This window comes from Sorghum bicolor, chromosome 1 (assembly GCF_000003195.3).
Source record: "Sorghum bicolor cultivar BTx623 chromosome 1, Sorghum_bicolor_NCBIv3, whole genome shotgun sequence".
NCBI classification, from domain to species: Eukaryota; Viridiplantae; Streptophyta; class Magnoliopsida; order Poales; family Poaceae; genus Sorghum; species Sorghum bicolor.
Window position 1 is genome coordinate 1,261,254 of NC_012870.2, and position 68,587 is coordinate 1,329,840.

General features: G+C 42.2%; 8 protein-coding genes across 28 annotated transcripts; 4 read left to right on the plus strand and 4 right to left on the minus strand.

The window, feature by feature from the left end:
* On the plus strand, positions 229-4,167 carry LOC8060879 (arginine decarboxylase). 3 transcript variants are annotated; one of them, XM_021451556.1, is made up of 4 exons: positions 229-401; positions 1,346-3,207; positions 3,301-3,430; positions 3,568-4,167. In XM_021451556.1, exons 1-2 carry the CDS (start codon positions 337-339, stop codon positions 2,904-2,906), a joined length of 1,626 nt encoding a protein of 541 aa, XP_021307231.1. In that variant the 5' UTR covers positions 229-336; the 3' UTR covers positions 2,907-3,207; positions 3,301-3,430; positions 3,568-4,167. The 3 variants fall into 3 exon arrangements, with proteins under 3 accessions (XP_021307231.1, XP_021307230.1, XP_021307229.1); XM_021451555.1 differs by having other exon boundaries at positions 1,346-3,213; positions 3,301-4,167; XM_021451554.1 differs by having other exon boundaries at positions 3,301-4,167.
* On the minus strand, positions 5,852-7,231 carry LOC8060880 (CRIB domain-containing protein RIC4). 3 transcript variants are annotated; one of them, XM_021451558.1, is made up of 2 exons: positions 6,777-7,231; positions 5,852-6,685 (listed from the first exon to the last, which is right to left on the minus strand). In XM_021451558.1, exons 1-2 carry the CDS (start codon positions 6,964-6,966, stop codon positions 6,345-6,347), a joined length of 531 nt encoding a protein of 176 aa, XP_021307233.1. In that variant the 5' UTR covers positions 6,967-7,231; the 3' UTR covers positions 5,852-6,344. The 3 variants fall into 3 exon arrangements, with proteins under 3 accessions (XP_021307233.1, XP_021307232.1, XP_002466107.1); XM_021451557.1 differs by having other exon boundaries at positions 5,852-6,694; positions 6,777-7,230; XM_002466062.2 differs by having other exon boundaries at positions 5,852-6,682; positions 6,777-7,227.
* On the minus strand, positions 11,794-18,433 carry LOC8080156 (myb-like protein X). 3 transcript variants are annotated; one of them, XM_002466063.2, is made up of 3 exons: positions 17,814-18,014; positions 13,040-14,474; positions 11,794-12,928 (listed from the first exon to the last, which is right to left on the minus strand). In XM_002466063.2, exons 1-3 carry the CDS (start codon positions 17,916-17,918, stop codon positions 12,459-12,461), a joined length of 2,010 nt encoding a protein of 669 aa, XP_002466108.2. In that variant the 5' UTR covers positions 17,919-18,014; the 3' UTR covers positions 11,794-12,458. The 3 variants fall into 3 exon arrangements, with proteins under 3 accessions (XP_002466108.2, XP_021321337.1, XP_021321340.1); XM_021465662.1 differs by having other exon boundaries at positions 11,972-12,928; positions 13,040-16,037; positions 17,814-18,433; XM_021465665.1 differs by having other exon boundaries at positions 12,659-12,902; positions 17,814-18,433.
* On the minus strand, positions 28,513-35,393 carry LOC110431890 (cyclin-dependent kinase F-3). Of its 3 annotated transcripts, XM_021451652.1 has the most exons (19): positions 35,238-35,393; positions 34,022-34,084; positions 33,814-33,939; positions 33,659-33,737; positions 33,342-33,410; positions 33,155-33,244; positions 32,066-32,204; positions 31,880-31,982; positions 31,739-31,791; positions 31,327-31,393; positions 30,670-30,778; positions 30,518-30,583; positions 30,016-30,084; positions 29,877-29,937; positions 29,680-29,784; positions 29,495-29,529; positions 29,357-29,402; positions 29,036-29,120; positions 28,513-28,934 (listed from the first exon to the last, which is right to left on the minus strand). In XM_021451652.1, the coding sequence occupies exons 3-19, from the start codon at positions 33,819-33,821 to the stop codon at positions 28,826-28,828; spliced, it is 1,293 nt and encodes a 430-aa protein (XP_021307327.1). In that variant the 5' UTR covers positions 33,822-33,939; positions 34,022-34,084; positions 35,238-35,393; the 3' UTR covers positions 28,513-28,825. The 3 variants fall into 3 exon arrangements, with proteins under 3 accessions (XP_021307327.1, XP_021307326.1, XP_021307325.1); XM_021451651.1 differs by having other exon boundaries at positions 33,814-34,084; XM_021451650.1 differs by having other exon boundaries at positions 33,814-34,163; positions 35,238-35,390.
* LOC110431888 (probable F-box protein At4g22165) lies at positions 40,329-44,293 on the minus strand. 10 transcript variants are annotated; one of them, XM_021451646.1, is made up of 6 exons: positions 43,665-44,152; positions 43,500-43,581; positions 42,992-43,404; positions 42,690-42,779; positions 42,289-42,343; positions 40,522-41,878 (listed from the first exon to the last, which is right to left on the minus strand). In XM_021451646.1, the coding sequence occupies exons 4-6, from the start codon at positions 42,726-42,728 to the stop codon at positions 40,647-40,649; spliced, it is 1,326 nt and encodes a 441-aa protein (XP_021307321.1). In that variant the 5' UTR covers positions 42,729-42,779; positions 42,992-43,404; positions 43,500-43,581; positions 43,665-44,152; the 3' UTR covers positions 40,522-40,646. The 10 variants fall into 10 exon arrangements, 9 of the variants coding, with proteins under 9 accessions (XP_021307317.1, XP_021307321.1, XP_021307320.1 ...); XM_021451642.1 differs by lacking the exons at positions 42,992-43,404; positions 43,500-43,581 and adding an exon at positions 40,329-40,508 and having other exon boundaries at positions 40,603-41,878; positions 44,015-44,293; XM_021451645.1 differs by having other exon boundaries at positions 42,992-43,581.
* On the plus strand, positions 55,436-58,415 carry LOC8060881 (DNA-directed RNA polymerases II, IV and V subunit 8B). 4 transcript variants are annotated; one of them, XM_002463480.2, is made up of 5 exons: positions 55,436-55,585; positions 55,857-55,934; positions 56,783-56,940; positions 57,155-57,249; positions 57,948-58,415. In XM_002463480.2, the coding sequence occupies exons 2-5, from the start codon at positions 55,862-55,864 to the stop codon at positions 58,057-58,059; spliced, it is 438 nt and encodes a 145-aa protein (XP_002463525.1). In that variant the 5' UTR covers positions 55,436-55,585; positions 55,857-55,861; the 3' UTR covers positions 58,060-58,415. The 4 variants fall into 4 exon arrangements, with proteins under 4 accessions (XP_002463525.1, XP_021312806.1, XP_021312809.1 ...); XM_021457131.1 differs by lacking the exon at positions 55,436-55,585 and adding an exon at positions 55,636-55,728; XM_021457134.1 differs by lacking the exon at positions 55,436-55,585 and adding an exon at positions 55,654-55,672.
* On the plus strand, positions 59,819-61,887 carry LOC8060882 (probable glucan endo-1,3-beta-glucosidase A6). The gene is made up of 2 exons (XM_002463481.2): positions 59,819-61,429; positions 61,583-61,887. The coding sequence occupies exons 1-2, from the start codon at positions 60,019-60,021 to the stop codon at positions 61,621-61,623; spliced, it is 1,452 nt and encodes a 483-aa protein (XP_002463526.1). The 5' UTR covers positions 59,819-60,018; the 3' UTR covers positions 61,624-61,887.
* LOC8060883 (ER membrane protein complex subunit 2-A) lies at positions 64,265-67,997 on the plus strand. The gene is made up of 9 exons (XM_002463482.2): positions 64,265-64,579; positions 64,896-64,960; positions 65,073-65,121; positions 65,974-66,068; positions 66,252-66,337; positions 66,437-66,496; positions 66,580-66,661; positions 67,307-67,420; positions 67,515-67,997. The coding sequence occupies exons 1-9, from the start codon at positions 64,363-64,365 to the stop codon at positions 67,677-67,679; spliced, it is 933 nt and encodes a 310-aa protein (XP_002463527.1). The 5' UTR covers positions 64,265-64,362; the 3' UTR covers positions 67,680-67,997.

Consider the following 68,587-nt stretch of genomic DNA (forward strand, 5'->3'; position numbering starts at 1 on the left):
GGTTGGTACAAAAAATGTTATTATTTTGCTATATAAATTAAGTCAAACTTGAAAAAATTTGACTCTTTAAGATTTTTGGAATGACTTATAATTTAGGATGAAGGGAGTACGATTTAAAAAAAGTTGAGGGAGGTGGTTTGACCGCTTTTAGAGTTGGAAAAGAGAAAACCGACTTTCATAAGATTTTAGGGAGGATATGGGCCGGATCAAATTAGACCGGGCCAAGTTTGCAGCAGTCAGGGAAGGAACGTTATCACCAGCACCACGACCGCTCGCTCCGACCACCTCGCCGTCTCGTCTCTCGCGGAAGCAAGCAGAGCGCGGTAGTGAGCAGGCATGGCTAACTGGCTTGCCGGCAGCAGACCTCCCGTCACCTTCTCGCGCTGCCCCCGCTTGACTGGGTAAATCTCCTCCTGCTGAGAACCGGCTCTGCGCCTGACTGCCTTTGCTCTCGCTCTCTGAACCCGTCTGTTCCTGTTCGTTCCCATAGTTCCAGATTTTCAATGGGGGGTTTCCGTGGTGGTGCGAGGTGGTCTTTTCGCTCCGTGCGTCGATTTACATGGGTTTATTGTGAAAATCAGTGGTTTCAGGGGAACGTCCTTGAAGGATGTTCTGCTAAGTGGTTTCAGTGGAGCGCCCACAACCTGTTTGTCGAATTGCTCTGGAGTTGTTCTTAACGTAGCGTCCGCTAATACCCTATCCAATCGTTCCCCGTGCTCTCCTCGAAAAGACAGGAGCGGCGGCGGCGAGCGGCAGGGGCAGCTGGAATGGGACTGGCTGGTGCGACTGTGCGAGTAGCAGGCGCCACCAATGCGAGTGCTTCCCATTCCCTTCTCCTTTGCCCAAGCAACAGTGGCGTCGACGGAACGAGCGGCAGCAGCGACTGCAGCACCGGCGCGACTTGTAGTTGTAGCAGCTACTACAGGTCCCAACAGCAGCAGCAAGCCAGCATACGTGACCACCAGTAGCAAGCCAGCAGCCGGCAAGCGTTCTCCTTGTTCCTTCTCTTCCCCAGACAGCCCGCAAGTGCTCTCACTGTTCCTCTATTCCTGACTTTGGCCATCTTTTGTTTGCAAAACCGCTAAATGGTTAGCGGCAGCTATAGCTGTTCTTAGCTGCTGGGGAACCACTCGGCTATCTAGCTTAGCCGGCGATTTAAACATTACTTTTTATTGAATATATGCTCTGCAGTTCGTCTGCAAGAATAGCCCATGACTAGAATATGAATATCTGCTTTGTACTCTTTAACTCTGTAAAATGAATAGAGTTTTCTTTATGTTCATTTGAATTATTGTGTTCTACTATGTGACAACATTAAGTTTCCTGCCTCCTAGGAATCTTCCAGTCGACATGCTGTTGTACAATGTAGCACTTCATTGAGCACACCAACAATGTCTGAAGCCGAACCTTCACCAGCAGAATCTTCAGTGCTTGTTCAAGGTGATACCGCCCCTCTGGTTTGTGCACTGCAATCAACTGCCAGACAAGATGTTTCCTGCTTTCACTTCCCAGGACACAACAGAGGAAAAGCCGCTCCATCTTCCTTGTCGAAACTTATTGGCCCAGGGGCATTTTTGCATGACTTACCTGAGCTACCTGAGCTCGATGATCTCTTCTCCCCAAAAGGTGTGATTCTAGATGCTCAGATTCGAGCAGCTCAACTGTTTGGGTCATCTAAAACTTGGTTCCTTGTCAATGGAACTACCTGTGGAATCCAGGCCTCAGTGATGGCTACCTGTTCTCCCGGTGACTACCTCATTGTGCCGCGAAACTGCCACATTTCAGTGATCTCTGCGTTGGTCTTATCTGGTGTGGTGCCTAAATACATAATACCGGAATATAATTCTCGGTGGGACATTGCTGGTGGTATCGCCCCATTGCAGTTGGATGAAGCAGTAAAAGAGCTGGAAGAGGATGGAAAGAGGGTAGGCGCTGTTCTGGTTACTTCACCAACCTACCATGGTGTATGCAGCAATGTGCAAGGTATTGTCAGTGTTTGTCATCCACGAGGCATTCCAGTTATAGTTGACGAGGCACATGGAGCGCATTTCAGGTTCCACGACAGATTTCCAAGCACGGCAATTGAGCAAGGTGCTGACCTAGCTGTGCAATCCACGCACAAGGTCCTGTGCTCACTTACACAGTCCTCAATGCTTCACATGGCTGGAGATCTTGTGGATGTAGATAAAGTAAGCCAGTGCCTTCAGCTCCTCCAGAGCTCGAGCCCGAGTTACCTCCTAATGTCATCTTTAGATGCTGCAAGAGATCAGCTGAGCAAGAACACAAATATATTTGATGAGCCATTAGCTATAGCATCGGAAACAAAATACCAACTGATGAGAATCCCAGGGATATCTGTTCTGGACTTGCCATGCTTTGCTTCTGATTTCCCTGCTATTGATCCATTGCGTATCACACTAAGTGCTTCAGATCTGCAATTATCGGGATATGAAGCTGATGACATTTTATATGAAGATCATCAAATTGTCTCTGAGCTAGTTGGCACACGGGCAGTGACATTTGCAGTCAACTTAGGAACCAGAGTGCAAGACGTTGATAAACTTGTGCAATCTGCAAAGCATCTATCAGAAAAATATTTCTTTGCAAATAGCTCTAAACATATGGAGGAAAATCGTGTGTGTGGCCCATTAGAGAATATCTCTGTGCATCTGACTCCAAGAGAGGCCTTCTTTACAAAGAAGAGGAGAGTGAGAATTGAGGACAGCCTTGGTGAAATTTGTGGTGAGCTAATATGCCCTTATCCACCTGGTATCCCAGTTCTGATTCCAGGCGAGGTAGTAACCCATGATTCACTGTCTTACTTGATGAGTGTCAGACGCCAAGGCATCACAATCAGTGGAGCAGTTGATGCTGAGCTAAATTCCATTCTGGTGTGCAACTTGTGATGATTACCCTGTTGTTTTCAGAAGACTATTGCAGAGATACCGTGGGAGAGATCAATTATAGTTTAGGCCAAGTCAAGAGCACAATCTACTGTCTGCTTGATGGATGTGAACTACAGTTGCGTTAAACCAATGGCTGGCCACTTGGCCATAATTTAGGTTGTGTTCTGTCTGAGCTGAAAGGTTTGCCAAGCCACAACATATGATGCCAAAGTATGAATAGGGTCTATAGCATGTGATCTCTTGTGAGTTTGAAGTATGAATTGCTGGGGAGGCTACCTTTTCATCTGAAGTGCCTTGCAATGTAATGGTATCCTGCTTTTCTGTATTTCTCTTCAAGAAAAGGGATTAAATTAGCCAGTAAGTAATGGTGCTGCTTGTTCCATTTCCTTTTCAGGTTTCCTCTTTGGTTCTCTTCAGAATAGGAGGTTCAGTCTGAACTGGCAGTAAAGCTCAAGCATCATATGCAAGTTTGTACACCTTCATAGTTCTGCCTCCGGCCGCGTGTTGCAGGGCTTCTGAAGCAAGTACTCTCTAGCTTCTCTTCTAAGTTTATCCATCAACTCATGAATTCACAAATATTCCACAACTTGTACATACAAAAGGGAAATATAAGAATGGACCGCATCATTGTGATCACAACCTTTTCTTTTTCATTTTGTAGAATGGTACTCGTACTCTATATAAGAAATGAAGGGTGCTTACAAATCAAGACCTTGACCCAAACCTGGAACTGAAAACAGGATACAATAATAGTTGCAGATGATTTGGTCACGGTAATTGTTTATTTAAAGTTTCATAGGCCCCTATACATTGCCATCAACAACCATGAAGTAATGTGATGATGATGATGACTATGATGATGCAGTTGGGTTTGTCACGGGCTGGCGTTCTTTCCCTAACAAAAGCTCACCATAAACAATAAGGACTTGTGAGCTAACGCTCTGCCCCCAGGCCCCCACTGTGTTGTCGGTTTCTTTCCCATTTATTTAAGCACATACAAACAGCATTTGGACTCATCGGCCTCACTTAATCCAACCCTCTCATGATAAACATTTAAGCAAGCAGACAGGCATTTATATTAGTTAGAGCCTTAAGATTCCCACTAACAGAACAGTCCACCGTCTGACAGGCGGGACCATGTCCCTCCGTACCAGGCATAAAAGACAGATAGTTGAATTGGTTCTGGCAGGATGCTAACTACAGCAAGATCATGTGAACGCTCTATTTCTATAGAAAAGGATGTATGAATATAGTTTTGTTTTTTTGGCCTTTCAATTTTTTCCCTAATAAACCATGTCTATTGCTATCATCGAAGAATCTTCTTTTTTTAGTAAATATGAAAGACGTGCTTTGCACATCCTAAAATCTAGCATATCATATCACTCTTCCTTAATAAACCTGTCATTTGCATCTAAATAATTGCTGGTTGTACCACCTATCTGTAGTACTCCGTCACAGTTAACAACAAATCGTCACGCCAAATTCAGTTTTGTTTGCTCTCATGGACCTGTAAAATAGACATATCCTCTGTGCCGTGTTCTAAATTTGTCCGAAACCTAGAATGGAATTAAATCGACTATATAAAAGCAGGGGCTAGTAACAGTTGTTTGGCGCGTACTGACAGAGTGACAGTTGCATCTTGCTAATAATCTGTGGTTGGTGAGATTTGTTGGCTATTTTTAGTTAGGGCAACCCTGATTATAACAAGGGTTAGAGAAGACAAGGCTACTAACTGGCCGTGGATCCGAATTCACGATCCAAATGATTCGCCGGGGTGCTGAGCTATCGCATCTTTTAATTGTGATCATGGTCATTGGTCACCACTCACCAGTAGTATATATACTATCCAAATCCTCCACTGGAAGAAGATTGTGACACTATGCCACAGGAGGATTATTTACATGTTTGTTAATTATATACGTAATTGTGAATCTCCCCTATCACGGATTCGCCATCACTGTATGTATGACATGTGGGTCCTGCCACCATGATCCTCAAATCACAAAGGTCTCAATTTGTATTTCCTGATACTACAATTACCGTGGACGATGACAGCTAAGAGAGTTGATTCATGTGGGATTTTTTTTTTGGTTTGGCCATTAGTGAATGGATAGCGATCTCATCAAAGCAAGATTAGAAGCGCTAATGGAACAGTGGTCTATCGCCATTGTCACATTCTTGACGTGATAAGCAACCGGAAAAAAAAGGACAAGAAGGTGGGTGTACGCGTGCATGTACACACTCGTCGGTGGTGGTTGTCACCTTTTTCTAGAAAAAAAAATTGCTACGTGCGCCGGCGTGAATGTGATGAACAAATATAGTATTAGTTAATCCGTCTTAATCGTTTGTAATGACTAGCAACAGCAGAGCAGCCGATCGCGGTGTATGCGTGTACGCGTGGTGCACTGATGAATCGCTGTAGCTGTTTAGCCAGCAATGCATGCGATTGCAGATTAAACACATTTGAATGCACGCACGACTAATGTACTGTCACAGAGATACATATGTGGCATGCATGTTTGCAATTTATTACTAGTGATGGCTGCACTGATTCCATGTACTGCCTGTTTCGTGTTTAGTTCACCTGCTCGATCGTACCAACAGTATATGGCCAGCCAACAATGCCTCCTCTACTCTGCTCACATTCATTCATAGGCCTTGTTTAGTTGCGAATTTTTTTGACTTTGGTTACTGTAGTATTTTCATTTGTATTTAATAATTATTGTCCAATCATAGACTAACTAAGCTTAAAAGATTCGTTTCGCAAATTACAGACAAACTGTGCAATTAGTTTTTGTTTTCGTTATATTTAATATTCTATAGATGCATCCAAAGATTCGATGTGACGGTAAATCTTGATTTTTTTAAAAAACTAAACCAGGCTATAGTATCATATAACAAGATATCAATGATGAGGGAAAAAACTTTTTTTTTGGAAAATGGAATTGAAAATTTAAAACTTGGGACTAAAGAACACACAGAGTTATAGGTGACTGGCAGGCACATATACTGACATGAGCTCCAGCAAGCACCATTGGTGTGTGATGGGGATGTATGTGATGGGATGCCAAAGTTTCACAATCTATACAAGTTGGCATGCATATGTACACAAATACGCTTCTCGTCTGATGCTATATATCCTAGTCCTAGCTCACATCACACCAGATGACAGAGAAAGGGAGATGTTTTCACTTCACGGCCGGCGCCGGCAAGAACAAGAACACAGTAGTAGCACCGGCCGGCAGTAACAATGCAAGCAGCAAATTGGAGACATGGGAATCCATCAATTTCCAACGCGATTCATCAACTTGTCCTTCCTTCTCCGCGTACGTGTCAACCAAAACCAACGCAATCAATGGCAAATTCTACTAGCTACGGCGGCGGCGGCGGCGGCGGCGGCACCAGGTAGCCTTCGACGGAGCTGCGCGGAAGTCAGGTTCAGGCGGAGGCGTGCGCGGCGGCGCGGTCCATGGCCATGTCGAGGTGGTGGAGGGAGAGGGAGGAGGGCAGCGAGAAGGCGTTCACCATGCTCGCCATGGCGGCGCCGGCGCCGCCAACCGTGTTGTTGTGGCCGTCCCAGCCGATGTGGCCCACGTGCTGCACGTCCGTGGGGTACCCGATCACCATCTCCCGCTCCTCTTCCTCCTCCTCGTCGCCGTCGTACGCCGCGAACATGTGCGACAGGCTCCGGATCCCCTTCATCAGCCTCGACACCCCGGTCGCCACGAGCCCCGGCGTCGCCGCCGCCGCCTTCACGGCGCCTTCTTCTGATGAACCTGCTGATGGAACTGCTCTGTCAGTGTCAGCACGACATATAGTACACATGTTGTACAGAATTGTGATCGATCAGACAGCCAAGAACTCACTCACCCTGAGCCGCCGTGTTGGCGGTCGTGACGGCGGCGGCAGCAGAGGACGACGAGGAGGAGGGGTCCCCCTGCGCCTTCTTCTCGCTGGGGTCGGCGACGGACACGGCGGACTGCGACATGCAGCCCATGGAGAAGGGGAAGACGGCGAAGCGGTCGCCGCCGCCGCCGGAGCTGCCACGGCGGTCCTTCATGGACGGCCCTCTGCTGGCAGGCGTCACACGCACAGAGAAACACAGGCGCTGCACACGAGTGGGCAATCCGGCGGCGTCTCTCGTCTCCTCGCCTATAGGCTATAGCTAGCTTATATGGCAGATGGATGGATGGATGGATTGGGGCTCCCCTGGCGTCCCGTCCGGCGTCCGGGGCTTTGTGTTTTTGGCTTTGCTGCCAAGAATGCATGATTGACTGTTTATATAGCAAGAGGGGCCAAAATGTATTATTATACCATACTTTACTAAAACAAACAGATAGGGAAAAGGCAACGTTTGGTGGGAGAGAGAGAGACAACGACACGGAGTGGTGCTCCCTCATTCAAAAAAAAAAAAGCACATCTTGTTTTTGAGAAGTTTATTTTTTTGTTATTTAATTTTGACTAGATTAACATAAAGTAGTATCAACATTTGTATATTTAAATATATTTATTATGATAATACCTTACCCTATTAATCTAGTGATCTTAATACTTATTACTTTTATACATTTGGTCAAATTTGAAGAAAAAAAAATTGATTTCCCGACAAGTGAGATGTGTCTCTTTTTTTTTGGAACGAAGAGAGTTTACTGCCATTGAAAGAGAAAATCTGTAAGAGATACGGGGGGTTGATATTGGCATGCTATCATCGTCAAATTTGATCCAGATGATCTCTGTACTAATTTGGCATTAGGGAAATTGATTCTATTGCTGGTGCTGCCTGGACGCCATGATATGAACAACATGACACCATATCACTCCTTGACACTACTGACTGAACATAATCTCTGTCCAAACCAGTATATGCCGGATGGAGTATGTCAGATATGGATTTGCTGAATCGGCTGGGCCGACGAACTGTTTAATCTGAGACCGGTTTGACCGACCGACAGAGGAAAGGAGGAGGAACCAGGAAAGGAGAAAGAGTAGTTGGGTTAGGTCAGGCGCCATCATTTGCCACTCCTGCTATCTGTGTCCTGTGGGGTTTCTCTTCTGCTGAACCTTGCTGCTATGTTGCTTCCTCCATTCATCTCATGATCTCATATCCTGCTGCTGTTTTAATTCCCTTTTGCATATTTCTGGAAACCTTGTACTTTTCGATGGAGGATGGACAGGTGGGTGTGGTTATCAATTGTGTTACACTGTTACTACTACAATGCACTATGATTGGATTGTTGTTGGGTCCATGTGGAAGTTCAGTCTTCTGGATTCATGCATGCATATCATATACGCATCCTGTGATGTACTATGTAGGTTGTATGTATCATGTATGTACAATAAACTCGTGATGACAGCATGCAGTTGCTAGCAAGATCTAGCAGGTGCAGAGTCAAGTACTAGCAGCAGCAGCATAATAATAATAATAAAGGCATTATTAGTTATCTGCTTAATGTCCATTCTACAATCTTCTGACGCTTATACTAAAATATCACACAGGAAGGATCTGCTCATGAGTCTCCTCCCCAACCACCTTGTGCCTGCTTTATTTGCCATTCCATTTGCATTTGGTACTGCAAAAAAGGAACGAAAACGATCGAGGGAAACAAAACAAAGTAATAAAGAGAGTGAGAAAGGGATCGCTCGCAGCTACTTAAACCGAAATCTAATCCTGCAGACCTATCAAGGGAGTTACAAAGGAAAAAGAAGTACGAAAATGTGCACGCGCATCAAACCCTTTTTCTGCTTTCAATCTCTGGGTTCATATTCTTTTAGATTCGGCTGATGAGGTACATATGTCTTGGCTGCTGTGCTCTGTTCCTTCAACAACCATCTGCTTCCAATTGCTGCCTAGCTTTCGATATATATATATATATATATATAACAATTATCTGCCCATTATATAAAATATATAGATAGATAGAAAAACAACAAATTGGACCTTTAGTTTGCTTGTGCGAAAGAGATCGCTCGCATGTATTTAAACCACTGCAGCTAGGGAACCAAATCAGATCAGGCTGCAGGAACCTATCACCTACGAGTGAACTGTGAAGTGAACAAATCCAAAAAGAAACGGCAAATTGTGGAGTGTTGGACATATGGAACTGCAGCATTTTTTTTCCTTCTTCTTTTTGCTCTTATATATCTATTATATTATTATTCTCATCACTTGCCTTAAAGACCAAGCCATTGGCAATTGGAGAGGAGTACGTCCTCAGTCCTCCTGTCCGGGCGGGCAGTTGTGTGTCACGGCAGTTGGCAGGGCAAAAGCTATCACGATTCAGGCTCTCAATCTCTACCGGAGGAGGGAGGAAGCCGTGCACGCTAGCTGCAGCCTGCAGCTTCACTCCACTCCACTCCACTCCACTGCAGAGGTGATCGAGCTGCTTGGGTTCGTCGTCACTCTCACTCAGCTGCTTGCTTGCATAGCCATATATAGCAGCAAATGGATGGATAGGATAGTGGCGGCAGCCGGCAGGCACACAAGTGCAGGAGCAGCAGGAGGAGGCTGGAGCAGGAGCAGGTGCAGGCTAGGCCAACCGCTTCCAAATTCCGGGGTCCGGGAAGGATGGGCGCGGATTTCTGGAGTGGGGTGCAAGCGATTCTCATTCCGTTCCATTCTCTTTTCTTGTCGCCAATTGTCGATACTGGCCTGGCCCTGCAGGCAGCTACAGGAAGCCAGCAAGGAAAAGGATGGTGCGCCTGTGCGTGCTGCAGGGTGGTGGTGGAGGTGGGGGTTGGTGCCCTGACCACGTCCGCACTGATCCGCCACAGCTACACACATGAGGAGGTGTGGTGATCAACGCCATTATTTACGTTCTTATTAAAGAAAGGCCTAAGTCCCTGCTTAGTGCGTTCGGACACCGATAGATGCATACATACACACAAAACATTATTTTGGGAGTGTTAGAATCTTCTCTCATCTCATACTACTATTTTCCAGAAGCCTTAAATGAGTTTCCACGTTCATGAGAGAGAGAGAGAGAGAAAGAGGCGTACTCCATAAAGTCCATATTTATTCTTCTTGCGCAAAAAAAAGTCCAATTTTTCATCTTATACTTCCCAAGATTTTTTTTAGCAACTCTTATACTTCACAAATTCTCATGTGGGTTATGGGCACAACACAATGTTCACAAGTTCAGCCGGCTTATGGGCCTCAACTCCTCCTTCGGCTTCACGGGCTCCTGGGCTTCATCATCTGGTACAGCCTGGGCCATTAAAACATCTTGCATATTGGTCCGTATTCTTTCTATTCGCATGAGCTTATCAGCCAAATTAGTCAGCCATTCAACACTATTTTTTTCTCATAACAAATCAGTCAACAATATCTTCTGTCATAGCTGAGCCGCGCAATAGAGCAAGAAGCTAGGCCTTATTACTCCTTAATAAGTTCCTAGATAAATTTCTCTGTAAAAAAAGGTTCCTAGATAAAATTTACAACCATGCAAATACTCCCTGGTTTAGTTTTACACGGTCAACTTTCTACTCCAACACCAATCTGCTACCCCATGCAAAAAATCCTATTGGCTCCTTGTGGTGGAAAGACATCTTTAAACTTCAACAGATTTTCAGATCCTTGGCCATTTGCATCCCCAACTCTGGCAAATCAGTTCTCTTTTGGCATGATAATTGGGTCCAACCCTGTTTGAAAGATAGTTTTCCCCAGTTACACTCCTTTGCCAGGAAAAGTAAGGGCTCTCTGAGACAATTCTTGGATGGAGAAATCAACAGAATTCTCTCCCTACCCCTGTCAGTACAAGCATCCAACCAACTGACAACTCTCTTGGAATTCATCGAGGACAGATGATAAATGGTCATATAGCTGGATTTCAGATTCCTTCAGTGTCAAGAAAACTTAGAGTTTGCTGCAAGGGAGACAGGAAGCCTCTCCTCTTTTCTCCTTAGCTATGGTCTTCAGGCAGCCTTGGTAAACACCAGTTTTTCTTTTGGTTTTTAATCAAGGACAGGCTTAATACAAGAAACCTACTAAAGAGGAAGAACATGTTCCTGGAGGATTATCACTGCGCTATTTGCAACCTTCAAAACTGGAAAATACTTTTCAGGGAGAAAATTGGATTGGTTTGCACTAAATCCAAACCAAGCATTGCAGGTCCTTTAAGAAGTTGGAAGGAGAGTCTATTTTAATGTTTTTTAGTTTTTTTTTAGCTTTGCAAGCTCCTTTTTGTTCAGCACTGCTCGTGCTCTTGTAATTTTTTTACAACGCTCATTTTAATAAGAAAAAAAAAGGCGGGGAATTTCCCCACTGTTTCGTCTGGCTGCTAGCTGCTGCACCGAACTAGGGACATTCATTGTTTAGTTCGCAAAAATTTTCAAGATTCCCCGTCACATCGAATCTTTGGTCGCATGCATGGAGCATTAAATATAGACGAAAATAAAAACTAACTGCACAGTTTACCTGTAATTTGTGAGATGAATCTTTTGAGCCTATTTACTCTATGATTGGACAATGTTTGTCAAATAAAAACGAAATTTTTGCCAACTAAACAAGGCCTCAGCCGCGATCTGCCTGACTTGGGCTTCCTTCCTGTGTGGTGTCCAACATTAGTTATCTGTGAGTGCATGCTGGATCACTGGACAGGGCTGGACAGTCCTCATCCTGCTGCGACGTGCATCTTCATGGCCAATCATCAATTCACTCCTCCTGTAAATAAACCATATCATCATGCAAACTGAAACGGCCGACAACATCCATCCAGAGCGATTTGTGTGACAGCTCCAAAGAAAACATGCAGATGACCAAATGACTGACAGCGACTCGACTCGCTAAACCACTACTGACATTCACAGTTCACACATGACACATCCATCCATGTAAACAGTTTACAACAAGCAACACGAACATGTCATAACAAACAATCACAACACTAGATGCCAAGGGTCAAACGATGTTATTATTATTGCTAGTTCAAAACTCCACAATTCTGATCACAACTCAGCAATGTGGCACACACGAGGTGACACGACAGTATGACAGAACCTCAACATCAATGCCGTCGGACAGAGTAAAATTACAAACCTCAGGTAAGTACCGCTACCACATCAGCATCTATGTAAGCTATAGTTATATATACACAGGAAAGGTGAGGGTCAAGTGCCAACTTTTGGAACAAATCAAGCACAAGCAGATTTATCTCAGCCAGCAGCAGCTCAAATCCATCCAACTACTATAAATGATGAAGAATCTCAAGTCTTCCCTCTCATCGCCCCCTCTCTCTAATGTACATTTTGGTATTATAAAAATGCTATTACACCTTACAGATCAAAATTGTGCAGCGATAACACCTAACCACTCCGTTACAGGTTCCAACCTCTTGGCAACCAACACTGTTTGTGTCTCCACGCAGCACTCAGCTGGGCCACGCCCCAGACTAGGAGGGTGCATGTAGCTATGGCAACAGCTTACTTGTAAAAGTTGGTAACATTCCCACATGCTGAGCTACACAAACTGTAGCAAAGAGCTAGCGGACATAAGCAGAGTGGTGTTGTTCATTGATATCTCAGTTCTCAGCTACTTCACAGGGGACTGTCACTCAGCTAAAAGGGTATCACGTATGGTAAAGCAATGACATCAGCAGGGTCAATTTTCAGAGCCTGAGCCCACACTTGGGGGACTCCATCAGCCTCAGGCGCTGAACTGGGCTTCCTTGATTGGGTGCCACCTTGGTCGAACAGCCAGTCCTCACCTTCCTGCCCAGGCAATTCCATCATTTGTGGTGCTTCAGGAATGCTGTATATCTGGCTAAGATACTTGCAGTCGGGGTGAGGTGACTTCCTAGAAGTTGTGCCATTCTCATAAGCAGCCACCGGATCGACTGGAGCTCGCTGAGCCTGTTGGTTGCCATTCATCTTCTCTTCCTTGTGGAGCCTTTCAGCCTTTTCAATATTTATGGCTTCTGGCTTCACAGAAGAAAGTGGCGCGGCTACATGAGATGCTGTACCATTCTCCACACGATTGCTGGGGAGGGCTGGTCTCGGCAACTTTGTAGGCCGCATTTCAAGATTGTCTGTATAGCATCAGAAGTCTTATAATATAAAGCACCATAAAAAAGGATAATGGTGTCATACAAGACTACATATGCTGTTAAGTGCAAAAAAAAGAAAAGCTAGAAACTCACTTTGTAAGTAACCATTCATTTCATGATTCTTTCGCTTCTTCAGGTTCTCATCAGGCACAACAGATTTTCCATCATCAACTGCTGGGGCTAAAGGAGGGACCGAGGGCTTCAAGTTAAAACTATCTATTGGATAACTTATATTGTTCTCTCTTGTCTTATCATGCTCTTTGTGATTATGTTCCCCTTTCTCCTTCTTTGCCTCTTTCTCCTTTTTCTTCTCTTTGTGTTTATCTTTCTCTTTCCTTTTCTTTTTCTCATGCCGATCACTCTTTTTGTCCTCTTTCTTGGCAATATCAGGTGCCCCATCTCTGACCTTCTCCATCCTTTCAGCTCTTCCATCTGCAGCTTTCTCCACAGCTGGAGGTTTTGACATAGCCAGTTTCTGATCATTCGAAATATTAGCTTGCAGCAACCTTCCAACTTGTTCCTTTTCCTTACCCGTAGCAGGTGAAAGTCCACCTGCATCAGGTTTCTTAGCAGAGACAGAAAGGTTTTCAGCCATCCGTACCATCCCATTGGGCCTCCGTATTGTAATGCTTGGGCTTGGGATGGATGACCTAGGTGTTCCTCTATCCACCCCCCCTGCTGCACTTGACGTCGATGGGCTGCCAAATCTCTGCATGGATGCTTGTGTGTTCTCCACTGGCCTACTGACCTTGCCATTTCCCTTATGCATAGCATTAGCAGGATTTGGAGGCAATGGAGAGGAGGTGCCAACTTCTTTCTTTGCGACATCTCTGTTCGTGTTCTCAGTTCTCTTTTGAACCAATATGCTAATGTTACTGATTCGCTGTCCAATCCCCTCTTTTCTGGGTGCAGCTTCAGTACTGGATGAAGGCCTTGCAGCTTTGAATTTTTCCTCTGTTGTAGGTGCTGGTGGAAAGCCACCAGCAGTTCTTTGAGCAGAAGTGGTGAAGTTTTCAGAATGTCGTATTGATGTCCCATTCTTTTGTTGATTAGCATTGATGCTCTGTTGTACCAATCCCTCATTTTTCCTTGAAGCATTACTAGACTGAATATGCACTTTATTAAGTGCAGACCTTTCAGTCTCCATTGCGGGTGAAGCACTGAAGCCTTTGCGATTTCGATCATTTGAAACAGCATAATTTTCAATAGGTCGACTCGCCGCCCCTTTCTCATCCTGTACTTTTCTGACCAAGTCCTCCCTGAATTTAAGATCCTTAATTTCTTCAGATCCCCTGCTGCTCTCTCCAACCTTCTGACCTCGGAGAGCCTCGTCATTTCTTTCAATTCCTTCTCCTGGTTCCCTGCTTTTATCTTTGCTCTTGTCTTTTTTCTTGTCTTTGTGTTTTTCTTTTCGATCTTTCTTGTCTTTGTGCTTATCCTTACTCCTGTCTTTATCCTTCTTTTCTTTACCTTCTTTTCTATCTTTATCCTTCTTGTCCTTCTTATGCTTCTTCTCTTTTTGTTTCTCCTGAGATGAGAGTGTTGTTTCCAAGTCAAGTAAATGCCAATTACACAAAAACCAGCAAATGTGTAAAAACAAAATAAAGGCCAGGAGCATGCACTAGTGAAATACAGTAGATAAAATAACCATTAACTAAAATGTACGAACTGATAAACAGTGATGTTTTAGGGTGAACAGTGAAATCAAACACTCCCTCTGCGCAACTATTCAAGGCCACACTGCCTAAAAGCATACTGAATAACAAGTTATTAACTAGTAACTACTAGTAACTTCTTCACTGTTTTATACTAGTTCACTTCCAGATTTTTCAGCTCATCACATTTGTGGCAGATGTAAATAAAGTTGTATCCACGGTACAATAAATCTGCTAAGTGTAGGCAATGTGCAATACAGATCACTGAACTACATTGATATTGATACACTATTAATACTTCTACCTTATAATATGCGCAAGAGACATGTTACATTTGAACCCAATTCTCAAAAATTAGAAATAGATTAACAGACAGCTGGTTTTCCAACTACAACTTTGGCCTATGAACTACAATGAAAGGAACAAGATAACTATAGTATCTTCAATAGTAACTACAAATTAGGAAAACCCCTATGCACATTTTTATTAGGCTGCTCCATATGCATAGAAGGATTAAACAGGCCATGCAAGGTCTGAAAGACAAGCAATCTATTTCACAAAACAATAGTGATTGGCTGAAAAGTCTAAATCATCACACTTTTACACATCTAATTTTTTGCATTGGCTAAAGCCTACAGCTAAGCCTACTCATAGCACACATAACAAACATGATCAATAAAACTTATGACAACCAAACCTCCAGGCAACATTTATCCAAATATCCTGGCAACACTTATCCATCTTAATAAGTGCTACAGGCCAACAATATTTAAATGAGTTGTGTTACGACATTTCTGGATTTTAAGGCACTGGTAACCAGTTCATACATTCCAGTGCTATCAAGGGAGTAATCTTGCATTGATAAACTTGTTAAAACTTGATCTTGGACACTGGCAATCCAAAATGTATTGCTTCCTGCCATATTTCTAGTTTGTCCATTTAGTGTAATCAACCATCAGAACCAACAAAAATTAATCATGTGGAGTCTAAAACACATAACAAGAAGAAAACTTGTGTCTATTCATGTGGAATGTAGTATGACACCAGCAATTTCATGATAACATCTACGGAGCCCTGGCACTGATTTTATATGAGGACACATAACAAGTCCAAAACAGGAAATATACTGATTAAATGTCTAAGCATAGCCCGCTATGCCATGAAATGACAAAACACAAACAGAGTAACCGATCTAACTCTTCATGTTGCCTTCAACTATAGTTGAAAAGATATCGACCCAAGATTATCTACTCTCTATTGATGGGTTGAACATATTTTTCCCACAGCTGGTAGCTACCAGAAATAACATCTAACAATAATATTTACTCACATCCAAGTTTGCACACACGTAGACAGTTTTTTAACCATGCCGAATCGTATTACGTCGTTTTTCAAAAGTGAATTCCATTGGCATGATAATTGTGATAAAATCTAACCTGCAAGGTCAAAGCCTCAATCAATAACCAAAAAATACCACATCAATCCAGTACTTTTTTCATTGGCTCACAAAGATAAAAACATCCAACTTTCTGACAGATGCATCCCTACTTATGCATTTCATGTAAACAGGGACACTCCTTAGAGAAGTATTGAATATCAATTCATTAGAACAAACTCTTTCCAAATCTATCTCAATCACTGAAGCAGCCAAAAGGATCACCCAAGTAACGCCTTGTGCATACTGTAACGCCTAACACTGCTAAAGTTTTTCACGCAGAGCCCTAACCAACTCCTGTTAACTCTGGATAGTCTTTAGGAAAAAGAGCATATACTGATTCAGCAAGACTAATAATTTCCTAGTTTTCCCCAATACTCATGGATCCAGTAACGCCCGCGATCTCAGCTGCGGGGAGCCAGGGACTCAAAACACTGCTAGAATTTCTCAGACAGGAACCTCAACCAACCTGCCCTAAGGCCCCTAACTCCATATCCCCCAACAGAATGTGAGCTAAGGCCGAGACTAAATGAAATCATGTAAAACACAATCCTAATGCATCCTACATCAGTAATTTTTTTTCCATTGATCCACTCCACCCAGATGAAACATCAAACTTTGTCCCACGTGCATCCCTAGTTATGCATCTCACGTAAACAGGGACAATCCTTAGTTAAGTATAGAATATATTAATTCAGAAAAACAAACTCTTTCCAAGTCTATCTTAATCACTGAACCAGCCAAAAGGATCCCCCCAGTAACGTATTGCACATCCTGTAACGCCTAACGCTACTAAAGACTTGCACACGGAGGCCCTAACCGACTTCTGCTAATTCTGGACAGTTCTTTTATTTAGGAAAAAGAGCAACTACTGATTCAGCAAGACTTAACACTTTCCTAGTTTCCCCCAATCGCCAAACCAAAAAGAATACCGATAGAATGCCTCCTGGATCCTGTAACGCCCGCGATCTCAGCTGCGGGAGCTCAAACACTGCTAGAATTTCTCAGACAGGAACCCCAACCAACATGCCCTAATTCCGTATCCCCCAACAGAATGTGAGTTAATGCCGAGACCAAATAAAATCATGCAAGCGCAATCCCAATGCATCCCAAACCAGTAACTTTTTCATTGATCCATCCAGATGAAACATCCAACTTTGTCCCACATGCATCCCTAGTTATGCATCTCACATAAACAGGGACACTCCTGAGAAGGAATGAGTATATTAATTCAGCAAAACAAACTCTTTCCAAGTCTATCTTAATCACTGAACCAGCCAAAAAGGACCCCCTAAGTAACGCATTGCGCAACCTGTAACACCTAACACTACTAAAGTCTTTCACACGGAGGCCCTAACCGACTTCCGCTAATTCTGGACAGTCCTTTTGGGAAAAAGGAGCAAATACTGATTCAGCAAGACTTGACGGTTTCCTAGTTTCCCCTTATCGCCAAACCGAAAAGAATAACATAGAACGCCTTATAGATCCTGTAACGTCCGCGATCTCAGCTACGGGAGCTCAAACACTGCTAGAATTTCTCAGACAGGAACCCTAACCAAACCTGCCGTAGCTCCTTATTCTCCCAATTGAATGTGAGCAAACTCCGAGACAAAAAAAAAATCATGTAAGCACAATCCTAATGTGCCCAAGTAAGCCACTCCATTCTATGAGACAGTCAGTAGCACGAGTGGGCGGGGCGATCGATCAGTGAACGAGCTAGCGAACCAGCCAGGGCAAGGCGCGGGGTGCATGAAGAGTGCGGGGGATGTTGTTCCACCTTGTCAAGCTGCTGCTGCTGCTGCTGCAGGTGGGAGGCTAGCTGGGCGTCGGGGCGCGCGGTCTTCTCATATCCTGGTGGCGGAAACGGGAAGCAGCGAGACATGGCACGGCCACCTCGGGCCTCGGATCACCCACCCCGACCACCGCCGCCGCCGCCGCCTGCTCCTCCTCCTTGACGACTGCTCCTCTCAGGCCGCAGCCACAGGTCCTCCTCCACCACCACCCGCCGCCGCTGGTGCCTCTGCTGTTGCTGGTGCCGCCGCCGGCTCACTCGTCCCGCGCCAGGGGCAACCACAGGCATGCCCTCCGGCCTCTCATGCCCGGCGCCGGCGCCGGAATCGCGGGGATCTGGGGCCCGAATTCCCCTCCGCGCGCGGGGGATCCGAGGATCCAATCGAATCCGGCCCCCCGCGCGACCGCGACCGAATCGGGCGCCGCGATTTCCTTCGTTTTAGTTCTCGTTTGCTCCCCGCCGCCTGCTGCTGTGTCGTGGCGTCGCGTCGGAGTAGGGTTGAGGAGGAGGGAGGTGGGGGTGGGGGCGAAGAAGGAAGAAGAGGAGGAGGATTGGAGCACTCCACCGCACCGCAGGAGAGGCGAGGAGAGGGGAACGGGGGAGGAAACCGGTGCGAGGACACCCGGGTGGGGATTATATAGCCCGGCCGAAGATGGGGGAATGCCCGGACCGGGACCGGGACCCACCCACCCAGCCGCTGGTCTGGTCTGCCTGCCTGCCTGCGTGCTTGCTTCTGGCTGGGCTTGGCTGCCCAACCCAAACCTATGGTCCTGTTATTTTCCGGTTTTGTTTTTTTTTTTTGTTCCTCTATCTCGCCCCAGGGTTAGCTTCATGCTTCCTGCCCCCTTCTCATGCGTAGGATCCCCGTCCCCGTCCCCCTCCCCCTACTAGCTTCTCGATTTCCTTATTACACTATGGCCTTGTTCAGTTGCCAAAATTTTTTGGTTTTGAGCACTGTAGCGTTTTCGTTTGTATTTCACAATTGTTTTCCAACTATAGACTAACTAAACTCAAAAGATTCGTCTCGCAAATTACAGATGAACTGTGCAATTAGTTATCTTTTATATTTATATTTAATAATTCATGCATGCGTCTAAAGATTTGATGTGATAGAGAATCTTGAAATTTTTTGGGAACTAAACAAGGCCTATGGGTCGTTGTGAGGCTATTCAGGACATGTTCGTTTGGATGAAAAGTCATAGCTAAAAGTATTATTCGTTGATTTATTGTGAGAGAAAAATATTATTGAATGACTAGCAGATTCGGCAGATAAGCTCGAACAAAAAGACTCTTAGTTATTGGACCACTGCACACTAAACCTAGGTGTGGTGGCGCCAAGAATCAAACCCGCACTTTATGTGTGAGAGTTTAGCATATTTGTATTATATTTTTCTTCGTGTCTGTCTATATGTATTATGACTAGTCAACTATTGTTTATTGTGTTGCATCATGTTTTGCCATGTGACATATGATATAGGAACCAAGCAAATCGTTGTGTTTCTAATTAAGATTTTTTATATGCTTTCTATGAGTTGTGAATTGGTTCTAAATAGTTTCTTTGGAGCGCTAGAACATATCATGCATGTGTTTAGGTGCTACCATGTAGCCAGCCATGCTAACGTCTCTAGAAATGAACGGACAAAACCAAAAAAAACACATATGAATGTAATGTAAGGGACCCTTGCCCAAACAAAAAAAATCGTCATGTGAATAGGTGTAGGTCATCACGATCTATTTGAGTCCTACAACCCGCGCACTATTCACATGCGTGACTCGAAATGCATATATAGAACATGGTAACTCCTTCCATTTTAGATAGGATGTATTATGATTCAAAAAAGGACAATATTTATTAATCATATTAATACTGGAAAGTAATAATTACTTAAATTGTATAGGAAAACAATACAATAAATTCACGCTTAATGTATATATTAATACAAGTTGTTAAAGAAATTGATCATATACAGTTGATGATCAAAGCACACACTTTTCCTGATTTCTAATATGCCTCATAAAACGGATTGAATATGTCTTTATTGGTTACTTGAACACGTAGAAGATCCACTATTGCAACCAACACTCTAGCGATTTGCGTGACCAATGCTAAACCTTAAAGGAAACGAGTTGTAAGTGAAGCCAAGCAGAGAGTACTATCTCTCTGGGTTATATATATATATATATATATATATATATATATATATATATATATATATATATATATATATATATATATATATATATATATATATATATATATATATATATATATATATATATTCTCTGCCTCCCATTTAGTCAGAAATCCAGAAAGGAAATAATATCTTGGCTACTGAACTTTTCCGGTGTTCAGTGTAATCCAATAGCTAGCTTTACATTTAATTAATTTTAGTTATAGGGGAAGATTTTATTAAAACCGAAGACAGCTTCATGCAGTATATTTAGTAAGTGTACACGAACAGAGGGTCGCTGGTACCTCGATCTTGAGTGGCAACTATTTTACTGTAGGTTTTAGTTTCTCATTTATAAATATAAATAAATACATACATGTACATGCACGCCGTGATTTCACATTTTTTGCAAAACTAGAGACCCAAATCGAAGTTGGGTCTTGTTTAGTTCCAATTTTCTTTTTTACAAAATATACATTATAGTACTTTCGTTTATATTTGATAAATATTGTCTAGTTATGGACTAATTAAGCTTAAAAGATTCGTCTCGTAAATTACAGATAAATTATGTGATTAGTTTTTATTTTTATCTATATTTAATACTTCATACATGCGTCTAAAGATTCAATGTGAAGAATAATCTAAAAAATTTTGTAAAATATTTTGAGGACTAAACAAGACCCGGTTGAAATCTCGCTAAATTATGAAAAGTCGTGCCACGAAGCGGAATGGGCATGTATACGTACGTACAGTAAAGCGCGTGATGTGACACGCTTTTGGTCTTGTTTAGTTTCGAAAAATTTTGGATTTTGCTACTGTAGCACTTTTGTTTTTATTTTATAAATATTGTCTAATCATGAACTAACTAGGATCAAAAGACTCGTCTCGCGATCTACAGATAAACTGTGTAATTAGTTTTTATTTTTATCTATATTTAATATTTTATGTATGTGCCGCAAGATTCGATGTGACAGAGAATCTTAAAAACTTTTTAGATTTCGGAGTGAACTAAACAAGACCGTGATATGTACAGAAGAGACGACGACGATTAGAGGAGAGAGGTCTCGCTTCGCCTGCCTGCCACCGCAAACGTGCCTTGGCGATGTGGCGTGTGGCGGTTTTTTTTTAAAAAATTGGGTAGAACTTTATTGATCAAAAATTGTTACATCGCTTACTAGAAACTGAACAATAAAACCCGGGGGATCATCGTCCCAAATACAACTATTTTTTAAAATCATAGCTTGCCTGGCTAGCTCATGCGCCACTTGATTTGCTTCCCGATTCAAATGTTCCACAGAAATCTTTCGGAAACCACTCCAAACTAAATTGCATTCATCATAGACTGCCGCAGCTGAATTTGCAGTGAACCCCGAGTTCTCCATAATCTCAACTACCTCCATGCAGTCAGTTTGAATGATGAGATCATTGGCTCCGATGTGTTGAGCTAACATCAATCCCTCCTTCAAAGCATAAGCTTCAGCCATTGGTGCATCAACTAGATAGGGAATAAAGGCGTTTGAAGCTGCAATCATCCCTCCAGAGCTATCTCTTATAATTGCGCCTGTACTGCCACACCCGTTGTCCTCATCGAAAGAAGCATCAATATTCAGGATAATATTCCATTCACTAGGCTTCTTCCAACCCTCTCGTAGCTTGACACCTTTTTTCATCGCTAGCATATAATTCTTTGTTAAAGACGCAATAGCTAGGCCTGCTTTTGGAGCAGCCTGAACCTCCTCTCCACGTGTTAACTTTCTTCTTTCCCACCACAAGTACCAACCTCCAGTCAATATAAGTTCAGCAAGACCAACATTCAGGCCATGTATCTGCTCTCCTCTGAAAATAACGTTCTCAATCACCACAGATCCCGACCGGTCAGATAGCAGAAACATCCTGATCTTCTCCCATACTCCAATCGATTTCCAAACAGCTCTGGCTCGATCACACGTGAACATTAAATGGTTTATATCTTCAGCTCCATTGTGACACACAGGGCAACCACCATCAGGTATGATATGTCTATTTGCCAAGATCGCATTACACGGCATAAACCCTTGAAGCGCTCTCCAGCCAAAGATTTTTATTTTCCCCGGCACCTTAAGTTGCCAAAGCTTTTTCCAGACTTGGCGATTACTAGTGCCACCTCCTTGCATAGCTGCACAGCGAGCTCCAAATTTCTTTTTCCATTGACAATGGTATGCCGATCTTACTGAGAATAGACCGTTTCTATTAAAGTGCCAAGCAACACAATCATCCCTTCCTGACGTAAGTGGGATCTGCAGGATACGATAAGCATCATTCTCCAGTATAGATTGTACTAAGTCCTCATCCCACGTAGCAGTCAGCGGATTGATTAATTCGTTGACTGAGGTTACAAGATTGTTCCCCCTTCGTGTATGAACTTTCAGATCGTGGCTTCCTGGTATCCAGTTATCCTTCCATATATCGATTTCAGTACCATCTCCAACCCTCCAGATATACCCAAGTTTGAAACAATTGAGACCCGCTATTATACTCTGCCAAGTATAAGAGCTGCCACTTTTTATCTTTGCATTTAGTAATCTTCCATCTGGAAAATACCGAGCTCTTAGTACTCTTGCACATAAAGACTCCGGTTCTCTCAACAGTCTCCACACTTGTTTTGCTAGGAGTGCCAGGTTGAAAGATTGTAAATCCCTGAATCCCATTCCTCCCGAGCCCTTAGGCATACACATTTTCCACCATTCTTGCCAATGCATCCTGTTTTTATCACTGTCATTACCCCACCAGTATCGTGAAATGGCCGTGCTTATTCCTTTGCAAATTTTGTTAGGAATTTGAAGACCATCATCGCATATATTGGAATAGCTTGAGCAATAGATTTTATTAGGATCTCCTTACCTCCCATACTAAGTAGTTTCTCCTTCCATCCATTTATTCTGGAATTCACCCGGTCCACCAGGTGGCGAAAACAGTCTGACCGATCTACCCCCACCATTGCTGGTAGCCCCAAATATTTATCAGTCAGGGATTCAGTCATAATATTCAGAGCTTCACAAACCTCCGCTTTTACCTCAACATTTGTATTATTGGAGAAAAAAATGCTTGATTCGGCTTCACTCACTTTCTAACCTGAGTTAACACTATATCTGTTCAAAATATCAGATAAACAATCAGCATTCTTCTTATCAGCATGCATTAGAATGAGAGAGTCATCTGCAAACAGTAGATGAGAAATCATTGGCGCCGTCCAGCACACCTTGACCCCCTCCAATTCCCCTCTTCCTTCAGCTCCTTTCAACATACAGGATAAACCCTCTGAAACTATCAAAAACAGATAGGGTGACAATGGATCCCCCTGCCTCAACCCCCTTGTGGGGATTATTGTATCTGTTTCCATCGAATTAAAACGGACCCTGTACTTTACCGATGTAACACAAGCCATAATCAACCTCACCCATCTTTGGTGAAAACCAAGCTTCAACATCATTTTCTCGAGAAAAACCCACTCTACTCTGTCATATGCTTTATGCATGTCCAACTTAACTGCACATAGACCTCTACTCCCCTGCTTTTTCTTCATTGAGTGTATGCATTCATAAGCTAACAAAATATTGTCAGTAATCAACCTCCCCGATACAAAAGCACTTTGATGGTCACTTATAATATTCGGTAAGATCACCTTTAACCGACTTGATAAAAGCTTTGATATTACCTTATACACCACATTGCATAGAGAAAATTGGTCTGAACTGCCCAACTGCCTCAGGATTCGCCACCTTCGGTATCATCACAATTGTGGTGTCATTCCATCCATCTGGAATAGTGAAAGTATTGACTGCTTCCAGAACTTCGTCAGTCAGGTCTCCTTCCAACATATTCCAGAAACGTTTGAAAAAAATTGCATGTAGACCATCAGGTCCAGGGGCTTTAAGATCACCAATGCTAAAGAGAGCTTTCTTCACCTCCTTTTCATGGTGAAAAAGAATCTCATTAAAATCCCCTAGGACCAGCCATGGAGTCACCGTGTTATCATGCAGGGACCTCAAAGTATCCCATGTCACATGTTTACGATCCCATCTTGGTTCTCCATAAATCCCAGTCAATCTCCACACCTCATTACCTTGAATCTCCACGTCAATGTAATATTGAGAGACTCCTTTACAAGTAACAGAAGTCTCCTTCCTCCACATCATGAGGAAACCACCACTCCGGCCCTCACTTTCATTTATTAGAAAGTAATCACATCCCAATCTTCGCTTCAACTTTTCTGCCTTCACTCTATCCAAATGCGTTTTAGACAGGAAAAACACATCTGGTCTCTCTCGCTCCTGGACTTATAGAAGCGCACGAACTGCCCGGGCACTAGCAAGGCCCTGGCAGTTCCAAGCTAAGAGTTTCATTGTGCCCGGTCACTCTCCTCGAAGGAGAGCGCCGATTTTGCATTTGAGTTTGTCGGTCCATCCACTCTTCCATCCCCGTTCCTTCGCGGCCTCTTCTTCTCCTGCTCTTTTAGAGGAGATATAGAAACCTTTTCCTGTGCAGGGTGCTCTAGGAGGTTTACTTGCATTGCAACCCTCCCTGCAGCATCGTTCAATCCTCCATGCTTTCCTTCTGGTAACTCCTCATCCCCAACAGTGATGTCCATCCCAATTGGTTCATCATCCATCATCTCTCCACGACTCCCCTCTCTTCCACGCCCTCTTCCTCTACCTCTACCTCTGATTCCTCGATCCTCCCTCCCAGCAACTGGCTCCTGAAAGGGGACTCGCAGCCAGTCACCCCAGGCACACAGCTCTCCTTTGGATGGACTCCATCCCCGCACTCCATCACTTCATGTCCCATACACCCACAAAAGAAGCAGAAGCTTGGTAGTTTTTCATACTGTACCAAATACTTCATTTTTTCTTTTAGTGTAATCGGCACCACACGCACGGCGTGTGGCGGTTATTAACAAGGCCGGCCCACTGGTACGGTGTGATGCGAGGCAGAGCTAGAGCTTTCAGTCCCAGACCGCATTGAACACGTGTTTAGAGAGAGAGAGACAGTGGCTTAGCACTGGAGCGTGATCAACAAATCCTCGTTTTTAAAATAGTTGGTATTTTAATTTTATTTTTCGGGAACTAAAAGGCCCTTATTCACTCAGGCTCCTCGGAGATTTTACGGTGTCACGCTCGTAAAAGGTGGTGGTTAGAGAGGGTAAAAGAAGTACTAGAGTAGTTCCACCTCCATTTCAAATTATAAGTCATTTTAATAATTTTAAAAAATTAAAATATTTTCAAATTTAATTAAAATATAGAGATAAATACTAAAATTTGTAGCATAAAGTAAGTATGCTATGAAAATATAATTAAAGAAGAATTTAATGATACTTAGTTAACATCATAATAATAATTATTTTATTATATAAATTTGGTTAAACTTAGATTAGATTGATTCTTCAAAATTCTTAAAATAATTTATAATTTGGAACGGAGGGACTATAAAAAAAATGGAGTACTGCTATAGTGCTATGCCTGTGCACTTGTAAAAGTTTGGCAGGAGTAAGGAAACTCAAAACTTTACAAGATTCCCTGTCACATCGAATCTTGCGGCACATGCATGAAGTATTAAATATAGATAAAAAGAATAATTAATTGCACAATTTACCTGTAAATCACGAGACGAATCTTTTAAGCCTAGTTACTCCATGATTAGACAATGTTTGTCAAATAAAAACAAAAATACTACCGTGTCAAAATCCAAAAACTTTTTGCATCTAAGCAAGGCCGGCGACTCAGAATTGGAACAGTGGACGACAGTAGTAGATAGGCCTACTGTGCCATGAAGTACCAGGCAGGCAATCTTGCAATAATTCAAGCCTGATCTCAATTCTCAAAAGGGAATCAGAAAATTAAAGGAACGGAAAATATACTACGTACTGCTAGCAGTCATGGTTACTGTACTTCTTCTTCTTTTTTTTTCGACAACATGGTTAACTGTACTGTAATACAGTATGTAGGAGTACTAGCAGGCCTCACTAGTATACTGCTCCAAGTCTCCAACCAAAGGTGGTGCTGTGTTGTTGTGGTGTGGGGAAATTTTGGCCCTGTTTAGATACACCTAAAAACCCAAAACTTTACAAGATTCTCTTGTCACATCGAATCTTGCGGCACATGCATGAAGTAGTAAATATAGATAAAAAGAATAACTAATTGCACAGTTTACCTGTAAATCACGAGACGAATCTTTTAAGCCTAGTTACTCCATAATTAGACAATGTTTGTCAAATAAAAACGAAAATGCTACAGTGTCAAAATCCAAAAACTTTTTGTATCTAAACAAGCCCTTTGAAAGGCAAGGCCAATGCAGGAAATGAACGAAAGATTCACGGCCAAGCTCGGGTTGTGTCCGTTGCCCTCATACACACTCGAACCAGTGATCTTCACTCACTCTGCAGGTGCTAGTGCAATGCTGCTTGTTGCAGTAGACATCGAATCGGCTTTATGGGTGGCTGGCCTCTGGCCCGACACGCAGGTTCACTTTGGCCTTAGTTAATTCGTGATTTTTTTTAGATTTAGCTAATGTAATATTTTTGTTTTATTTAGCAAAGTGTCTAATCATAGACTAATTAGGTTTAAAAAATTTATCTAATAAATTATAGATAAATTATGTAATTAATTATTTTCTATGTATATTTAATGTTTTATGTATGTATCAAAAGATTCGATATGACGAAATGTTTTTTTTTGTGTGTTCAGACCCTTCGGACGCCACGACACGGCAAGCAGGGTCTTGTTTAGATCTAAAAAGTTTTTGGATTTTGACACTGTAGCACTTTCGTTTTTATTTGAAAATATTGTCTAATCATAAGTTTAAAAAATTCATCTCGCGATTTACAGGCAAACTATATAATTAGTTTTGTTTTCATCTATATTTAATGCTCTAGTACCGCAAGATTCAATATAACAGAGAATTTTGAAAACATTTTAGTTTTTTAAGGTGAACAAAACCAGGTTTAGTGAGACAAACAAAAACACAGGTCGGGAGCAAGCGGGCAAGGGCGCAGACCAGCCTCCGCGTCCCGTCCGAGCGCGCGCGTCAGCACCTCGTGCATGTGCATCCATAATAGCCTGAGGCGGCCAGAGCTGCATAGCATCTTCGCCCTGCTCTGCTGTGTCACCACTCACCATTGCCAGCCAGCGAGGCTCTCCTCGCCTTCTCGCTCAGCCATGTGATGCCCACTGCTCTGGCCTCAGGCTAGGCGCCCCCGCCGCTCAACAGACCAGACCACACGACACCAACAACGGCCGTCGCTCTTGCACTGCCTCGCAGTGCCATACAAGAACAGGACACGAGCGCGCGCGAATCGAACACAGTTGTTTACCGTCTGTCGCGCGTTTTTTCCTATACGCGCTCATGCATATATCTCTTGATTTATATGACCAGATGAAATGTATATATACACGAAGTATGTGATCATATCAGACTATTTAGAGTGATATATATGTTAAGTATATATACATACATAGAGTATATGGTTATACTAATTGTATATAATATAGTAATGACATTTTAGTAATATATTAAAAATATATTATTTTTTTTTTGAAAATTTTTCACGTGGTAAGATTTAGAGTATCTTAATATGAGTATATAAACATATTCAAACCGATAAACAAGTATTGACATATACACAATGTGGTTTATTGAAGATGAAAGTAACTACATGTACGTGTTATTTATAAAACTAAAAATACAGCTAGAGAGTAATTTATGAGACAAATCTTTTAAGTCTAGTTAGTCTATGATTAAACACTAGTTATCAAATAAAACGAAAATGCTATGGTACATGTTAAACTTTAACAACCCATTGTATTTGACAATTATTATCTAACTAAAGACTATTCAAAAGATTCATCTCAGCGAATTAATGTTTTGTGCAAGTGTAAAATTTGATGTGATAGAAATTTTTTTTTAAAAAAATGGAAGCTAAATAAGGCTTAACCTTACTTGACAGTCAGCGCCTGAGCGGCAGTGAGCTGAGCTCGTTTAGGGTTTAGGATTTCCGTGTGTCAGTCTTTCCGGCGACGGCTGACAGCTCCCGGGCCAGGCCAGCCTGCCAAACCTTTCCGGCGACGGCCAGTCACCCCCGTCAAGGCGCCCACGCCCTGCTACTCCGTTTGCTTGCAACTTGCAAGCGGAAGTTGCAGCCCCTCCGCCATCGCCACCACACCGTCCTTGCTCAGATCGCATGTGTCTCTGGCCAGGCCGTGACAACAATATCAAACACTGTCAGGTCATATCCCACATTTATTAATCTCTCCAGACTCCAGAGTCCGCACATGACATTAGCTCGGCGCTAGCCAAGCTACCGTAGTATTTTTATTTTTATTTAATGTTCAACCACAAAATAACTAGTCTTAAAAGATTTATTTCACAAACTACAGATAAATTGTTTAATTAGTTTTTATTCGATGTGAACTAAATCTCTCATGACCACTGTAACAGCAAGCACCACAGCAGCCGGCGTTACTACACTGATACACATACCATGCTCAGCAACTCGGTGCTCATCCACATCACTGCAACATCGCTCATACAAAATTGTTTCTTTTGGGAGAGAGATGTCCATGCCGTTATTTACATAGGGGACGATGTGGTATACGACCAGACGAAAAAAAAAGGTGGTGGAGAAGGAGGGAAAAAAAAAGAAAGATCAAGAGCTACGAACTGTATATACATTTCATCTACTGCCTGCCGCCACTTATTCGAGTCAAGCTAGTGTGTATACAGCGAGAAGCTGGAAGTATCAAGAAGAACGCAAGAATCGTATGAATGCTCATCAATCTGTTAATCCTGTCTCCGTCAGAAGAAATTCACCTGCCGGATTGGTGCTAGCGAATGGTTCTCCAACAGGTTCGGCTGCAACGAATGGCCGAACGGAGAACCAGAAAATCCTGGCAGTGCGGCTTGGCTGCACACACGACACAGTGCTTGTTATTGGATAATACTCGTACATCCATTCTATTTACTTTCAAAGAGTTACAAAGGAAGGACGAATGTGCCCACACTCACCTGTCAACCATATACGCCTGCTGCCAGGATGGTATGACGGGAACATCACCAACGGGACGATCAGATGGCACCAGAGGCCAAAAACCTGCTTACAGAGAAGCAAACACTTGTCAACTTAACCAAAAATTGCATCTAGATACTAGTGTTAAAGCTCACTCAGCGCAACACATGGCAAATATTATGTCAATAATACTAGTTACCGCATTTGTTAGCCCTTTTCAGGGTCAGCAAATGTGATACCAAGCTTGACATTTTGCTGTGGCAAGGAAGAGCAACAAACAATCCCAAAAAGAAACAACAAATTAGCGCAAAGAGACATACCGGACTTCACAGGGGTATTCTCAAATCCTGAGTACAGTAGAATTTCCTGCATGTCAAAGTAACAAATATCAGGATGACACATTGGCAACAATTGCACTAACAAAAATCGTTTACACAAACACTCTAATAACGTCTCACCTCTTCTGTACGTTGTGGAACATGGTTAGCAAGGTCTGCAATAAAAAAAATAGCAATGTAAAACAGCATGCTACAGTTGGCAAGATAACAAGATAAGTGATGACTACTTCTTGAACCTCACAATGCTACTCCGACCAAATATTAAACCAGGGATGAAGTTTACAGGAATATAAAAATTCATGCACCTGTTCCAGGAAAACTTGGCTTTAGACTGAGAGTTAAATCAAGGAAACAATCATCAGGTTCTGTGCTGAAATCCCAAAGATTCAGTTCCAATCTCGGTTGTGTTTCTGTTAAAGTTATAGAAGGATTCAGTCCAAATATAATTGTCTTACAAAAAGTTAAGAAATGTCATGACCATAATTTTGGTAAAAAGACTCACTAGTTTCATTTATTTTTGTATGGGAAGCATCATGGACAGGTCTTGGTACCCAGTTGCACACCTAGAAAACTCACGAGTCAGGCCACTCGAAATGGAACAAACTGTACCCCCAAATGACAGGTTCAACAAGTAACAATACATTAAAGAAGGGATGCTGTAATGCTTGCTCAGCAGTTGGCCTCCTTCGTGGATCCCAGGAACAAAGTTGCTAACATAAAGAAGCAAAATGGTACCATGTCAATATTGAGAATTTCATTGCACAAATGATGTAAAGCAACAAAACTAGATATATCCAGAGCATAAAAGGTGGGGAATTAGTACTTGATTTATGCAGAATTAGTACTTAGGGCTTGTTTGGATTCACTAAAAATTAGCTAGCTATTAGCTGCTATTTTTTATAGCTAACTAATTTTTAGTAGGAGGCCGTTTGGATCCACCTGCTAATAGGTGGTTGGATATTGAGTTGAAGGTGCATATGAACTATTAGCAACTCCAAACTAGCTAATAGAACTAATAGTTGGCAGCCCCTAGCTAATAATTAGCAGGTTTATAGCAGGTCTGTTTGTATCCAACCAGGCCATTAGATAAGCCGAGAACTTTGTTTCATATCCAAACAGCATAGTAGCAGTCTATTGATGTACCTGGATCAAGTCAATTGCTTCCAATGAAGCATTAGGAATAAGTTCCCATAAGTTTCTTGGAGGAATCTGTCAGAAAGGAAAAGCAAATCAAGGCAAGGGCCTGGAAAAATTTAATCCAATGACCCCAGAGTCCAGATGGAACTCAAATTCACCTGAAAAAACTTAAAGCTACATGAACGAGGCAGGTTCATTCCCTCTGGCCAGATAGTGCAATCAGGGGTCCCAAGCACAGTGCATATTTTGTAAAGCTGATCTGTCTCACTGTTAAGAAACAACAGAAGAAATGTAAAATCACACAATATCAATGGTAAAAATATTGGTCCAAAAGTTTCAGTGCACACTTTATTAACTTAAGCTCCAATACTTCAACAGCATCAATCATATAAGGTTGCTTGCATACATGTACGAAGTAAGGCATGAACCAAAGAACAAACAACAATGAAAAACACAATTCCAGACACAGTTGCAGCTGTGAGGTCTTTAAAGTTTAAAATAGTATAAGCAAAGAGAAATAAAGTGTAGAGTGTAAGTTCCAGGCTAGTGGCCCCATTAAGACAAAACACAAAATATACTTGTGAATTAGAAAAGTTCAGTTCAGCAGAACTACAAGTTGATTATTGAAAATAAAACACTATTAATAGAGCACAAACTAAAGTTCACATCAGCATAACTCAAAAGGTAGAATACATGTGCTAAACAGGTATCATATATGCGATAAGGCCCTGTTAGAATTAATACATGATATCTAATACAGGTAACTGCTGAAGCAATATAGTGATCGTCCACAAAAACCAGCACTGCAATATTACCTTTCACCAGGAAAAAGTGGGGACAGTGTAAAAAGCTCAGCCAAAATAGCACCAACCGCCCACATGTCTGCAAAAGCACGCACCTATTAATGGTGATATCACAAGCTAAAAGCCACAGAGAAAAGGTATGCATTTCAAAAAAAGAACACTTTATTGTTTGCTCATTGCTGAGGTGAAACTATGTGCTGTACTGATGTTTGGATATCATACAAATATGAGAAGCTATAAAGCATGACAAACTAATGGCCTGCAGAGTAAAGCAAATCTTTTTCTAGCTATCTTTTGCAACATAAGAGGAATCATTTTCATGCATTATGCATAAGGGTATTGGAAATAGAGTAGACTATACATAACAAGAAAGTAAAAGGTTAATAGCACACCAAAAGGCAGGACAAGGGCGCCAGGAGATTACCAATAGCAGGTGTATAAGCTGAAGATTGTAGTAGAACCTCTGGAGCCCGATACCTAAATAATATAGATGATCGAGGGTTTAGTTCTATAATATATCACTATATATGTATAATCAAATTTCAAATTTCATACACAAACTCACCATCTGGTGGAAACATAATCAGTGTAAGGAGGATTGGAAGATACTTCTCTTGCCAACCCGAAGTCAGCAATTTTAACAATACCATTTGTCACCAACAAATTCTCTAACAAACAGAAAAAGAATCCAATCACTTTAACCAGAACATAGACAAGATAATCCCAATGTAATATGAGCAAGCCACATTACCAGGTTTCAAATCGCGGTGGAAGAATCCATTATTATGCATATAAGCAAGACCTTGCAGTATTTGGACCATATAATTCCGTATATCCACTTCAGAGAAAGGAACTTGCCTTTCTCTTATGACATCATATAAATTACAGTCCTGAAAAGAAAAAACAGCTGACAACACTTAGATGCAAGTAAAAAGGCAGCTTAGGAAAACCCAATGTTCATCTGAAAGAGGTACACCTCTCACTGAGTGAGCATAATACATCACAAATATAAGAAAATAGTAGTGGTTCACTCATTTAATGAACATAGGTGAAACTGATTTTGTGGTTAATATAACCCAATTTAGTATGTTTCGTCTCCCATGTAATTCTCGTGTTAACCATCACAGAAATTGACCATGGTTTTTAAGGCGTCGCCTAGGCGTCGAGGCACTCGCAGGGAGCAAGGTGTCCCCGACGCCGAGCCAAAAGCAGAGGAAAACAATAGGGAGAGGCCATGCAGCTACCTCCTCACTCATCCCCACCAGATCCAGCACCGCCTGGGTCATTTGCGGCGGATCTGAGGGAGCAGCAGCAAGAGGTAGGGAAGGAGCAGAGGGCAGGCTGAGTGCACGCAGCCACGAGCAGCGCAAGGGAGGGAGGGTGGCGCTGTACTTGCATGAGCCATGACGGAGGAGATGTGGCGGCGCTAGAGCGACCGAGCTGCGCCTGCTTGAAGGAGGGAGATGCGGCGGCACTGCATCTGCGTGCGTGAAGCAGGGAGGAGATGCGTGAAGGAGTGATGCGTGCGGCAGCGCTTCTGCGTGGAGGAGATGCGATGCGCGAAGATGTGATGCCTGTGTGAAGGAGCGATTCCTTAGAAGGGATAAGGACACACTTGTGGGCTGCCTTATGGTTGCCTAGGTGTCGCCTAGTCAACTAGAATGAGTGGCTCGCCACGTCACGCCTTGCCGCCTTCAAAACCATGAAATCGACATCTCAACAATGTGGGCCTTTAGGGAATAGCTTGGTAAAATAGCCTTTTTTCATTTGTTCTTTTTTTATTTTATTTATACCACAAATATGGTAAAAAAAATCATGCCAGAAGTAACAAGGAACAAACCATGTGTTCAAAGATGAAGAACAGCTCATGATTTTCCATCGTCACCTCCTTCAGCTTCACAATGTTAGGGTGAATTAGTTTCTGAAGAGCCTGCAGAAGGATATTTCTTTGTTAAGGAAACCAAGTTGCAAGACAGTATCTTCTGAATACATATGTGATCCATCCAGTTTGACAAAACAGAATATACCTTCACTTCTCGAAGACTAACGCATTCTTCCCATTGGAAAAACTTTCTCTTCATTTTTTTAACGGCAACCTGGATGGAGCAAAGAGAGCAGGTTTGTTGGGGTTAATACTGTAGGTGCCAGCTATTTTTTATAAAAACAGCTCTTCAGTGAAACAGCCAGATGGGTATAATATGCTATTGCTGGAATTGAGCCGGTAAAATAGTGCATACACGACTGGGGGTTCATTATTTTTTTTTAAGAACAATGCTACAAGGTTTTGATTTGATATAACGAATATGACAGCAAAATGTTTCAATAGATGTGTCATTGAACTTACAATTTCATTAGTTTCTACATTATAAGCCATAAAAACATTCCCACAGGTTCCATCACCTATCTCCCGTAACAATTTGTACCTGCAAGAAATAGGAAGTTAAAATTAACCTTTCAGACCATCTAGAGTACAAGGTGAAAAGGGCAATTACTACTTACCTTTCCATGGTTATTAACTTTAACAAAGAGCGCTTGCCAAGAATCACTGAGAACAAATAGAACTCCGCAGCAAAGATCCCTCGCCGCCTTCAAAACTCATCGCAGACACCTCAAAACTAGGTCCACCTATATATGGTTGCATCAGAAGAAGGAAGTTCCACTCGAGGGTATAGCAGCATGAATGATTAAGCATCATTATGTGCACAACCGTCATGCTTTATTGCAGCTTGAGCAAGCTTCAGCGGCAGATCATCATCGTTGATACATGTTGCTGACACCATCATTGGCCAGAAAAAAGAGCAGATAGGTTTCAGACCAAAGCATTTTTAGCCTAACGTGCATGGAAAAATCTGCAATGGAAGAGTAAAGGAAATCTTTGCTTCAATACTTGGTACTAAACACAGAACTATGTAAAGAAACCATGGAGACACAAGGAACTAAGCAAACAAACCATGAGGGCACAGAAACTAAGCAAACAACCTTTTAGGAGTATATGCATCGGTTCTCATTTCCTGCACTGGAAAGTAGCTCTACCGTGCAAAACAGAGCCTAACAACCTATAAAGGACCTATGGGAACAGGCCACTTTCCACAATCAATTCAATTGCAAGTATACTTGACAGAAACGGCAATCAACTTGGTATACTTTGGCCTTCTCTACCATTTACCCTGAGTGACTTCAATTCCATGGTAAAACATGATTTAAACGGCTCTGGGTAAGATCCAAATCCATAAAGAGGGGGGGGGGGGAGAGAAAGGATGGAAGCATGTGCAATTTACCCGATATGCATCGTCCCTGTGTCTACATGCGGCGAAGTACCAAGCACGTGAACAATGCAAAAGGTGATCGAACAGTAACATATCAAATCAAACAAAGTAAAGGAAAAAAGTGGTGACTCATGCGTACAAGAGCACAAACGAACCAAACGCGTCACAGACCCGGCCGGCCGTGCGGCTAGGCGCGGAGATCTTCTTCTTCCTCTCTAGAAGATTCGAATCCGCGACGAACCGACGCCGCGATTCGCGAACAGACAAGAACAACACACCCGTCCATCACACGACGTAATAATTGGTTGAGATGGATAAAAATGTCTAGACAGCACGTGGGGGGAAATCGTCGTGGGTGGAATGCGGGGTCCTGATTCGATTACTTGAGACAGGGGCTACCTAACGGGGAATGGCGGTGCGATTGAACCCCCGAGGAAAAATTTGAGGGCAATTGGCACTCCAGAATTGCACCGAGCAGAGCAAATTCACAACGAGCCGGGCGGGGGGTACACCAGTTCCGAGCGAAATTGCCAGGCAGGATTAACCCGATGTACTCGCGGTCGCGGCGAGGAAACCAAAAACGGCAGGGCAGAGCAGGACGAGGAGCAATCCAACGACACGAACAGAGAGAGGAAAGGCAGGGCAGGGCATCCTTACCGGGGAAGGAGGAACCCGATCCCGGCCCTGAGGGGTCTCCGCTGCCCGGCGGCGAGGTGGAGGGGGAGCCAGTCGGCGGCGAGGTAGGGGATCGCGGGGGGGCGATATTTTGGACGGGACGAACGCCGCGAGAAATTGGAGGAAGGGCGAAGGGGGAGACGAGACGAGAAGATATGGGCGGCGAGGCGCAGGTGGGGACGGGCGCGGGCCGAGATTACCGCGCTGCCCCCGGGGGTTGTGGCCGAATTACGCCGGAGCCCGGGAGGGTTGTGGCTGAGGATGGCGCGAGTGGATAAGCGCGGGGAGGGCAGGCTCGTCATTTCGGGGCGTCGGGCTCCCGCGCTGCTGCCGCTAGGTACAACCACCGTGGTACGCCTAAAACTTTTCGCGTTCCGGGGCCGCACCGCAATTCCCTTCCCTTGTTGCTGCTGCCAAGGGGAAAGGGGAAACAGTAGCAGGTTTGAAAACTTGACCCGGTACACGCCTCCCGTTGGATTCTTCGCCTTCACACCACCGCTGCTGGTTTCGCCACCGGGGGTAGACAAACAAAGCTGTTTGAACGCATAAGCAAGGGCCTTGCACGGCCTTAGGCCTTTTTTAGATTGGAGATGAAAAATTTTTAGATGTCACATCGGATATGTCGGAAGGATGTCGAGAAAGATTTTTAAAAACTAATAAAAAAACAAATTACATAGCTCGTCAGGAAACTGCAAGACAAATCTATTAAGCATAATTAATCTGTCATTAGCACATGTGGGTTACTGTAACACTTAAGGCTAATCATGGACTAACTAGGCTTAAAAGATTCGTCTCGTGATTTTTAACCAAACTGTGTAATTAGTTTATTTTTTTTATCTACATTTAATGTTCCATGCATGTGTCCAAAGATTCGATAGGATGTATACAAAATTTTTAGGTGGAAAACTAAACAGGGCCTTAGTTTACCCTGAAAACCAAAAAAATTTCAAAATTCTCCGTCACATCGAATCTTGTGGCAAATACATGAGACATTAAATATAGACGAAAATAAAAACTAATTACACAGTTTAGCTGTAAATCACGAGATGAATCTTTTGATCCTAGTTAGTCAATAATTAGATAATATTGTCACAAACAAATGAAAGTGCTACAGTACCGAAAAATTTTCACTTTTCGGAACTAAACAAGGCCTTAGATCAAAAAGTTTTTGGATTTTAATACGGTAGTATTTTCATTTTTATTTGATAAATATTGTCCAATTATAGAGTAACTAGGCTTAAAAGATTCGTGTCGCAATTTACAGACAAACTGTGCAATTAGTTTTTATTTTCATCTATAGATTCGATGCGACAAGAAATCTTGAAAAAAAATTGTTTTTGGGGTGAACTAAATAAGTCCTAGGCACATCCTCTTCGTTAGGGCCTTGTTCAGTTGGCAAAAAATTTTAGTTTCGGATATTGTAGAACTTTCGTTTGTATTTGATAAATATTATCTAATTATAAACTAACTAGGGCCTTGTTTACTTGCAAATTTTTTTGCAAAATGTGAATAGTATCAATTTCGTTTGTATTTGACAAATATTGTCCAATCATAGATTAACTAGGCTCAAAAGATTCGTCTCGTCAATTCCGACCAAACTGTGTAATTAGTTTTTATTTTTGTCTATATTTAAAACTTCATGCATACATCTAAATATTCGATGTGACGGAGAATCTAAAAAATTTTGCAAAATTTTTTAGAAACTAAACAAGGCCTAGAGTTAAAAGATTCGTCTCGCAAATTATAGTCAAATTATGTAATTAGTTTTTTTGTCTAAATTTAATGTTCCATGCATGTGCCGTAAGATTTGATGTGACGGAAAATCTTAAAAAAAACTAGGTACTTTTTGGGAACTAAACAAGGGCTTTGTTTATAGTTGGGGGTCGAAAATTTTTTGGGTGTCACATCGAATATTTGGTAGGATGTCGTAAGAGGTATTTGGATACTAATAAAAAAACTAATTACATAACTCGCGTGTAAACTGGGAGACAAATTTATTAAACATAATTAATCCATCATTAGCATATGTAGGTTACTGTAGCACTTACGGCTAATCATGGATTAACTAGGCCTAAAAGATTTGTCTCGTAATTTTCAACCAAACTGTGTAATTAGTTTTTTTATCTACATTTAGTACTCTACGCATATATCAAAACATTTAATGTGACGAGTGAAAACTTTTTTGAAAACCGTCTTGAAAAATAATTTCATAGAAGTATACATATATTATTTTTCTAAATACTTTTTATAAAAATAATAGGTCAAAATTATGTTTTGAAAACCGTGTCACTGTCCTAAACGACTTTTAAATGCGATACGGGGGAGTACTCTGAACTTTTTAGAATCACTAGAATCCCATCCAAATTCCTATGAAATCTAGCGGTTTGGATGGAAATATAGAATTGTGGGATTTTTTCTATCCGTATTCTCAAAATTCAGAGTATCAAAATGTGGCCTTACACATGGTCGAGATTCGAGAAACAAATTTCTACCCGTTGTGGCATGTAATAATATTTACTCTCTCTATCTCAAATTACAAGTTATTTCAAGAATCTTGAAGAATCAAAGTATCTTAACTTTGATTAAATTTAAGTATCACTAGGTTCTTTATTAGTTATATTTTCATATTAATATCTATTTGATGTTATAGTTTTTCTAATTTTTAAAATGTTGATCAAACTTAATATGCTTTGATTCTCTATTTCCCAAAACAACCCAACTTGATATAAAAAGTTACTCATGAAGCTATTTTTTTTTAAAAAAACTGCTTTATAAGCGAGGCTGAGCTTTGTCAAACAGGCCAAAAGAAAACTATCTTCTTTCGTAATGACACATATAAACCTGACAATGTTTTGGGTTAAAACCGGATTTTTTGGTTTGGTTTTACTTTTGGGCTGTATTGGTTTAGATTAAAACAGGCTGAAAAAGCAGTTGGGCCAGTTTAGTTTGGGCCCTATTAAAATAGGCTGAACTGGTTTGGCTGTAAATAATAGAGTTTACAATAATTTTTTATTCTATCTATTTATTTTTTGGTTTTGTTTATGGCTAAATATAAACAATAGCATGAGGTGTCGGTAAAATGGTGGGTTGGAAATATATTTTAATGGGTCTAGCGCATAAGTGGTTTGGTTTGGTGTGGATAATTGAAGTCATGGTATATATATATATATATATATATATATATATATATATATATATATATATATATATATATATATATATATATATATATATATATATATGTTTTGGATTGGTGTGGGTTTGGTTTGGATCTCAACCCACTATCAGGTTTATCACACATAGAAAAAAGACTCCAAATCTGAACCCTTCCTCTCCCTCTTCCTTCGTTAGCAAGACACGGAGAGAAGCGTGTGGCCTCCATGACGATTCCGTGCAAGTCAGGATCAATCAAGAAATAATAATAAACGCCGCGACGAAGTAATATGCTGTCGCATATTCTATTCTATATTCTAGAAGAAAGGCCTTCGAAGTTTTACTACTACTACTGGGCCGTGTCTAGACCTTGTTTACTTCCACCTGAAAATTTAAATTTTTTTAAAATTTTCCATCATACATGAAGTATTAAATATATACAAAAATAAAAACTAATTACACAGATTGGTCGGAATTGACGAGACAAATCTTTTGAACCTAGTTAATCTATGGTTAAATAATAATTATCACAAACAAACGAAAGTGCTACAGTATTACAAAAATTTTCAGTTCACCAACTAAACACGGCCTTAGTTTCCGAAGAGAAAAATTTCGCGACACTTTAGCATTTTCGTTTGTTTGTGGTAATTATTGTTCAACCATAGGTTAACTAGGCTCAAAATATTTGTCTCGTAAATTCTGACCAAACTGTGCAATTAGTTTTTATTTTCGTTTATATTTAATACTTCATGCATGCGTCTAAAGATTCAATGTGATGGGAAATCTTGAAAAATTTTGGATTTTGCGTGGAAGTAAAGCCTTGTTTAGTTCCCTAAAAAATTTACAAAATTTTTCAGATTCCTCGTCACATCGAATATTTAGACACATGCATGAAGTATTAAATATAGACGAAAATAAAAACTAATTGCACAGTTTGGTCGGAATTGACGAGACGAATCTTTTGAGCCTAGTTAGTCCATGATTGGACAATATTTGTCAAATACAAACCAAAGTGCTACAGTGTCGATTTTCCATTTTTTTGAACTAAACAAGGCCTAGTGTGTTGGTACTCAGTGGCAAAGCTAGAGTAAACTAGAGAGGTGTACTTAGGCCTTGTTTAGTTCACCCAAAAACAAAAACTTTTCAAGATTTTCCGTCACATCGAATCTTGCGGCACATACATGGAGCATTAAATATAGATAGAAACAAAAACTAATTATACAGTTTGTCTGTAAATCGCGAAACGAATCTTTTAAGCCTAGTTACTCCATAGTTGGACAATGTTTGTCAAATAAAAACGAAAATGCTACAGTGTTAAAATTTTCAAAAAATCAGATCTAAACAAGGCCTTAGCTTGCGGATGCACTGACATCTTTTATGAAAGTACATATATGATAAAATTTTAGATCTAATCATTGTTTTTATAATTTTTAGAGGGTACATTTACACCCTCTAATCAACATATAGCTTCGCCCTGCTGGTGCTGCACTGCACATAACATGTATAGTTTTGTTTTTTTAAATAACCAGAGCATAATAGCATCGATAGAATTAGGCCTTGTTTAGTTTTCAATAAATTTTACAAAATTTTTTAGATTCATAGTCATATTGAATTTTGCGGCACATATATAGAACATTAAATATAGATTAAAAAATAATTAATTATATAATTTGTTTGTAATTTGCGAGACGAATATTTTAAGCTTAGTAAGTCCATGATTGGACAATATTTATCAAATACACGCGAAAGTGCTACAGTGTTCATTTTGTAAAAAAAAATTGCAACTAAATAAGACCTTAGACAAAACGAATTCATTCTAAACTATTTTGGGTGGTTTATTAGTCCGCAATCACGTGGTCCTATACACGCACACTAAAAGGTCTCTAATTCTTTGATGGGTTAAGGCGTGACGTTTTCTTGTAAACAAAGAATATAATCAAATTTATTAGCATTTTTTCTTAAAGGAAAACAAAGAAAAAGGGGAAGATGGTCTGGTGGGCTGATTCTTGGGCCGGCATGCACGGGTTGGCGACTGCCGCCAACTGGGTTGTACACGGTCTAGGGGTTTCCCTCCGATTCCTTGGTCCTCCCTACGGCCCACTGAGATCACATATTCATACAAAAATAAATGGCTTGCAATCTCACAAACTATACCAAATGTACACAAAAAAAGATGATTGGCAGACAGAACTACCTTGAGCCAGCACAGCACAGTGCATCTTTCTTCCTAGTAAATTATTATAAATTCGGTGTGATCCAAACCTCAGAAGGAGCAAGGTTGAGGCGATTTGTATGAGGGCAGAGACGGAAAACATGATCAAATGTTCTTTGTTTTATGTCGTAGGTCCTCACGCCTCCCCATTCTGGACATCGACGAAGCAGATGACATATGGGCGTCATCCAAGGTACTGAGAAGTAGATGCAACAAGGCCTCAGCCAGGGGAAATTCTTGGTGGACAAACATGCCGAGTGATTCAAGCCGATTAAGATTGCATGCTCCATTAAGTCTATCTTTGGTACTGGTGATACCTTCTCATATCCATCAAGATGAACCTTGAAAATTCGGAATGCGACACCATCTCTATACATCCTCCTGGAGTTTGCAACAAATGCTCGCACTTCCAGCAGGTCACCCCATGGTGTAGACACCAGATGCCTGGAGAGAATGCGTCTACTGCTCCTCTTGGCTACAATCACCTCCTTTGCTGGTCCATTCGGTCCATCAACATCCCATTTCTCCACTATTCCTTCAAATGTCACGGTGTAGAACATCCCATTGTGGTACGCACAGTCCGCATACCGGTCCGCCTTCTGAGCGACTAAAGTTGCAGCCACTTGCCAATTGCTATCTCCAGCCCTAACAGAAGAAAGCCAGTTGTTATCCCGGTGGATGATCATGACGACATAGTTAGCACTCTTGGATGGACTGCAAGACAACACCGCTTTCTGGTAGAACCATGTTGCCAAGTACTTTGCATCCTGGACTCGATGATTCTCAAAATTGTATGCTTCAATGTTGCCTTTGCTACCACAGACTGCCTCAACGCATGTGAAATCAGTGATTGGTGGGAGAGGGATCATTTCCGAGGTGAAGGGGTTGTAGAGCACGAGATTGGCGAGTTCGTTCACCAGAATCAGCCAGCCATGGGAGGATCCACAGCATGCCATGAAGCATAAACCTTGGGGAAATCTCACATCATAAGCCTTATGGACATCCAAGAGATGGAGGAACTTGCAGTTTACAGAAGAGCTGCCCTTGGCCCCTCGCGATTCTCTACTCTCGAGAATGTCCCGCCAAGACATGATCATTGGTGTACAAGAGCGTGGGACGCCAGCAGCTGTGGCAGCCGAAAGCCATGATGTGCATACTGATGCAAAAGCAATAGCTTCTGGGAGTTGAAGGCGTTGCAGGATGCTGAGGACAAGATCCTTTGGGAGGTCCGACCAGCTGGAACTTGGATTAGATCCTGCTATAGTAAATAACAATTGTTACAGAATACATGGTACTGCGTTCTTGCAGTCAACATGCATGTGAGCATATCCATCAGAGCAAACAGGACCATCTAAGCTTTCGAGTTGGACAAGGACCAGTAACCTTTCACCTTTGGATAATTAGGTCTAGTAACCTGGCTTCCTCAATGGAACTGGAAACCAATTTGAAAAGGAAACTTGAGAAAACACCTGCCCTCTAAGCAAGACCAATTGATCGATACAAGAAGAAGCAATTGAAAGTATCATAGTTCATCCATTTCCTCGATGCTTACAAAAGGAAACTTGGAATGAGTTTAGGCTTCAACTATGATACTTTCAATTGCTTCTTCTTGTATGGGACTCAGTTAAGATATGACATGAGCATAGTTTTGGTAAAAAAAAGACTCACTAGGTTCGTTTGTTTTTGTATGGGAAGCATCATGGACAGGTCTTGGTTTGCACACCTACAAAACTCACCAGAGTCAGGACACTCGAAATGGAACAAAATGTACCCGAAATGAAAACCTCAACAAGTAACAGTACATTGAAGAAAGGATGTTCTGATGCTTGCTCAGCAGTTGGTTCACTCATTTAATGAAGAAACATAGGTGAACTGATTTTTTGTGGCTAATATAACCCAAAGTACACTGACAATTTAGTATGTTTGGTGTCGGTCTCATGTTAACCATCACAAAAATCGTGCCTTTGAGGGAATAGCATGGTAAATTAGCCTCTTTTTTTCCTCTTCCTTTTATCTATCTATACCAAAAATATGGTAAAAAGACATGCTAGAAGTAGCAAGGACCAAACCATGTTTTCAAAGATGAAGAATGGCTCATGATTTTCCATTGTCACATCCTTCAGCTTCACAATGTTTGGGTGAATAAGTTTCTGAAGAGCCTGCAGAAGGATAGTTTTTTTGTTAAGAAAACCAAGTTGCAAGACAGTATATCTTCTGAAGAGCCTGCAGAAGGATAGCTCCAGGACGAAATTGCCAGGATTAATCAGAGTCCTCGCGGCGAGGAAACAAACAAACACGACAGGGCAGAGCAGAGCAGGACGAGGAGCAATCCAACGACACGAACCGAGGGAGGCAGGGCAGGGATCCTTACCGGGGAAGGAGGAACCCGATCCCAGCCCGGAGGGGTCTCTGCTGCCCGGCGGTGAGGTGGAGGGGGAAGCCAGTCGGCGAGGTGGGGGGTCGCCGAGATCGCGCTTGCAGTCGTCACAGGAATTGCTATGCGGATCCAACAGGGCACACCGGCACATGACTGCGAGCAGTTTTATTTTTCTTTTTCCCTCGCGGGATCGAGTCGGAGTCGCAAACTCTGAACTGAGCATGCGATCTACAGACGAGAAGATGGGCGAGCGAACCCGCGGGTTGGGGTCGAATTAGTCCGGGGCCGGGAGGGGGGTGGTCGCTGGCTGGCGAAGGCACGCTTTTCGTCTGGAAATTTTCGTCTCGCATCTCTTCCTCCTCGTATAAGGAGCGGAGACTTAGTCCATACGGTACATAGCCTCGGCCCTCGGACAAGAGAAGGAAGGAAGGAAGAAATCAGCCAAAGATCAAGCTCGAATCAAAAAGAGCTCTAAATCGAATACATGCTATGCAAGCCCTACCATAAAAATCCATCACAAAAGCAGTGTTCCTCAAATGTTGCACGAGGATCCGAAAATCGGCAATAGATCGAATCGAATCGAACTGTATAACCACTCGAAATCGAACAATGACGGAGTTCAAAGAAGGGAAGGAAAGAGAAATCCGTAATCATGCTACAACAATACCAGATCGAGAGGGAGGAGGTGCGCCGGAGGATGCGGGTGGAGGTGGCGCACCGAAGGAAGCTACCCGATGTGGTACGCCACCACCGGACTGGCGACTCTGAACGGCTCGGCTACACCTCTGGAACTACACGCTCGTGGGCTAGCCAAGAGGGCGCCGAGGTCGCCTCTGAATCCAAGCGCGTGGAGTGTGTGTGTGTGTGTGTGTGTGCGCGGAGCGGCTGCCGTTCGCATCGGAGGACAAGGGGCGACGGGTGGATGAAAGACGGCCGGAAGGATATGCGATGGTGGCTGAGGCAACCGGCGGGGGAGGCGACGCCGATAGAGGGGCAGCGGGCGGTGGTGAGGGGTACCGGTGGGGGAAGCTCGGCGGCGGCGGCCTGGATCTGGAGCTGGGCATCAACCTCGGCTGCGCCTGGATCTGGGCGGTGCGGTGGATGGGGAAGAAGCAATCGGCGCTCGCTCGGGATGCGTCGCTCACTCGCTCGATGTCGAGCCGCTCCACGTCCGTTCCAGATCGGGTGCTGGTGGGATGCGAGAAGAGGAGGTTGGGTGCAGGTGTTTACATTTTTTTTCTTTTTTTTCTTTTTTTTGATCACGGAAAAGAAGAGTTCCATTGAACATTGCCTCTAGGCATATCACCACAGACCAATGAGATATGTGGTGCATGAACAGTAAACATACAATCATACAATCTTCAGCATGCCAATTGAGGCCTTGTTTAGTTGTAAAAAAATTTTGGATTTCGACACTCGTTTGTTTATGGCAAATATTGTCTAATTATGGACTAATTATGATCAAAAGATTCGTCTCGCGATTTACAGTCAAACTGTTCAATTAGTTTTTGTTTTCGTCTATTTTTTAGTACTTCCTGCATGTGTCACAAGATTCGATGTGACAGGGAATCTTAAAAACTTTTTGGTTTTCGGAGTGAACTAAACAAGGCCTGATTGCAGCTTCTTCTATTACAAACAGAGATTACACAAGCGTTAAATTCATATTGCATTAAATCTCATTTGTCTAAATAAACAACCATATGGACTTCTATCCTAAGTTGTTGTTCTGAGAGCATCACCAAGAATGGTTGCATCCATCTCTAAGATAACACGGTTCATTCCAAGTTGAATAGCTCTTTCAACGCTCCAAAGAGTTGCTAAAGTTCGGCGTGTAAAAATCCTTCTGAGACTTCCTGCGCCTGTCTGTACCGCAGTTCCTTCATGGTTACGAATAACAAAACCCCAGCCACCATGGCCATCATTAACATGAAAGGAGGCATCAACATTAATTTTATAAAATTCTTCAGATGGAGGGATCCAGCTACCCTTAAAATGTTGTCTTGCTGGTTTTTGTTAGTCCTGAAGCTTCTCACAAACTCTCAGATGGTACATGATAGAGCTGCAAATTTCTGCTTCATAAGCCATTTTCTCCCCTCTATTAGCTTTATCTCTTGCTGACCACCAAACCCATAATAGAATCAGAATCTTTTGACAAACACTTTGCTCCATCTGTATGATTAAATCAATAGTTTCAATTCCTGATTTGCATTGCACAAGCATCTAGTGTTTATCTTCTAGGTTTAGAGCCTGCCAACAAGATCTTATTTTCTTGCATTTAAAGAAAAGATGGCTGCAATCCTCATCAAGGCGATTGCAAACGGGCAAATTATATGAATGCAAGCATGTCGTACCTCACTAAAATGTTTGCAAAATTTCTATTTTTTTAATATTTTCTATTTTCCTACAAATAAGTCTATTTTTCAGCTTATATAACATCTTAATGACCTATAGATATTTTAGTTTTCCTTGTTTAATGTATCTCTATTGATTTTTTTTAGAAATTTTAGAAGCCTAGAGATATATTTTAGTTAAAAAACTTTACTAGATGTTTACCAAAATGTCTAACTAGAAAAGATGAAAACATCTTGAAAACGGGCTCCAACAACAGAGAGAAAATTTAAATGGTTTTGAGAGTTAATTAATGATTATAATTCCCAGTTTTAAAGTTGGAGAACAACATCAGGAAGTAAACATTTTTTGTTTTTTTACTATTTTCCACTTCATCATCATCATCATCATCACATCATCACACTATAAAAGAGCGAGTTTTTTTGAAGGGGCTCTCCCTCTCTAATAACCGTTCGATCTAAACGTCGTACTATATGAGCCATCCGTCACCCTTGATCTTATCACACTATAAAAGAGCGAGTTTTTTTTGAAGGGACTCTCCCTCTCTAATAACCGTTCGATCTAAACGTCGTACTATATGAGCCATCCGTATCTAAGACTCCTCCTAAACCAAGATTTCTTCTAGACTCCCAGTTACAAATACCTCAGTCTTTTTTTTCTCCGTGTAATCTTGCTTCCTTGGAACCGATCCATATTTGTGTACCAGAGTTCAATTCCAACTTACATGCATAGTTTTTTTTTTGATTTTTTAAGTCCAATTCATTAGCCGTTTTGACTCTTTTTATTTCAAGAAAGAATTAAAAGCATGTTTTCTTTTTGTCTTGCACGCTTAAGATCGTGCGTGCATTATACGACCAGGACTCCGATCACTACTACGCATGAGCCATTGCAGCCGTGTTCGTTGTTTCTATCAAACCGTGCAAAACATGCGTCAAACCAGATGGCGAATGAATAAAAGTCTGAAAAATATGTGAAAAGTTATGTAGATATATGCATGCACGTCTTTGGCCTCGGGGACACTAAAGCCTGGCGCATGGAGGACCTGGAGGTGTTTGAGCAGATGCGGCAAATGATGGTGAGGCGCAAGCAATTAGGCAAGCTCGCTAGAGTATGGGCAAGGCAACGATTTGTTACACATGATCTTACATGATGTAAGATGTACTCCTCGTCAATCAAGATTTGTTTTTATCCGAAAAGAAAATCCGTAACACGCATTGCATGAGGATAGTAAATAGATTAATTAGAAGAAAAATACAGATGCACCATCGCCTACCATGGACTGTTTGAAAAAAAATAATACACATCAAGATGCATGCAATTAATGAATAGATTAATTGGAAAAGGGAAAATAGTATGCAACTATAATAAATAATCTAATTCAGAAAAGTAAAATAATACGAAGGCACATCAATATGAATATGTATTAGCAACTAAAAGGAAAATGATAAAATTTGAACACACATGATTTTATTTGTTATGACAAACAAGATAGAAAAAACTAGCAAACATCTTGCATTACTTATAGTACCACATTGTGAATAAACTGTAACATGGAGTGGAAATAAAATCAAGGAATGTCCTATAGTACAAACACGTGCATGTTGTACGTGTATTTTTTTTTGAATATGGTACCTCTTTCATTACTCATCGGCTAACAAATTGTTAGCACCAATAACAGCAATGTTTTCGGGCAAAGAGTCGGAGATATAGATGTCAGCGGGCACATTACCCGCGGGTGCGAGATATATAGACATGCACTCGCGGGTTGAGTTCCAAACTCGCATATGTAACCCGCCATGTTCCAGAGATGAAGATTACAGGAATATAAAATTCAAGCACATGTTCCAGGAAAACTTTGGCTTTAGACTGAGAGTTAAATCAAGGAAACAATCATCAGGTTCTGTGCTGAAATCCCACAGGTTCAGTTCCAATCTTAGTTCTATTTCTGTTAAAGTTATAGAAGGACTCAGTTAAAATATTATTGTCTTACAAAAAAGTTAAGATATGCCATGAGCACAGTTTTGGTAAAAAAAAAGACTCACTAGGTTCGTTTGTTTTTGTATGGGAAGCATCATGAACAGGTCTTGGTTTGCACACCTACAAAACTCACCCGAGTCAGGCCACTTGAAATGGAACAAAATGTACCCGAAATGAAAACCTCAACAGGTAACAGTACATTGAAGAAAGGATGTTCTGATGCTTGCTCGGCAGTTGGTTCACTCATTTAATGAAGAAACGTAGGTGAACTGATTTTTTGTGGCCAATATAACCCAAAGTACACTGACAATTTAGTACGTTTGGTGTCGTTCTCATGTTAACCATCACAAAAATCGTGCCTTTGAGGGAATAGCATGGTAAATTAGCCTCTTTTTTTTCCTCTTCCTTTTATCTATACAAAAAATATGGTAAAAAGACATGCTATAAGTAGCAAGGACCAAACCATGTTTTCAAAGATGAAGAACGGCTCATGATTTTCCATTGTCGCATCCTTCAGCTTCACAATGTTAGGGTGAATAAGTTTCTGAAGAGGCTGCAGAAGGATAAGTTTTTTTGTTAAGGCCTGTTTAGATCAATTTTTTAAAAATTTTTTGACACTGTAGCACTTTTGTTTTTATTTTACAAACATAGGTTTAAAAGATTCGTCTCGCGATTTATAAACAAACTGTGCAATTAATTTTTTATTTTCATCTATATTTAATGCTTGAGAATCTTGAAAAGTTTTTGGTTTTTGGGTGAACTAAACAAGGCCTAAGAAAACCAAGTTGCAAGACAGTATATCTTCTGAAGAGCCTGCAGAAGGATAGCTCCGGGACGAAATTGCCAGGATTAATCAGAGTCCTCGCGGCGAGGAAACAAACAAACACGACAGGGCAGAGCAGAGCAGGACGAGGAGCAATCCAACGACACGAACCGAGGGAGGCAGGGTAGGGATCCTTACCGGGGAAGGAGGAACCCGATCCCAGCCCGGAGGGGTCTCCGCTGCCCGGCGGCAAGGTGGAGGGGAAGCCAGTCGGCGAGGTGGGGGGTCGCCGAGATCGCGCTTGCAGTCGTCACAGGAATTGCTATGCGGATCCAACAGGGCACACCGGCACATACATAAAAACATTAAATATAAATAAAATTTAAAATTAATTATATACTTTATTTGTAATTTATAAAATAAACATTTTAAACAGTTAAATTATAATTAAATAATAATTATTAAATATAAACGAAAGTACTACGATATCTAAGTTCAAAAGGTTTTTTATATAAATGTCTGATATAGAAGAAAGGCCTTCGAAATTACTACTACTACCGGAGTGCCGCATATAACATCGATAGATTGTTTTTAGAATAATCATAGCATCGAGAGAATAAGATAAAAATGAGTTCATTCATTTTTTTGGTTGGTTTAGTCCGTAATCAGTCTTACACACTAGGGTGTGTTTGGTTCCCATCTAAGTGTGGCCAAACCTTACCTGGGCCAGCTTTCGCGTGTTTGGTTTCCTCTTTTGGGCCTGGGGCATGGCCAGGACGGGCCAGTCGTACGACGTTGGCCTGCCTTGAAAGGCCAATTCGGCCTTCCCAACTCAGCCCGGCTCCGGCTGGCCATTAGCGTGGCCGAAGTGGTGGGCCAAGTTGGCCTCGATAGGCCCTGGTATAAAAGAAGCCGCTCACCGCCTGGCTAGGGTTTCACTCGACACTGTTCACTCGCAGTCGCAGCAGCCGCCGCTCTCATCTCCCCTTCTGTTCTCCACCAGTGTTCGCTCCTCTTCCGATTCCTTGCGGGGGCGGGTTCTTCCCGTCGGTGTTGCTGGTAAGGCATGGAGGTTCCCCGGTATCGTGCCTCATTCCCTTGCTTCTCGGTCCTATTTTGACCCGTGTGTTTTTTGTACCAATCGTTTGTTTGAACTGGATAGTTCATATGCCGATTTCATAGCTGAGCATTATGGTTGGGTCTATGATGTCTGGGTAGATCTGGGTGGCGCACCACGTTGTCGCAGCCGATCTTGCATATGGTTAGGGTTCGAGTCATGCTGCTACTGGATTTGGTACATGTGGATCCCCTAACCCTAGGCCTGTCATATTTGGGGGTCAAGTCTGTTTCTTTTGGGTACATCTGGGTGGCGCACCATTCGTTGACGCAGCTAATCTAATGCTTTACCTTCACTTAACTGGTTGTGCTGCCTTGTTGTACTAATTCATGTCCGCATTCTTGTCTATTCCCATGGACCGTTCAACTAGGCGTCGGGAGCTGATCGGTAGGGGCGCTGCTTTGGTGTCTTTGATCAATGCCTGGATGTGGCTTAGGTTCAGGAGAATGTTGAGTTCTAGGAGAGGGATTAGCTATGGACCTATGACTGTCAGAGACCAAGAAAGGGCCGCCAACCTTAGGTTCATTTACCATAGCCAGGATGTGCACTGTGTGGAGCTTCTTAGGATGAGGAGGGCCCCATTCTTCCAACTATGCGATTTGTTTCGCAGTAGGGCTTTGCTTAGGGACAGTATTAACAGCACAATTGAAGAACAAGTTGCCATATTTCTGTTAGTGGTAGGACACAACTAGAGGTTTAGGGTGATCAAACCCCTTTTTAGGCGGTCCCTAAAAACCATCAGCAGGTACTTCAAAGAAGTGTTGTATGCAATAGGAGAACTAAGGAATGAGATGATTCAACCACCAGCTACTGCAGTACATCCAAAAATTCAAAACAGCCGCAAGTGGAATCCATTTTTTAAGGTTAGATTCCTTAGCTTCAATTGAATGCAGTTTTGTTTTCATTTTAGTGGTGTGGTTTCTTATCTTGCTATCTTCTTATAGGACTGTGTAGGTGCAATAGATGGGACTCATGTGCTTGCTAGAGTTCCTGCAAGGCACAGAGCTGCTTTCATGGGCCGAAAACACACAACCACCCAGAATGTCCTAGCTGCTGTTGATTTTGACCTTAGGTTTACTTATGTGTTGGATGGTTGGGAAGGATCTGCTCACGATGCTCGCATTCTTTCTTCAGCTTTAGAAAGGAATGATGGTTTGATTGTTCCCCCAGGTATTAGTCTCTGGTAATCCTTAGCTTGCCATGTCATGTAGGGCTGCGTTATCAGTTCTAATGGTTGTCCTCTTTCCTATGTATAGGGAAGTTTTACCTTGTGGATGCTGGCTATGCAGTCAGGCCAGGGTTCCTTCCACCCTACAGAGCCACAAGATATCATCTTAGGGAGTACGGTGTTAGAAGGCCACAAAATGCAAGAGAACTGTTCAACCTGAGACATTCCTCTTTGAGGGTAACAGTTGAAAGGGCCTTTGGGGCTTTGAAGAATAGGTTCAGGATACTAGACAACAAACCTTTCCATCCATACAGAACCCAACTGAAGCTTGTGTTAGCCTGTTGCATCATCCATAACTGGATTCTCCGGTTTGGACAAGATGAAGTCATCCCACTTGAGTCTGAATGGGTGGCCAACCCCCCTAACAATGCTGGCCCTCATGACACAAGTACTGACAACCAGACTTGGGCTGCCAAAAGAGACGAATGGGCCCAGCAAATGTGGGAGCTTAGGAATGGGGTTCATTAGTACTTGTACTTTGAGCAGCATGACTTGTAAACCTGATGATCCTACTACTAATCATGTACTGAGACCTTTCCATATGGCAATGATGCCTTTGTATTGTTGAACTACTTTAATTCAATGAACCCTGTATGTGATGTTTAATCTGTTCCTTTCTAATTTATGAAATCTGCATGTGATGTTTAATCTGTTCCTTTATAATTTATGTAATCTGCATGCTGCTGTCTGTTACTAATCTCTATGAACTACTTGGGGTTAGCTATGGCTGGTGTAGATGACTTTCAAATGTTCGGTGAAGATTTCCTACCACCAGAGGCTCCAGAGGTGCAGGAGGTGCAGCCAGCACAACAAGGCAACAGTGCAACCACTCGGTTGAACTGGACGCCCCTGATGTCCGCGCACATGTTGCAGAAGTTCACAAATCTAGTAGCTGAGGGTGTGAGGACTGACAAGGGCTTCAAGGACTTTCATGTCAATGTTGTTACTAAGGACCTACAAGCTTTCTGTGGCCAGCCAGTGGTTACATCTCAGGTCTCCAACCACCTCAGGAAATGGAGGACAAAGTGGCAGAAGGTTGAAAGAAATCAGTGGCGCTAACTAGGATGAGGATCTCTGCATGATCACACTAGACCCAGACCATTACCATGGCTATGTCAAGGTAATTCTCTCAATGTTATCTATCCATTTGGTATCACTTAGACTGTAATACCCAAGTTTGCAACCTACCTAACTATTCTCTCATTTGTTCAGGATCACCCCAAGGATGTTGACTACCTGAATGTTCCAATCCTCCACTACAGCTACATGCAAATCATCTTTGGATCTGGAGTGGCAACTGGAAGGTTTGCTATGGGTTCTAGTGAACCATTGGGGCAACCTACAGATGATGTCATTGACTTGGAAGATCAAGATGATGTTGGTTTCAAGGTCACTTCAAATGAGAGGAAGGAGAAGAAGGGCAAGAGTCATGGGCTGAAGGTTGAGGACGCAGAAGACAGGAAGGCCAAGAGGAAGCGGGCAGTGATTAGTGATGAAGATGCGACACTGTTGACTGGTATGACAGATGCTGTTTCGGATCTCAGTGCAGCAATAAAGGAAGGCAACCTTGCAAAAGCAGCACCTAGAGTCTACGAGGCAGTCATGGGTTGTCCAAATTATGCAAGATCTGACTTGATGATATGCCTTAATCATTTGATGGAGCACAAGGGGCCTGCTTTGGTCTTTGTCGGGATGAACCCAGAGGATAAAGAACTTTGGATCGACCAGCACCTTGCAAAGATTAGAGGACACATGGCTTTTCAGTGAAAGGAAGGAAGGACATGAAAGCCCCCTGATGATGCTGTAGTTGTAGCTAACTTACCCATTTTGAGGTGTATTAGTAGAAAACAGTAGTTAAGAACTTTAGCTGGGTTCCGGATATGTTTTTGGTGGCTGCAATGTGCCATGTGCTTTGTATGTGTGAGAATAAGTCATGACACTTGACAATAAATCATCAGTTGCATATGTTATCTGTCTACTTTACTTAGCAGACATACTTTGCTTTGTTTGCTGTTCGAAACTAATTTTAGACGCCGGTGATAAGCTCAATCTATTCAAACAAATAAAATGCAGCGCAAATTGAGTTTTCAACACATTCACATCCATAGATATAACACAAGTTCAACACATTCACATGCATAGATATAACACAAGAGCGTTAAGGGTTCACCCAACCCTGTTACATAACCAGAAATATAACACAAGTTTGTTAAGGGTTTACCCAACCCTGTTACATAACCAGAAACTTGCTGAGTTTGTTGATACTCCCAAAAAAACCTGTCCAAACGAACTAGACTACCAACCATGTCCCTTCCATGTTTCGGTCAACAAAAGAACCACTACTTAGCACTAGCAGAGGCCCAGGTTGCATAGTTAGACTAAACTGACTACCTAACTAGCATATCACTGGCCTATGCACGACGCCAACTCACATCTTTAGAAAGACAGCGAAGGCTTTCAGGAGCCCAACAAGCACGATGAGGCACCACGACAGGTACTAGAGCTTGCTCTTGTCCATGTTTGCGAACATGACCCTCTTCTGGTAGGCAAGAACCACACAACGCGCAAGACGCTTGGTTTGTCGCACTTCTTCTTCCATAGTTTGCTTCGCATTCAGCATTTGCTCTGTGTACATCATAGCATCCTCCAAGGCATCATGCGACCGATCAACAGCACGCCTGGCTTGCTTCATCTCCTTCCAGAGCATCTTGAAACTCTCTCCGACACGACTTGGCCACTCATCATCAATCCACTGCACAAAGTGACATTGGTTTTCCAGTCCCTGCAGCAAGCCATCCCATTTGAGAATTTACAACATGAAACCACAATTATTTGCCACAAGAAGTTCACCTGATTTGGACAACCAAAGAAGCGCCTTCCAGTGTGCCTCCCACCCTAGGCCTTCTTCAGCTTGGCGAACCAATCGCAGTGGCACTTGGGGAGATAGACCGTACCCATTCCTGCCCAGTCGTCTTCAGGAACCGCATCAGGGACCAGGGAATCAGACAGTACCTACCAAAACCTACAGATCAGACCACCAAGAACCCAATCGACGCTAACTAGAGAATAAAGATTAAATATTGGACTTCATTTGGTACAAATCTCTGTGCTTTTGTTAACAATAGAATACCAGGCCCTAACCGAACCGTATCACGAAATCCCTACATATGAACCATGCGGAAATCCATAGATATGAACCAAACCCTAAGTAGGCAAACCCTATTACAAATTGAAGGAAAGAAATGGGGCTGAGACGCTTGCCTGAGAAGACGAGCGAGGTCCCATGGACTCACTGGATGCGCTGCCTCCAGTACCGTAGTTAGATCCGCTAGGGTGGAGGGGAGAAGCGTGAGCGCCGAGGGAACCTGGTGATGACGACCCCGATGAGCGCTCCAGGGGCCTGCGGCTAGCGCGGCCACCCGCTCCAGCTTCGGCGAACCCAGCATCAGAAGCAGCCTCCATGGCCGCTGCAGCAGGTCGAGCGGGCGACGGAGACGAGGAACTCTGGTGACGGAGACGAGGCGCGTCTGGAGGTGAGTGGAAGTGTGTGGACGGGTGAGTGGAGACTCTTGACCGGGCGTCCTCTTATAAGACGGCATACGCCGACGGAGGTAAAGACACCGAAGTCAAGAAATGGTGACCCGATCACGATCTGTGCACCCAACCAAACAGTGCAGCCCATGGCTTAGGAAGTGCAGCCCACCAAACATAATCTAAGGCGGGCCAGGCTGGGTCAAGTTTTGGAACCAAACACTCACATCTTGGTCTGTTCAGTGCAGTCCAGGCCTAGCATGGTTAGGATTTCTGGGCTGGCTACAGGAGCCCATCAAAACCAAACACACCCTAAAAGCCCTCTAGTTCTTTGGTGGGTTGACCTATGATGATTTTTTCTCATTTGATCTTTTTCTTATCACGGTTCCTCAAAAATTCCTTTATTTTCATCACTTTTGATTAGGAAAAGGTTGCTTTTACCTTCTTGAATTATCATCGCGGTCAAATTTTTCTCCTCAAACTCTAAATCGTACTCCCTCCATACCCATAAAGAAAGTCATTTTGGACAAGGTTTGAGTTAAAATTTGAGAATATAAATCATAAATAAATTTTAAGTTGCTAAGTTTGAAAATATAAAAACTAGATGAATAGATTTGTCTCGAAAAGTACTTCCATAAAAATATACATATATTATTTTTTGATAAATATTTTTATAAAAATAAGAAGTCAAAGTTAAGCTTTGGAGACTGTGTCATTGTTCTAAACGACTTTTTTTATGGGTATGGAGGGAGTACGTCTTATCACCTCAACTATCAAATCCGTTTAAATTAGATTTCCGTGTCTCTGATAGAAGTTGTTCTCAAGGTGTTTTTTCTAATCTTTTTTTTTTATTTTGAAATTAGGTCAGTACCTAATAGTTTTTTAACCACGGAAAATGTATTTAAGTTTCTAAAAAATTTGAGAAAATCTTAGAAATGATTGTCTCTCAAGTCTCACAAGTATTCTCTGTTTGCATTCTATGAGTGCAAGTATGTGGTAGCTCAGTACAATGTTTGCAAAAATTCCATTGTTCTGATAATTTTCTATTTTCCTATAGATAAGTCTATTTTTTAGCTTATATAGCATTTTAATGACCTATAAATATTTTAGTTTTTCTTTTTTAATGTATCTCTAATGATTTTTTTTTTAAAAAATTAGAAGCCTAGAGATATTTTTTAGTTAAAAAACTTTACTAGGTATTTACCAAAATGTTTAACTAGAAAAGATGAAACCATCTTGAAAACTAATTTAAACGGTTTTGAGAGTTAATGATTATAATTCCCAGTTAAAATTGGAGAACAAAATCAGCTCAGGAAGTAAACCTTTTTTTTGTTTTGTTTTGTTTTTTGTTTTTACTATTTTCCACTTATCAGAAGGCCTGAGATAGATTTGGGCTGGACGCTGAAACGTGGGCTTGCAAACTGGGCCCATTGAGGTCCGAGACACGGGTTCATTATGGGCCATCATACCACCCCGCACCTTTCCCATCTTTCTTCTCTTCCCCGCTGAAAGGCGACGGCCGACGGTGCTGCTTTTGCCCCCCGGCCCCCGCCCCCCCAGTACGCGGTCGCCTGCCCTAGGCCGCAGGACGCCGCCCCGCGCTCCGTCCCCCTCACTTCTCCGGTGAGCTCTCAGCCGCTACAGGTCTCTCGAGCCGCCCTCTGACCTTGGCCGCTTTCATTCGAGAGCTTTGCTGGCTGTGGCCGTGGGGTAAGAGGAGGCACAAGGCCGTCCGCTTTTGTCGGCATGGACCGCTCGCTTCCACTGTCTGGGTTGAAGTTTGATGCGTTATCAGTAGCTCATAGTCTGATTTCTCGCTTCCACTGTTCACGGACTAGTTTACTTACTGTCAAGTCAGCTGAGGGTTTATGCAGTCACTCTCCTTTTTATCCAGGAGAAATGTCTGAGCATCTCTTTGAGGACACCTTCGTCGTCAATAGGCTCGACCCTGATGGCAAAAAGTTTGATAGAGGTAAATTCTTTCTTTCTGAAATCTGAACCAATAACAAAGGTAACTTCTGAATGAGCAGCAAGGGTTCCTCCTTTTTTTTAGTACTGTGTACTATGTTATAGCATGGAGTATGTAGCTGTGGTCAATCACATCTGATGATTTCTTGGGTTTGGTTGCCTTGCTCATATCAGTAATTCAGTATCGCTCATGGTTTACTAAGATTTCACCATGTGGATGCTCACGATTCTGTTAGAAAGAGGAGAGGGGAGGGAAGGGGATGGCGTCAGACACATTTTTTGGCCCCTTCTAGTCTAAGCGTAGTAGGCAAATGGAAAATGAGAACACGGACCATACCTATAAGCTGTTTTCCTGATATATCGTTGTGCCATGTGCTTGTTGTGTAATTGGAGGTTGGAACTATCATCAAATACATTCCCAATATTCACCCTGCGGTCCATGCTGTCATATTTAAAGAATCTTCTAATGATAAAGATTTTTTGCGGGGTAATGATTATAAATGCCTTTTGTAAACCGGACTCAAACAACACTTTCATATTCTTTTTATCGTGAAAATCTCTTCTTCTGCTATCTAAAGTACTTGATTCCTTTAGGACATACTATTAAAATCTAAAGGTGCACTCTGTATCGAAATAATATTAATATGCACGCAATCATTGAAATTCTCCCCTCTAAAGGTTCTTATCTTGAAATATTTCACTGTATAGTGTATCATTCATCTATCCACTGCTTCTTTTTTACTTTATATTGCTACCGTCAATATTATGTAGTTAACTAACTATGGCCAATTGCCATCCTTGTTCTAGTATGACCTCATGTTCATGTTCTGTTCTTCTCTTACATGTGTACAGTTTCTCGTGTCGAAGCTCGCAGTGAGCAGTTAGCTATGTACATGCAGCTGGATGTTGCTACTGATGTTTATCCTATGCAACCTAATGAGAAATTTAACATGGTTTTAGCACCTACTCTGAATTTGGATGGCACTCCAGATACTGGCTACTATACACAGGTGATTAACTTAGCTGTTTTCTGAAATTTGCATCATGCAACTTGAATTTTAATGATATTGACTGATGCAATGCAGCATCCAGTTAATACTGTGTCTTGGGTTCATATGATATCCTCAATGTGTTTTGGGTCTATATGATACATTGCAGGATTTCTTTTGAGCTGATGAAGTTTGTAGATAAGATCTAATTAACATAAAACTATCTATTTTTCAGGCTGGTAGAAAAACTCTGGCAGATAATTATGAGTACGTCATGCATGGGAAGCTTTACAAAATCTCAGAAGACACCTCCAGCCAAAATGCTAAAGTGTATGGTTTTCTTCTTTTCCTTAAACTGAAAACTAGCAAACAGTGTAGCAATTTCCTCCTTTTGATGCAGTGGAATTTATTATATTAGCATATGAGTATTCGATTCACTTGTTACATGCTACTACGGATTGTGTTTTAATATTTTTATCCTATTGGTGAGCTCTTCCAGTATATGATATGATAGGTCATGGATCCACCATTGATTTCTGAACTAAGGATTGAAGGGTTTCCACATTGTTTTACCTTATCAAAGTGAACCCAACAGAAGCTTATAATTGTATTCATGGTACTGAAGAAATTGTAGCCATATATCCTGATGAAGCCCATATGACAATCTCGCTTGTGAGAGAATTTGATTCTGCAAAGTACTTTTGAACATCAAAAGAGCTCGATTCGAATATCCCATTATTAATTATTTTTCTGCATATTCTTTTCATCTGATAATAGCATTACTTGCATATAGATATAGAAAACTCCTTCGAGGTCAGTTCAATGTCTTATCTTGGTAAGAAAGGAATAAAATGGCTTCAGTTGATTTGTTTAAAGTCTATAAACCTGAAATGGCCTCATTTGATCTGTTTAAAGTTTAAACCTTCATATTATTGTAGAACTGAATCTTCTTTCATATACGCAGTTGTTCTTTTTAGTTTTTAAAGTAGGTGTTGTCTTTCTCATGGGGTACTTTTCCCCCCTTTCAGGGAGATCTATGCATCATTCGGGGGTCTCCTGATGCTGCTCAGGGGTGACCCCTCCACTGCTGCTAGCTTTGAGCTGGATCAGAGGCTCTTCCTATTGATGCGCAAGGTGTAAAATTACTGCTGAATCCGTTCACTTAATCGCATTGAGGGCTATGGGTGTTTGGCCTTACTCATACTGCTGAATCCGTTCACTTAATTTCCATCCATGGTTCCTAACCTTGACTCCTCGGTGGGTGAAGCTTGTTATGTACTGTCACGAGTACTGTTTTCTTTTATTATGGACTCATGGTAATGATTCTTGCTTCTTGTCAATAAGTTTGCTGTGCATTGAGAGGGCATTTGGACCCCAACCTTGCCTGGGGCGCTTGCCCAGGCATGTCGATCCAGCCCCGTGTGCTAAATCGAAACCCAGGCATGACATCCAGGTCTGGAAGCAAACAGCCCCTAAATGAGATCCATGTGAATGTACCTGAGCCTGTTTGTTTGGCAGAAAAGTCATGATTAAAAACATTGTTTGCTGATTTATTTTGAGAGAGAAACGTTGCTGAATGGCATACAGATTCTGTAGATAAGCAAAAACGAACATGCTCATGAGCTACTCCTATCCTAAATTATAAGACATTCCAAGACAAGTTTGATCAAATTTATAGAATAAGATAATAATATTTATGATATCATTAAATTCTTTATTAATAGTATATGTATTTGATGTTATAAATTTTTGTAATTTTTTTTATAATTTTAGTTAAACATAAGATGCTTTGACTCTTCAAAATTCTCGAAATGTCTTATAGTTTAGAATGAAAGGAGTATTAACTTTTGTAGTTTAGGACCGTGGCATTGACGTGCATGGTCTGTGTTCCCCGTTTCGTCGCTCCTACCCATACAGTATAATATAGCTGATGAATAGATAATATGTGCAAGTGGCGTAGCCGGTGGATCTGTCTCGGTATTCTACTCTTGCCCCCATTTTGAAACTAAGGCCCTGTTTAGTTCCCCACCGAAAAAATTTTCACCCATCCCATCGAATCTTTTGACACATGTATGGAACATTAAATGTAGATAAAAAAATAAACTAATTACACAGTTTAGTTGAAAATCGCGAGACGAATCTTTTAAGCCTAGTTACTCTATGATTAGCCTTAAGTGCTACAGTAACCCACATATGCTAATGGCAGATTAATTATGCTTAATAAATTTGTCTTGCAGTTTCCTGACGAGCTATGTAATTTGTTTTTTTATTAGTTTCTAAAAACCTCTCCCGACATCCTTCCGACACATTCGATGTGACATCCAAAAAATTTTCATCCTCAATCTAAACAGGCCCTAAGTACAATGCGGAATAGAGGGATAATCTGCAAGTGGCCTAGCTGGTGGATCTGTCGTATACTCCCTCCATTCTAGGCTTTATTTAGTTTTCAAAAAAATCAAGATTTTCCATCACATCAAATCTTACAGCACATGCATAAAGCATTAAATATAGATGAAAACAAAAACTAATTGTACAGTTTACCTGTAAATCACGAGATGAATCTTTTAAACTTAGTTAGTCTATGATTGGATAATATTTATCAAATAAAAACGAAAGTGCTACAATGTCCAAAAACCCAAAATTTTGGGAACTGAATAAGGCATTTCAAAAGTTTTAGAGGGTCAAACCATCTCAAGTTTGACTAAAATTGTAGAGAGAATTATAAAGAGTTTATCAAATAGATATTACTTGAATATGATTGATAAAGAATCTAATGATACTTAATTAACATCATAAATGGCATTATCCTATCATATACACTTGGTCAAACTTATAATTTGAGATGGAGGGAGTAGTATTTTGCAGCCTTCATTTTGACCTCACGTGGAAGTGTGGAACGATAAACATTTTGAAAGTTTGAATGTGGATGACACTCAGAAACAAATTTGAGGTTTGAAATGCATGGGTCCATTATTATAAGGTGAGAGTGAAATGCTCGTCAGTTCTACATCTACAGTACATAGCAGCTGATGGTACTGCTTGTTAGTCGTCACTCCACTCAGTCCTCCTAGGAGTACGCGGCTACGCCACAACTCAGCCATGGCAACGCCGCTGCACCTCCTCCTCGTGCTCGCCGCCATCGTCACCGCGGCGACACCGTCGTGTGTAGCAGCAGCAGCATCATCCGCCGCTTCCACAGCCGAGCACATCCTGGGCGTCAACTACGGCACGCTGGGCGACAACCTCCCGCTGCCGCAGCGCGGGCTGGAGCTTGCCCGCTCGGCGGGGGCGTCCGCCGTCCGCTTCTACGACGCCAACGCCACCATGCTCGCCGCGGCCGCCGCCTCGGGGCTCGAGTTCGTGCCGAGCGTCCCGAACGAGCTGATCCCGTCGCTCGCCGCCTCCCAGCGCGCCGCCGACGCCTGGGTGGCCACCACGCTGCTCCCGTTCCGCGGCAACCCGCGCCTCCGGTACCTGTTCGTCGGCAACGAGGTCCTCTCCGACCCCACCGCCAGGTCCCGGTGGCCGCGGCTCGTCCCGGCCATGGCCAACGTCCACCGCGCGCTCCACCGCCACGGCCTCGGCAGCGTCAAGGTCAGCACCACGTTCAGCATGCACGAGCTGGAGGGCCAGAACGTGTTCCCGCCGTCCGCCGGCGCGTTCAGGCCCGACATCGCCGGCGCCGTCGTCCGCCCGCTGCTCGCCTTCCTGGACCGCACCGGCTCGCCCCTCTTCGTCGACGCGTACACCTACTTCACCTGGTCGGCGAACCACACCGTGGTGCCGCTGCCGTACGCGCTGCTGGCGCCGGCGTCCGGGTACGTGTACCGCGACCCCGGGACGGGGCTGTCGTACACCAACCTGCTGGACCAGATGCTCGACGCGGTGGTGGCCGCCATGTGCCGCGCGGGCCACTGCGGCGTCGGGCTGGCGCTGGCCGAGACCGGGTGGCCGACGGCGGGGGACCTGGACCAGTTCGGCGCCAACGTGCGGAACGCGGCCACGTACAACCGGAACCTGGCGCGGCACCTGGCGTCGGGCGCCGGCACGCCGCGGCGGCCGCGGGCGCGCGTAGCGCCGGCGATGGTGTTCGCGCTGTTCAACGAGGACCTCAAGTGGGGGCCAGGCACGGAGCGGCACTGGGGCCTGTTCTACCCCAACGGCAGCGCGGTGTACGAGGTGGACCTCACGGGCCGGCGCCGGTCGCTGCCGTCGTACCCGCCGCTGCCGCCGGCGTCGAACGACCGGCCGTACCCGGGCCCCCTATGGTGCGTGGTGGCGACGGACAAGGGACCGGTGAACGAGACCGCGGTGAGGGCGCAGGTGGCGGCGGCGTGCGCCGACGTGCCGGGGTTGTGCGACCCCGTGCGGCCGGGTGGCGCGTGCTTCCTGCCGGACACGGTGAGCGCGCACGCCAGCTACGTGTTCAGCGCGCACTGGAACAGGTTCAGCGAGGACTACGGCGGGTGCTACTTCGCCGGCTTCGCCGTGGAGACCACCGTCGATCCCAGTCAGTACCTGCTTCCATTTTCCTCTGACATATAGTATTGTTCATTGGTCTTCGCGTCAGTGGGGGATATACATATACAAATGCTCTTTGTTTGTCTCATCCAAAATTTTAAAATTTCACGTGGTTTAAATGTTTTTGTTTTGTTTTCCACAGGCCATGGATCATGCAAGTTTCCAAGCATTCTACTGAAGTGAAGGGGCTTCACATTTCATGGAAAATCCCTGATCGAGAACTGATTGTCCTTACCTTCAAGTTGTTGCCTCCCATTTCATTCTATATTTTCCGGATTTAATTGGCTTACCGCAAATCACATGTTCATGTTCGGTTGCTCATGTATCGCAGTTGAATTGATCCCGAGCAATAGGTTCTCTTACATATTGCTCCCACCATCGAGCATCATCATTAAAGAAAAAAAAAGAGAAAGGGTAGTTTCATAAACGAAGTATTGTTTTCATACACAATAGGCTTTCTTGTATACAACTTCATGAAGTTGTGGGACAACGAAAGATTGCCACCGATCAACGCTATAAGCATATATAGTCTCTAGCTATATATTGTACACTACATAGAAAAAAATAACTTATTACTATATTATCTATACCATACACAGCTCTCAATTTTATTGAGGATAGAATTCTTGGCAGACGTTTTGACGAGTCGTGCAAATGAATGTATCAACAACATCCTAAAGATCTCCAATACATGATTAAGGGGTTAGATAGAATGTAATTTAGATGGTTATAATATTAGAAATAACTTTACTATTCACTCTTATATGCAAAACTATTTTTGAATTATATATAGACTCAAATACAATTATATAAAAATTAGACTATGCAAAAATAATTTTATTGTTTTAAGAGACATTTTCAAGATTAAGCCGTATCTTAGCACATACATTGTACTAGTATTCGTAATTACAGTGAAGTTGTAACAGCGTGACCCAAATATAACATTTTCCTTTGTTCTTGTTCGATACTAGATCTAGAAATTCTAAGGAAAAAAGTGCATAACATTACTGTGTCAAGTGATGTCAACACGGCATAAACACATCATTAGAAAATCTAAGAAAAAAATGCGTAACATTACTGTGCCAGCTATGGACCCACCACCGTTTCTTGGATGTTTGTTGGAATTGGATCTTCGACCATTATTTTCAGATCCAAAAACTAAGAGTTAGAGCAGGCAATGAAGATTCTAGGTGTAAGCTAGGGTGTCGGAATGGCCAACCACGGCGGCGAGCTATTTTGTTCATACAGTTGGTCGTGTAGTATACACACGGTAGACATGAGTATATGTTTGTAGGAAAGAATAAAAGAGTAATGCTGATGGGGGTGTATTCTTTTGTACCCAATATACTTTAGAAAGGTTCCAAAATGAAGATTTTAGGCCTCAGATTTTTATATATTGTTAGAGATGCTCTAAGAGACCTAACAAAGTGTCATAAAAAGTCACCAGAGATATTATAGTTATTTATTTTATAAACTGCTCCCTCCGTCCACGAAAGAACCAATTTATACTAAGATTTACTGTATCAAATTAGTATCATTAGATTCATCGTAGAATATATTTCCATATGATGTGCATTTTATGATGTTGTTACTCTTTTCTATAAAGTTAGTGAAATGAATTGATTCTTTCGTGGATGGAAGGAGTAGATACTTATACATGGAAGAAGTTCTAGACCTAGAGCAAGAGATATGTGGAGACATCTAAGAGCATCTGCAGTGGTTGAGTCGATGCATTCGAATAAAGGACAGCCACATCACACTCTAGATGAGTCGGTTTGTGCGTTCAACTAGTCATGTGGGTCCCAGTATGAATAAATAAAAGTACGACTATTGCTGTCAGCAGTCGTTCCTTCCAATTGCCAAATAAAAAATCACTTTCCTTTGCATCACTCGTCTCATGAGCAGAGGATAAGCAGCGCCTCACATTTTTTAAATGCACATGAGTCGACTCCCGCAGACGAATCGATTTATTCTCTCTCTTCGAGTGAGTCGCGAATGAGTCGTATGCTCCAACGGTGAAGGGTCGGTTCATCAGCTCCACGTCACACGATGAGTCGACCACTGGAGAAGCCCTAAATAACTTATTTTATCACTTTAACTTGGCCTATAAACTATGACCCTCAATTCCTGGCTTTTGCTGTGGCTTCTCCACTTATTTAATAAAGTTTTACCAAACAAGGACACACAAGAGCAACTTCTAAATCCAAAAACCAAGATAAAAAAAGGTAAAGTCGAAGATGTTATAGAGTTATAAGTTGAAGCCACTAAAATTTGAGTTTTTTATGGCTTCTTCCCTTTTTGAAAACCCAAACCCTTGCAAAGAGGCTCTAGATATATCTAACATTAAGCTCAAAGCTGAAACTATGCTAAACCATGTGCTTAAAAAAGAGGTAAAACTTCTTTATATATAGAACCAGATAATGTGTATAGCCAGTTTTTAAATTTTAAAACTTTTTTTTCCAATGTCATGTCATGTCAACAAAAAATATGTACTACTCACTCCATTTCAAATTATAAGATATTTTAATAATCTTGAAAGTCAAAACATCTCAACTTTAACCAAAGTTATATAATAATATGATAACATTTATTATACCAACTAAGTATCATTATATTTTTATAGTTTATCAATTTAATGTCACAAATATTTGTAGTTTTTTCTATAATTTTTGTTAAATTTGAGATGTTTTGATTCTCTAATATTCTTAAAATGTCTTGTAATTTGAAATTGAGGGAGTAGTAATTTTTTAATGAACCGAAAAGTTGGATGTGCTGCTAACAGTAACAAAGAAGATCGATACCCGCGGCCGCTTCGCCTCGATCCCTCGGCCGTGCCGCGACACAACGACTTCACCCGTGCTCCTGCGCTGTGCCCCTCCCGACGTCCACCACACAGCCCGGTCGAGCCAGCCGATTTTCCCCATGGCGGCTGCAGTCGCGGCGGTCGCGGCTGCGACGACGGCGGAAGACGAGGCGCGCCTGCTGCGCCTGGAGGAGCAGGCGGAGCACGGCGGCGGCGGCGCCTGGGAGTACCTCTGCCTCGCCCGCCGGCTCCGCGCCCGCCGCCCCGCCCACGTCCTCCGCGTCGGCCTCGCCCTCCTCAACAACGCCTCCGCGCGCTCCGGCCTCGCCGCAGAACGTAACGCGCTCTGCCTTCCCTCCCTTTCCCTTCCCCTGACTCTCTCTCGCTAGATCTCGCCTCCGGTCTCGCATCCCGGCCGCGACGATCCATCCGTCTCTCCGCACGCGCGGTGGATTTGGATTGCCCTGCTCAGTCCTTCTCGATTCTGCCCCTTAGATGCTTAGATCGCGTCATCTATGTGCGGGATCTATCGCAGTCACTGTGATTCTGCTAGTCGAATTGTGAAAATATGGCCGCCATGTTTGCAGCTTCCGACCACTGTCACTACTCTAGGTTTCGGTATTGACCTTGTTCTTGCTCTCTTCTGGTGCAGAGTGGACGCTCTACGAGCAGGTGGCCATGGCGGCCATGGATTGCCAGCGTCTCGATGTGGCAAAGGTGAGGTTTCTTCTGTAACAAATCATGTTTTATGCTTTCTGGTTCAAGTTCCTGTTCTCTGATGTGTGGCGGCATAACTTCTTAATCTAGTGGTCTTTTGATGGATTTGCAGGACTGTATTGGAGTCCTTTCAAAGCAATTTCCTGGCAGCACACGGGTTGGTAAGTGCGGTTACTGAACTCAACTTTAGTGAGACCGTTGCGGTTCCTAAACATACGGTCCTTCAGATTAAGGAGGAATTTGTTTTAGTATAAATAAATAGAGCTTGATCTAGAATTTAGCTGACTTGACATTAAACTTTGGAACATATCATCTAGCCTTGTCCATATTTTTGTAAATACAGCTATCTGGGTTAGATTTACATCTGCACTGTATTCATACTGTCATGATACAGCCTGGCAAGTACAACTGAAGGCATCAAATGAACCTTATAGGTCTGGATGTTGGTTTATTTGAATTTAAACAAGTATGCACTACATTAATGTATCAACACAAAATTGTAACTAAGATTCCAGTAGAAAAGAGGGCAATTGGATAAGGTTGGAGGTAATGTGGCTCATCCAAGAACGAAATTTCTTTTTCCGTTTCAAGTTCAAAAGACATGATATCTGCCGGGTTATGCTGCCATGCTGATACTTTTGTTATTCTCACCTTTCTTTATATGCTATACTAAACTCAGTGAAGGTGTAAGTGTGAATTTTTGAATTCAAAGTGTTAAATAACTATACATGCACCCTATATTAATTATAAAGGCAAAGTGTTGATGTTTTAATTAAGAATATGGTAAGAAAAAGCAATTGTATAGTTGGATATTGTTGGTGATGTGATCTATTGGTTGAGTTCTTAATCATAGTGCATACAGAAAAGGTTAAAAATAAATGTATACATCTAAGACTCAAATTCCTGATTTTTTTATTTTTGTGTATGGAAGACTTGACATCTGTGAGTTCTATGATGCTGGTATGTTGGTCACCTCTCTGTATATGCTAAACTGATTGTGCCCTAAAATGTAGCCCGGCTAGAAGCTCTTCTATTTGAAGCGAAAGGTGAATGGACTGAAGCTGAAAGAGCCTACGCGCTAATCCTGGAAAACAATCCATTTGACCAGGTATGCCATACCGTGGTTCTGATGATGATTCTCGTTTTTCATGTTAAAGACTTGGTTTGCAGTAGTAGTGCAATCTGCCAATCTCCTCTGCCCATTGAGCCAGTCAAATTCTAAGGTTCAAAGTTTTTTGAACTATATCTGATGCCATTTAACATTATTGTGGATGCTTTCTGCGTTTGACAGATTGTCCACAAGAGGAAAATTGCTATTGCAAAAGCACAAGGTGATATGTCGATAGTGGTTGATTATCTCAATAAGTATCTGGAATTGTAAGTATCTGCAGCCACTTGGTTTTAGGACTTAGGAGCAAGGTGTAGTTATCTGTAATTTCCTTTTGGTATAAAACATCAACTCTTTTCTTGTATTAGATTTATGGCAGATCATGATGCCTGGAGAGAACTTGCTGAAACATACGTTTTCTTACAAATGTAAGGTGTTCGATATCAATTCACTCTGCATAATCTGCTAGATATGGATGCCGCAATACTAAATTGTTCCCATTTCTTATCAGGTACAAGCAAGCTGCCTTTTGTTATGAGGAGCTAATATTAGCCCAACCAACTATTCCACTCTATCATATAGCCTATGCTGAGGTAATCTGAACAACTCAAAGGCTCAAAGCAAAGGTCTTAACATTATAACATGATGTGAAACATCCAAGTTTAACTAAAGCATGCCAAGTTATTGATGATGTCCAGATGGGTCTGGACGGAGGATTGGTTTATTCAAAGATAATTATAATTTAGTAAATAGTGATATGTTGAAATAAAAGAAGGATTTGATATAATATATCTATTTCTTTCATGTGATTATGTTGCACAGTGACGACTTCGTTTGCATATGGACTGTAATTTCCAATAGATACAATGAATTGCATCTTTGTAACAACTGCGAGGCATACAATTAACCTTAACTAGTGAACTAACTTTGGTTCCACCAGCTTACCCATTTGCTGATGTTTTACCTGCGAGGCATACAGTTAATCTTAGCTTGTAATTTTTTGACATGCTTAGTTGTATTTCACAGTTTGTCTGTGTTGTCTATCTGACTTGGAATTTAAAGTCAATCCCACTGTCCCACATTACTCAGTTACACTCAACATTCCGCTTAACAAGCCATAGGCGTTTCTTGGTTCAATGAGAAGCATAATTGATTTTGTGCTGCACCTGTATGTGGTTCTGCCGATTTTTAAAAATTTATCATACTGATTACTTAGTATATATACTTTTGTTGTGAAGGTACTGTACACTATGGGTGGCTTGGAAAATCTTCAGACAGCTAAGAAGTACTATGCATCAACAATCCAGTTGACTGGAGGCAAGAATACAAGAGCCCTCTTTGGTGTATGTCTGGTAAGTCCATATTAGTGTAGGAAAAACTTGAACTCTTAGTTGATTATTTCTGTTTGATCCATTATTGATTCTCTCGCATATCTTAAACACCCAGTGTACGTCGGCAATCAATCAGTTAACCAAAGGAAGGAATAAAGAGGAAGAGGGCTCAGAGCTGCAGAGATTAGCTGCAGAAGTACTGTTGAAGAATTACAAGCAACAGGCTCCATCAAAGGTGCCGCTTATCAGCACCATGTTGAAGAACATGAAACTCAGCTGATACCAACTAGCTTCGCACATTCACAGTGGCCCGGTTGATAGATAGTTAAATTAAATTGATGTGGCATAATGCTTGTTTTTTTATGGCACCAACTTTGCAAGGCTTATAAAAGTACATGCTCCCAAGGCCATGGGTTGTACTTGTACAATACAACACCTGTTTGCTTACCAAGACATATGCATGGCTTCTTTTTCATTGGATGTTCTACTATAGATCAAGAAACCCCCGATTGTATTTCAGCACAAACAAAATTTTGGATCAGTCACTGATGAAGGTGTACCTGTTGATTTTGTTTGGTATTTGACTATTTGTTTTGTATATGAATCCCGACTCGGAGCATTTTATCCTTTTCCGTCACGTGTATTCTCGGTTGTTCTTTGTTTACACTCTGCAATGTGTTTTCAGAGATGCAGATTCCTAACATTATCACATTTTTAGCCTAATGTCTATTCCGTCTCTGGTGTAACCTGTCAAAACTCGTTACACGCTGTATTTTCCTTGCATAAGAACCACTTGGCAGGTTGGCATCATGAATTCATGACTAACATCAGGCCTTTTTTGAAAATTGTCTTAAGGTAAGTACCTTGAGCTTGTAGAACCCAAACTACGTACCATGCCAAAGATCGAGTATATAACTAACTAACAACAAAGCCTTTACCATACCGTTTATTTCCATAGCCCTAGTTGTTAACCGGTGATGAGGTCTGGATTTGCTTCGATTGCAAGTCCAGTACACCCAAAATATAAAAACTTTTCAAGATTCTTTAACACATCAAATCTTCCGGTACATTTCAAGATTTATTACCACATCAAATCTTCCGGTACATACATAGAGCATTAAATATAAATAAAAAATAACTAATTGTATAATTTATTTATAATTTGCGAGACAAATCTTTTAAACCTAG

Coding starts and splice junctions, on each gene's coding strand:
- LOC8060879 (XM_021451555.1), top strand. CDS start 337: ATGGCTAACTGGCTTGCCGGCAGCAGACCTCCCGTCACCTTCTCGCGC. Junction 402..1,345: donor CGCTGCCCCCGCTTGACTGG/GTAAATCTCCTC, acceptor GGAATCTTCCAG/TCGACATGCTGTTGTACAAT.
- LOC8060881 (XM_021457118.1), top strand. CDS start 55,709: ATGGACCGCTCGCTTCCACTGTCTGGGTTGAAGTTTGATGCGTTATCA. Junction 55,935..56,782: donor TGGCAAAAAGTTTGATAGAG/GTAAATTCTTTC, acceptor ACATGTGTACAG/TTTCTCGTGTCGAAGCTCGC. Junction 57,250..57,947: donor TCCAGCCAAAATGCTAAAGT/GTATGGTTTTCT, acceptor CCCCCCTTTCAG/GGAGATCTATGCATCATTCG.
- LOC8060882 (XM_002463481.2), top strand. CDS start 60,019: ATGGCAACGCCGCTGCACCTCCTCCTCGTGCTCGCCGCCATCGTCACC. Junction 61,430..61,582: donor GGAGACCACCGTCGATCCCA/GTCAGTACCTGC, acceptor TGTTTTCCACAG/GCCATGGATCATGCAAGTTT.
- LOC110431888 (XM_021451642.1), bottom strand. CDS start 44,278: ATGGAACTCTTCTTTTCCGTGATCAAAAAAAAGAAAAAAAAGAAAAAA. Junction 42,344..42,689: donor TCTTCATCTTTGAAAACATG/GTTTGGTCCTTG, acceptor TGAGTTTTGTAG/GTGTGCAAACCAAGACCTGT. Junction 41,879..42,288: donor TACAAAAACAAACGAACCTA/GTGAGTCTTTTT, acceptor TATTTACTATAG/CAGGATCTAATCCAAGTTCC.
- LOC8080156 (XM_002466063.2), bottom strand. CDS start 17,918: ATGTCTCGCTGCTTCCCGTTTCCGCCACCAGGATATGAGAAGACCGCG. Junction 14,475..17,813: donor AGCAGCAGCAGCTTGACAAG/GTGGAACAACAT, acceptor CTCTCATCTCAG/GAGAAACAAAAAGAGAAGAA. Junction 12,929..13,039: donor AATGAATGGTTACTTACAAA/GTGAGTTTCTAG, acceptor GATGCTATACAG/ACAATCTTGAAATGCGGCCT.
- LOC8060883 (XM_002463482.2), top strand. CDS start 64,363: ATGGCGGCTGCAGTCGCGGCGGTCGCGGCTGCGACGACGGCGGAAGAC. Junction 66,069..66,251: donor AAAACAATCCATTTGACCAG/GTATGCCATACC, acceptor TGCGTTTGACAG/ATTGTCCACAAGAGGAAAAT. Junction 66,662..67,306: donor ATCATATAGCCTATGCTGAG/GTAATCTGAACA, acceptor TTTGTTGTGAAG/GTACTGTACACTATGGGTGG.
- LOC8060880 (XM_021451557.1), bottom strand. CDS start 6,966: ATGAAGGACCGCCGTGGCAGCTCCGGCGGCGGCGGCGACCGCTTCGCC. Junction 6,695..6,776: donor CGCCAACACGGCGGCTCAGG/GTGAGTGAGTTC, acceptor CTGACAGAGCAG/TTCCATCAGCAGGTTCATCA.
- LOC110431890 (XM_021451652.1), bottom strand. Junction 31,792..31,879: donor GATTATGTTTCCACCAGATG/GTGAGTTTGTGT, acceptor TATATTATTTAG/GTATCGGGCTCCAGAGGTTC. Junction 29,121..29,356: donor GAATACCCCTGTGAAGTCCG/GTATGTCTCTTT, acceptor CTCTGTAAGCAG/GTTTTTGGCCTCTGGTGCCA.